General features: G+C 39.5%; 1 pseudogene across 1 annotated transcript; it reads right to left on the bottom strand.

Annotated features, from left to right (window-relative positions):
- Positions 1–19,205: 19,205 nt before the first annotated feature.
- LOC307096400 (RWD domain-containing protein 1-like) lies at positions 19,206–20,066 on the bottom strand (annotated as a pseudogene). Its single transcript has 2 exons — positions 19,609–20,066; positions 19,206–19,382 (listed from the first exon to the last, which is right to left on the bottom strand). The product of its transcript is annotated as an RWD domain-containing protein 1-like (transcript).
- Between the last annotated feature and the right edge of the window lie 52,023 nt (positions 20,067–72,089).

Raw genomic sequence — 72,089 nt, forward strand, 5'->3', positions numbered from 1 at the left:
GAAATATAATATTCCTTGGAAAAGCTTGGACTAAACAATTTTTTGTCTCTTAATAAGTAGAAAAAAATGTTACATGAACCTCAACTCCATCAGGTTCTATAGAAGCTATTATGTGACTTCTCAGCACTTTCTAGCTTCAATATTACTAACTATAAGAGTGAAAGGTATTTCTGTCCACATCTTTTTTTTTTTTAAATCCTCACCAGAGGATATTTTTCCATTGATTTTTAGAAAGAGTGGATGAGAGAAGGAAAGACAGAGAGAAATATCCATGGGGCCTGGGCCAGAGAGGAGCCTGTAACCAAGGTATGTGCCCTTGACCAGAATTGAACCCAGGACCCTTTGGTCCGCAAGCCAATGCTCTATCCACTGAGCAAACTGGCTAGGGTCACAAATGCATCTTGAGTCTAGCCAATCTGTTGAGATTTTCAACAATGCAGAAAAGTATTCCCTCGAATATTTTCATGGGTAGGCTTTTTAAAGCGGAGTATTTGCATTATTTTTAAAGTGTCAAACTTCATGGTAAATCACAGCCTATTTTATTTTGAGTTGTAACATTTTTCCTTTGTACATATGCTGTGCCCTTAACTTGACAATTTAGTCAAATGATCCTTTTGCAGTTCGTCCATGTAATCACAGCATAACAGATGACCATTAGAGGATCAGAGTGGAAATGTATGGGAATGCACAATCTCCAGACAGGACTAAAACCAAATTGCATGCCAACTTGGTACCAATAGGGAGAGTTTTGCTTTATGTACTGTCCAGAAAACTGCATGCCCTATTTAGCAAAAGAGATAGAGAGAACTAAATAAAAAATCATATATATTCATATAATCCCTTGGTTTCTATAAGATTTCTACTTCTTGAAATAATGTAAGTAAAATGACATTGTTGAAGAAATGAATAATTAATGCTATCAGAGACACATATTATGCATTTAAAATTTAATCCTCTAAAAGCAAACATATGTTTATTTTTTAAAAAAATATTTTTATTGATTTCAGAGAGGAAGGGAGAGGGAGAGAGAGAGAGAGAAGCATCAATGATGAGAGAATCATTAATTGGCTGCCTGCTACACACCCCCAACTGGTGATTGAGCCCACAACCCAGGTACATGCCCTGACTGGGAATCAAACTGTGACCTCCTGGTTCATAGGTTGATGATCAACAACTGAGCTGCGCCATCTGGGCTATTTTCTTTTCTTTTTTTTTAATTGGAAACTCTCTTTTATTTACATGTATTTTGATAAAGTCTTTTTTATTTTTAAAAATACAACTAGAGGCCCAGTGCACGAAATTTCGTGCACTGGAAGTATCCCTCAGCCCAGCCTGCACCCTCTCCCAGTCTGGGACCCCTCAGGGGATGTCCGCCTGATGGTTTAGGCCTGCTCCCCACAGTTGGACATCCCTTTAGCAGTCCAGGACGTCTCATTCCTTACTACCCACCTGCTCACCGAGGGGTCCTTAGCACTGCGGCAGAGGTGGAAGAGGCTTCCACAACTGCCGCTGCACTCACTAGCTGTGAGTCCAGCTTCGGGCTGAGTGGCACACCCCCTGTGGGAGCACACTGACCACCAGGGGGCAGCTCCTGCATTGAGTGTCTGCCCCCTGCTGGTCAGTGCGTGTCATAGCAACCACCATTCAGTCGATTTGCATATTAGGGTTTTATTATATAGGATATTAATATATATACAGAAAATGTGAGTATTATAGAAAAGACAAAAAAAGGCATTTCCATAGTTTCATCACTCAAACAAAACATTTGTTCAAGTAAACATATTTTTCTAAGGTGTACTTTTTTAGAAGCCTAAATAACACATCCATAGTTCTACTATAGGATCTTTACATATCCACATAATTTCTAAAGCTACGTGTAATATGCAGCATCTTAAAATAAAGTTGGTTAAAACAACTTTTCGTATAAGAAAGCACAGCTACATATCCAATGACTGAAGAGGAAAGGAGTAGATTTAATTATTGTTCCCAATTCTTTTTTTCTTTAATCCTCACCTGAGGATATTTTTCCATTGATTTTTAGGGAGAGGGAAAGAGAGAGAAATATCGATGTGAGAGAAACACATCGATTGGTTGCCTCCTGCATGCCCACCGACTTGGGCCTGGGCCGGAGAGGAGCCTGCAACTGAAGTATGTGCCCTTGATCACAATTGAACCCAGGACCATTCGGTCCGCAGGCCGATGCTCTATGAACTCAGCCAAACTGGCTAGGGCTATTCCCAATTCTTCATTCCTTCCCTCTAACAGAATTTTGCACACATGCTTTTACTGTGCAATTGTGTAGTGCCTGTTAATAAAAGAGGTGGGGTTTACATTTCTGCCTCATTGACTTTGAGCTTCTCCATATGACTCGCTCTGGATAATGACTAGTGAGTAGATGTGATGCCAATGAAAACTTTAACTGTGTTGCTGTGCTTTGGCTTGGCCTCTTGTCCTTCTGTGCATGAGCCACAAAAGTAACTGCTCCTCACAGAATGAAAGACTTATGGCGGAGACCTAGATCCAACCCACAGCCTGAAACCAAGCCAACCTGATTGACCTGAAAACCTGTCAGCAAGAGAAAAAAATGTTTTAAGCCATTTAAATTTAGGAGTTGTTTTGCATCATCATTGTAGCAGAGACCTGATTTTTAAAAAAAATCTTTATTGTTGAAAGTTTTACATATGTCCCGTCCCATTTTTTCCCCTATTGACCTCCTCTACTAACCCCACCCCCACCCCATCCCCTGCCCCAGGCCTTCACCACCGCATTGTCTGTGTCCATGGGTTATGCATATATGCATACAAGTTCTTTGGTTGATCTCTTCCCACCAACCCACCATCTCCCACCTTCCCTCTGAGATTCTGCCTTCTGTTGTATGCTTCTGGAGACCTGAATTTTACAAGGAGAACTAAGAAAACCAAGGCACAGAGAAAGAAAAGAAACTTTCTCAAGGTTATGTAGCAAATCACGAGACACTCAAAGGTAAAACCTACCTATTCTCATTCCAAGTACTTTATCCCATTGACTAATCTATTATTTATTTATTTTTTTGCTAAGGAGAGTAACATTTTCTTATATATGTGAGTATATATGGCATCCACAAATTATGATGAACTTAAAGTTTTGGGAAGGAAGAAAAGTTAAATTTTAAATACCTATTCAAATGAACGGAAGTAGCTCTGAGTATACCAGAACTCAGAAAATCTGGGTTAGATATCCATATAATGTTTTACCATGTATTTGCTCACTATTCTGCCTTATTTTCTCTGAACCACAGTTTGTTTAATTGCTGAAAAGAGTTACCATAGTTTTTCAAAGGACCTGTGAAAAAACATATTTTAAGTGACAGGCCATCCATGGTATGTCATAAAATTTTGTATTAAATAAAAAATTATTTTTAACATCCTAAGATATTATATGAAAATAAAATGTGATTGCTCGTTTACACTTTAAAGTCCATCATAGCTGATCATATCTGAAAGATCAGTTAGGAACCAAAAAACAGGTATTACAGGCTTTATTAGGAGAAAGACCTGCTGGGCTGTCTCACAAGGGGAGAGCAGCAACCCGTGCAGAGGTGAGCACTCCTTTTGAGGGGAGGAATGGGAAAGAATGGGGGCTTAAGGTACTCGGCGTGTGCTGATTGGTGGCTTAATGTATGGTCCATATAAGGTACATAGTTAGGCACTCAAGTACTTAGGAACAAGGGCTTAGGGTATTTGGCAGGTGCTGATTGGTGGTTCGATGTATAGTCCATATAAGGTACATGATTAGGCACTCAAGTATTTCCAGGCTGCAGGTTACGTCATACTCTGCCCACCAGTTGCGGGAAGGGAGGATCTATCATTCTAGGCTTTTGGTAATAGTAAAAAAAAAAAAAAATTTGAGAGTCCAGGCAAGGTCAGGGGGCGAAGGTCCATCTTCTGTAGCTGCTTCCTGCTGAGAGGGGGCATTGTCAGGGGCATCTACCCAGGGTCTCAAAGATTCTGGTGACATAAGTGTCTCTAGGTTCTGAATTCAAGGCCAGATAGATCTCTCCCACCTTCTGGTTGGCAAACGCCTGCATTCTGTTCTGCAAAAAACTAGTGAAACAGCACATGAGACAGGGGCCAAAGAGCAAAATTAAAAGAATAAATACCAGTGGGCCTATTAGTGGGAGGAGCCATGGAGTAAGTGAGCCAAAGATGGCATACCCCCCTTCTAGCTGGTTACGTCATCTTTGGTCAATCCTGTCCCGGAGGGATTTAATGTGATCTTTGACAATTCCTGATTCATTTACAAAGTAGCAGCATTCTTCCCCAAGAAAGACACAGGTACCCCTTTTTTCTGCTATTAAGAGATCTAAAGCGCGCCAGTTCTATAGGGCTACTGCTGCTAAGGAGTCTACCTGACTTTGAAGGGATCCAAGGCAATTGCTAATGATGGAGATATCTTCTGAAAATTCAGCCGACAATTTGTGGTAGAAATGAACAGAGGAGGAAATGCCTCCTACTCCTGTCCCCACTGCAGTGAGGACTCCCGTACCCACTAAGAGGGGAACAAGGACCGTCCTTTTGTGGCGAGGCCTGAGAAGACCAAGAGAGGATTCGAGTTCTCCCTCTGTTCTGATGGAGAGATTGGGGGTTAGGAAGACATAAAGACAGAGCGAGTGTGACAGGTCCTGGGGAACACAGGAGTAGGCTGTAGTCCCGCAGAGGAGGAAAATACCCGGTGGAGGGCAGGCTAAGGGAGGGGGTAAATTTATAGATTGTGCACAGTAGTAAGGTGTAGGGGTAGCTGAGGTAGTGGTTTGAGAGGTATTTGTTAAACAGGTAGTGTTTTCTGCATTAAAGAGAGAGATGTTGTATAGGGTGCGTTGAGGTTCAATAGGTTGGGATTGGAGTAGCTATGATAAGAGTTCGAGCCAGTGACAGACAAATCCAGCAGGATGTAGAGAAGGAGGGATTGATGTTAGAGAGTAGATGGAAGGTTGTGTTGATGAGGGTGGGTAAAGGAGTAGGTCCAGAGTTCGTAGGGCAAGAGAGAATGTCCTTTAGTGGGGGAGGGATAGGTCGGGGATTAATATAGGTTTTGATGAGGACAATTATACCCCCGGGATCCCTGTCCCCTCCATTTATTCTAATTCCTACTGGCTGAACCTGGTTCCAGAGTGGGTCTGCTGGGTTTGATATGGTAAAGCTGACAGGATTACATGTAAGGGGGCCACAGTCCGAGGGGGGTCTGAGGTTTACTAGCGGACTACGTAAAGCACCAGAGTGGTAGTGAGAACACTGCCAATATGGACAGTAGTATGGACTGTAACTCCCCTATATTGTCACAGTCCCCCTTCTGGCTGTATTTAATACATAGACATTTGTGTTTGGTGGCATAGCTCAGATGCACCCACCGCAGCTAGACCACCCCGGGGCCATGGCCACCCAGGCATCGAAATAGAGAATGACACTGGAGGGTTTCCCATTCCAGATAGTAGAACTGATGACTCCCTTATCATCCCAAGACCGTTTTACCTGAAAAGACCAAAAACCTCCATGGGTGCATTCATTGTTAGCTGCCTGTAGGAGGATTCTGGTGAGGAGACGAGACATGTAAAAGGAATTCGAAAACCTGAGCTTCTTCCAGAGTAAAAACTTGGACGGTCCCTTTCCAGGTAAGATCTACTATCCATGAGCGTAAGTCTTTTGGGGAAGCAGATTTCAGTCGCCACCAGGACCAGTCCTCCAAGATACACTGCAGGAAATAGTAGAATTTAGCCTGTGAGGAATCATGAGTCATCAGGTCCTGGATTGTGCCGCTGAGTTTTCTTCGGGGATGGTGGGGAGACATTTGGTGAGCCTGAGAGAGGTAGGTCCTGTGGGGGTAGAAGTGTAGGAAGGTAGTGTTTTGTGTAGAGGTTTGTATGGCTTAATGTGTGAGAGGTGATACCAGTGGTGTATTCCTCGTACCTTTGCTGTCGTAGGGGTAGATAGTATGACTGGGAAAGGTCCCTCCCATGTGGGTGTTAAAGGATGCCTTTCCTTTTTTCTTGACATAGACCAAGTCCTGGGGGAGGACTGAGAGATGAGTAGAAGTTGTAGGAAAGGGACGGGGGGGGGGGGGGAGATTATCAGCGTGTTGTTGTAAGAGTGCCCTCATATGGGCAAAAGCAGGGAAGTAGTCTCCCGGGGAAGGGGAATTGTCCTCCGGGGTTTGGAGGACAAAAGGCCGTCCATACATGATCCCGAAGGGGTTTAGAAGTAGTGGTTGTCGTGGCATGGCCCTCAGTCTCGTTAGTGCCAGGGGGAGTAGTTTAGTCCAAGGCATCTGGAGCTCTAAGGATAGCTTGGTAAGATGTGTTTTTAAGAAATGATTGGCCTTTTTTACTTTACCTGAAGACTGAGGTTGGTAGGGGATGTGGAGGTTCCATTTGATGTTTAAAGTTTGAGAGATCAGCTGCGTTATCTGAGAGACGAAAGCGGGGCCATTATCAGATTGAAGAGACATCGGAAAGCCAAAGTGGGGTATGATGTTGTGGGTGAGAGGTAGATGACAGTACAGGTTCCTGTCCAGCTGATGGGGAGACAGATGTATGTGTTTTCCCCACAGAGGAAGAAAAAGCCCTGATCATGGAGACAAGCTGAAAGGTGTAAGGATAAGAGGTGGACTAAAGGGTATGCAATTCCCTTTCCCAGTTCCACGCTCCAAGCTGAGAGGGTAGTCACCATGGCGCTACCAATAAGGGGTGACAGATGAGTGTTTGAGATTGTATTGCAGTGAAAGTGTGAGGGAATGTTAGAATGGACTGTAATCCAAGGGAAAAGTGAAAGGGAAGGAAGGAGTAGTGGAAGCCAGGGACCTAGATGGTTGGATAAGAAGTCAGACACTGCACTCAGAAAATATACATTCAACAAAGTATAAGAGACCTTCTGTAATAAAAGCTAAGAGCAGGCAAATTAAAACATGTCTAGCAACCAATGTTTCAGTATTGTATGCTATTTAAAAATATTTAGAAGTTTATCATCTAACCCAGCAATGCTCCAAAGTCTTTAAGTTAATAAAGACTTTGGAAAATTATGTATAGGTATATGAGGCTGGAGAAAAGGCAGGGGGAGAAGGGAGCAAGCCCCGAAGCCTGTTCCCAGGCCTCTAGCCGCTTGGATTCAAAACTGCCGCATTTTTCCCTAGAGATAACATGCTAAGGTTTGGGAGATAATGAGCTGTTTCTGATAATAGCCAGACTGTTAAGTACCATGAGCCTGTGCAGTCAAGAAAGTTGTTCTTTGGGAAGGGTGGAGTGGGCGGGGGGGGGGGGGGGGGGGCGCGGGGTGAGAAGGTGCTGAGGTCAGAGCAGTTTTCAGAGCATTAAAGGGGTGAGAATGTTGGCCTTGGGATCTAAAGGCACAGTGAGGGGGTCCTTTCACCATGTCATGTCATAGGGGAGCTTTGCAAGAAGACTAAAGTTGTAAACCCAGAGGCAAGAGTATCCAGTGAGCGTGAGAAAGGAGAAAATTTCTTGTTCAGAGGAGGGGACAGTCATAGAGGAGATAAGGCATTTACAGTCCAAGGAATGGCTCGGCCTTGTGGGGTGAGAGAGTGAAACTGAGGTAGGTGACTGTGGTTTGGGACAACTGGGCTTTATGAGGGGATGCATGGTAGCCCTGGCCAGGCACCAAAGTAGAATGAGAAAAGAATGAATGGGGGTATTTAGTAAGATGCAGTGTAGATGCAGTGTATTTAGTAAGATGCAGTGAGGTGGCTAATGGCTGTGAGACTAATCCATCAACCCCCATAATAGAGACTGAGGAGTGGACAAGGGTCCCACTGAATTTGGGGATGGCAGAATAAGTGACCCCAGTATCAGTTAAAAAGGAGATCGGCTTACCTGCCACCACAATCATTACCCGAGGCTCTGTCCTGGTGATGTAAGTCTGTGGGGCCCTGTCAGGGCTTGGGCAGCTTCAGTCTGCAGTGGCCAGTCCCAGGAGGCCTGGGAACGCCAAACTGGATCCAGAGGGTGGCCTTGCTGGACTGGCTGAGGTCCGACCTGGAGGGGCAAGACTACAGTCTGACTTCCAGTGGCCTTCCCTTCCGCACCTTGGTCAGGGCCCAGGCGGGGGTCTCGGGTTTGAGCAGGACTTGGCTCAGTGTCTTTCCTTGCTGCATTTGAAGCATGGGCCCTGTGGAGGCTTAGCCCCTGACTTACCCACGGTTGGAAGACCAGCACTTGGTTTGGGGTTCATGAGAGTGGTGGCTAGGAGCTGGAAGGCTTCCTTCTGGGCCTCAGCCTTGGCCTGACCTTGCCTTTGTTTTTGGATTTGGGTCTCCTCGTCTCTATTATTAAAGACCTTAAAGGCCAGGTTAACGAGATCTTTTTGAGGGGTTTGTGGACCTGTGTCTATTTTTTGAAGTTTATGCATATGTCGGGGGCTGATTGGGATATAAAATGGGTGTTTAGAAGAAGTGCTCCCTCTGGGGAGGTGGGGTCTAAGGTGGTAAATTTCTATAGAGGAGGACAGGGGGCATAGATGTCATGCCAAGTCAGGACATAGGACTGGGTCAGGCTCCTTAGCAAAGGTGGTCGGGTCAGTGGAGGAAAACCTGAGATGCCTCTCAATCTGTGTGAGGCTGGACATAGAGAATGGGATGTGGACTCAGATTATGTCCTCAGTTCCTGCTGCCTCCCTCAAGGGTAGAATGGACGCGGGAATAGAAGAGGCTGTTGAGGAAGGCAGTCTTTGGGTGGCCTGAGAATGAGTGTTAGATGGGAAAGGCTGTTTGAAGCTCACGTTCTCAGGATTTGGGCTCTCGGGGACTGGGGAGAAGGTGGCTGCTGGTTAAGAGGATCTGGGTTTTGGGAATCTACTGCAGGTGATGGAGAAGATTATAAGGGGGTGGAGGTTGGTGGGAGAGTTGGAGAGGAATAATCGGCTGGGTCAAAAGTGTCAGAAGACAGAGAAAGGGGCTGAGGACGGGTTTGAGGGGGCGAAGGGGACTTTGCGAGGAGGATGAGATGGGTGGAACTTGAGGAGCAAAGCGAGGGGCGGGAGCCGGGGGAAAAGTAAAGACTGTGTGTAGGAGATCTCTGAGGCCTTCCCTGTTTGGTGGCAGAAATTATCTAGGTTCAAAGGATATTGAAATCGAAAGTGCTGTTTTCAGGCTATTGAGAGCCATTATCGAGTTTGTATGGTGGCCAGGCAGTGTTACAGAAAAAAATGAGCTTCTTTTGTTTGATGTAGCCAGAAAGACCAAGGATCGAGAGATTGGCGAAGAGACACCCTAAGGGTGTGTTTTGAGGGGGTTTGGATTGAGAGGTTCCCATGACTGGAGGGAAGGGCTATCAGAAGTTGGGGAAGGAACAAGGAGCATCCTTCTGTTCCCCTCACCCAACCTGTAGAGAGACAGAGCTGAGAAAAGGTTCTGAGATCGTCACCGCGAGACACTTTTCCTATGGAGTAGAAGGGTATTCCCGGCTAGGTGCCTGGGCTTTCGTAGTATGAGTAGCCGAGTAGATGGGAAACTCTGAGCCCCTAATGCCTCTCCAGGTCACAGGGAGCGAGAAAAAAAGTGTGTGGGGGTAAGTTGGGCCGAAGGCTTACCGGAGGGCGGGAGGTGAAAAGATCCCCACAGGTCCTGGTTCAGCAGGGTTCGAGAGGGGACTGGGATGGGCCAATTAACCCAGAACCGCACCACCAAGCAAAGTCAGGAAGTTGCTTCCCTGAAATGCTCGGGATAAGGTTTGGGGATTCGTCCGCGTCCCCATTTGCCCCTCCCGGGTTTCGGCACCAGAATGAAAGATCAGTTGGGAGCCGAAAACCAGGTATTACAGACTTTATTAGGAGAAAGACCTGCTGAGCTGTCTCACAAGGGGAGAACAGCAACCCGTGCAGAGGTGAGCACTCCTTCTGAGGGGAGGAATGGGAAGGAATGGGGGCTTAGGGTACTCGGTGTGTGCTGATTGGTGGCTTACTGTATGATCCATATAAAGTACATAGTTAGGCACTCAGGTACTTAGGGACAAAGGCTTAGGGTATTTGGCAGGTGCTGATTGGTGGTTCAATGTATAGTCCATATAAGGTACATGGTTAGGCACTCAGGTATTTCTGGGCTGCAGGTTACCTCATACTCTGCCCACCAGGTGGGGGAAGGGAGGATCTATCAACATCTTCCTCTTTAGAGCTTGTAATCTAAGGTAAGTGTCATCAATGTAGATGTGAATTTGGTAAAATTTTATGGGTTCCCTAATATCCATCTACTGTTAACAGAAAGCTGAAAAAAAACAAAAAACTATTCAGCAGCATTTCATTCTTCTGCTTCATAATTAAAAGTGCTTTGAGCCCTGACTGGTTTGGCTCAGTGGATAGAGCACCAGCCTGCAGACTGAAGGGTCCCAGGTTCGATTCCAGTCAAGGGCATGTACCTTGGTTGTGGGAACATCCCCAGTAAAGGGTGTGTGGGTGTCAGCTGATCGATATTTCTCTCTCATAGATGTTACTAACTTTTTATCCCTCTCCCTTCCTCTCTGTAAAAAACCAATAAAATATATTTTAAAAAGTGCTTTGATATTCAAACAATTTTGTAAAATAGAGAACAAACAAGGAAATATGCCATATAAAGCAAGGTTTAAAGAATTTCTCCTTCATCAGCATTTTTGGAGTTTTGCTACTCCTAGAATCAATAATAGAAGTAGTATAGTTGCAACGGTTCTTTAACAATTTCTGAAAGGAAATTTTTCTTTGTTTACTCTATTTGAATTTAATCAATAGAAAATATCACAAAAAGGTTGTTTTTCATGGTCAACTAAGTTGACAGAACTCAGGATAAAATACTTTCCCAGTTATTTAAGAAATCTGCTGAGATGCAAATTCACAATTGATACAATTTTTGATCTCATAGTCTACAATACATATGTCTTTCATACAGTTTAAAGTAAAATTTGTGGAACCTCATTAATAAGTATAATATTTAGAGTTGGTTACTATTATTTTCAATATGCCTGAAAATTAGAAATAATCAGTAGTGGATATTTTCCTAACAGGGTCTTTAGGTAGATATAATTCCTCTGCAATACAAACCTAAGAGTGAATTGAATGTGATTAGTCCCCTCTCCCCCACTAAAATAGGCAATTTAAGTCTTAATCTGATTTCGATCATGTGCTTTTTAGTTAAGTTTCCAAGCCCAGAGCTCTACAACCAGTGAAGGGAATAAAACAGTAAATGTAATGGTGTTTCTTATACTATTTATGGTCTGGCAGAAAAAAGTTAACCATCTAGTACCCTGATGCCTTAAATAAACTTAAGTATTTCAGATGAGTAGGCAATATATTCCCAGGGAAATATAACTTCTTATGAGATCATTTAAACATAAATCTATTTTGAAATTTCCCTGATTTTCGCAATTGTTAAATTAATGATTTTAACAGTAATTAGTAAATTAATAGGTTAATAAAGTTATTCTGGATAATAGTTATATTTTATTGGTATATACTGGACTATGTATTGGTATTATAAACATACAACCATTTTTCTTAAATGTAAGTCGCATAACATGGTGTAGAAAAATCCTAATTTTTCCTTTTTTTCCTGAGAAAAATCAAGGTCATAGTCCTAGGTTATCTCTTATTCTCTAAACATTAGGATTGCAAAAATAATAAAAATGAGTGTGAAAATAAAAATAATGCTGATCACTGGAAATTAGAAAGATTAACTATGATGAGTGCCTACTGTTTCAAATACATCTATGTTTGGAAGCATTTGGAAAAGTCTTAGAAATTTCCAGAGGTCTCCAGTTTTCTTCAGTGTTTGCACTAAACTTGAACTAGTTTAATAAAACATGGAAACCTGTAAAGTTTTCACAGTGCTCCTTTTTTTCTGTGTAGAAGTTTGGAAATGATTCAAATGATTAAAAAGTAATATAGATATAATCCCAATTTATAAAATTAATATTTAAGAAACAATTAATTTTGGCCAAAGAAAAGATGACAGCTGAAACACTTTGAGAAACATTTTAAAATGGAAACTTCCTTTTATTCTGGAAAACTATCCTATATAATAAGAGAGGACTATGCTAATTATCCGTTGCGCCATGAGGCATAATGACCAACCACGTAACAACTGGATCATGGATCTGTAGGTGGGTGGGGCAGCAAACTACAAGTGGGTGGTGGAGAGCTACAGGAGGGGGTAAGGCAGCAAGCTATGAGAGGGGGGAGGGGGAGGGGGATGGGAGGAGCTACAGGAGTGCGGGGCAGTGTGTGGAGAGCTACAGGAGGGAGCAGGGTAGTAAGCAAGTGGGAGGCAGAGAGCTACAGGAGGGCGGCAGCGAGCTACTGGTACACAGATTCATGCACAGGGCTACTAGAACAATATAATTTTATAGCTTATAGCCTCCTCTCCTGGCTTGTTTCTCACCCCTTCATACAGATAGCTTACAGCCACACTGAACCAGTGTGGTTCTTACATTACCTAATGTTGGTTAGAGTACATGTGCCTTTGTACATGCCACTGATTCTTCCCAGACAATGTTTGTGCCTAACTTTAATGGTTCAAGTCAAGGATCACATCTTCTGAAAAGCTGTCCTTCCCTGACCCCCACTCATTGTTATGTGCCCTCTTCTGTGCACTTATTGAATCAATCCTATTTTCTCGTTAAAGCAGTTCTTTCTCACATCTTCTGTATTATTATTTTCCTGTCTACCTCTTCTCTAAGCAAGTGCTCTCCAAACTTCTAAAACTTAAAAAAAATGTTAGCTATTGATTTTAGAGAGAGAGGTAAGGAGAGGGATAGAGAGACAGAAAGATCAATGAGAGAAATGTTGATTGGCTGCATCCCACATGTCCCATACTGGGGATCGAGCCTGCAACTCGGGCATGAGCCCTGACCAGGAATAGAATTGGCAACCTCTTGGTTCATGGGTCAAACATGACTACCACTGAGCCATACTGGCTGGGTAAAGTTTAAAACATTCTTAACATGTACTTCTAATAAACGTATGCATTATTGTGCATATGTTTACATGTATATATATATTGATAAATATATCCCTTGAAAATATTTCACTCACATATATGCATCCTAAACAATGAATATAGAGTGTAATTTTAACATACCATTCCTTTAGTTTTGTGTATCAACTTGGTCTCTCTTGAGGTGTAAGCACTTACTTTATGGATCACCCCTCTAGATGATCATTTCCTTGAAAGCAGATACTTCAAAAAATTATATGTAACCCTAGCACTTGTGTTTGATATACGTCAAATGCACATCCCTCATTGAATGATATCCATGGTAATAATGGGCTGATTTGGGGTAGCTGCACTAGAAGTTTCTAATTCATGGTCTTGAGAATCACAGAAAGGGAGGGGAACCTAAAGGTCACCAAATGCAATATCCTGATTGTATAGATAAATACACCCAAGCTTGGACACGTTAAGTAATTTACCTAGTCTCATACATTCAGTGATTGATTGGGAACCGGAGTCTCTGCTCCCATTTCCAAGTCTCCCATTTCAGTAGAATGCTCTTGCTATGATCTCTGTATAATTGTGGAGCAGTGGTTCCCAACTTTCCTTTGGCCATGCCCCACCTAAGCATCTCTAAAATCCTGATGCCAACCCTGTGACATATAATTCTTATTATTCAAAAAGTGAACTCCTATTCACAGGGGGGAAGCCTAAAAGGCCATTAACTTGGTCTAAACAAGATTCCAAAGAACATGGCATCCATGAAAGAAAAATAAAAGAACGAAAGGACAGTTGAAGTACTGAGGAAGAAATCACTAAGAAATTGTTAAAAAATAATATGAAGTGATATGAAAAATAGCAAGTAAAGTTTCAAAACACATAATAGAGAAGTGAAATGCATAAATATATCACAATATATATTTATATACTGTATATGAGGCCCCTAGACCATAAGAAATGCAAAATATTCACTGTTAAGAACTCATTCACCAATTGCCCCCCTTAAAAATCAAATTACCCCCCCCCCGTGGATAATTTGAGAACCACTGTGGTAGAGGAATGTGAGCAGAGGAAGCATTTTATTCTACTTTTCTTCTTACACTTCTAACCGGCATGAAATAGTTTGATATTTCAGAAATAGACCAAGTGCACTGGGAATAGATTTGACTTCAATAGATTTTCTCTTTCAACTGGTGATCCTGGTTCACTGCAGCTTCCAGTCTGATCTGGAAGGTGTTGTAACTGACCGTTTCAAAGCCTAACTTGGAATATGGTAGTCTCTAAACAACTACTGTCCAATAGAACTTTTTGTGATTATGTAAATGGTCAATATCTGCACTATCCAACATTCAATCTGTACTTTAAAATATGACTACAGAGATTGAGGAACTAAAATTTAATTTAATTTGTATTTTAAAAATATTTTTATTGATTTCAGAGAGGAAGGGAGAGGGTGAAAGATATAGAAATATCAATGACGAGAGAGAAGCATTGATCGGCTGCTTCCTGCACACCCCACACTAGGGATCGAACTAGCAACCTGGGCATGTGGCCTGATCATGAATCAAACATTGACCTCCTGGTTCATAGGTCGACGCTCAACCACTGAGCACACTGGCAGGGCTTAATTTGTATCTTATTTTATTTAACTCTAAATTGCTACATGTGGTTGGTGCCTACTGTATGTGAGAGTGTGGCTCTAGACCCAGAAAATAAAATGTCAAATGTAAATGTAGAAAAAGTATTTGTGTGGAGAAGATAACTTTTTAATTTGGTAGAATTAAAGCAAGAAAACTAGGGTATGTTTCAAGTAATTTGAAGAGCTAGCATCCAGTCAAAGATGAAAGAGAGTAGTGAGTAGGAAAAAAAAGAAGAGTAGTGAGTATATCATATGCAAAGTAGGATAAAATGTTGTTTTTACTTTTAGAAAATATTTTTGAACAGTTTCTCAAACTTTAATATGCGTATTATATGAATCACTTGAGGAGGTTTTTTTTTGTGGTTGTTTTTTTTTTAAACACAGATTCTCAGTAAATCTGGGCAAGGTCTGAGAGTCTACATTTCTATGAATTTTAGGAAATTTTGATGCTCCTGGTGTGTGTTCCACAATTCAAGTAGCAAGCATTTAGGGAAAAAAATAGGTTACACCTGTTGTAAAAATATTTGGTAAACAAAGTATAAAAAGGCATTGTAAAGTAATCACGAACCATATAAAACTGGATTTAGGAGAGCATCCTATACAAATTCAAATGGGATTATCTCCAGAAACCATTAAATGACTACTCTCAATATCCAAAACACTACATACATACATACATCAAATTGCATCTTCCATGAGCTATGACAGCAACGGGAAAACCCTTTGTCATGTATCTTTGTGTCACTTTGGTCCATACAAATGTTTGGAAAGGGAGAAAAGAAAAAGAAATTGATTGTTTCTGAAAAGGGATTGGATTGGGGCTCACTGAAAGAAATTTCCCCAGGAGCATTTCAAACTAGAGATAATCAGAATCATGTTTATGGCTGGGGAAAGGATACAAGTAATCATTAAATGACTTATATAGTCTGATTGAAAACAGTGAGACTTCCTGCTTGATATAATTGAATACAGCTGTATTATTTTCACAGCTTTGGTTATTTTTGCAGGTACCATATTTTCTGGCATATAAGACGACTTTTTAACCCAGGAAAATCTTATATGCCCAGTCGTCTTATACACAGGAAAATATGGTAATAGAAATCAATATCTGCCTAGGCTATGCCTGGGATAAGTGCCGTATTTTCCGGTGTATAAGATGACTGGGCGTATAAGATTTTCCTGGGTTAAATAGTCATCTTATATGCTGGAAAATATAGGTATATATTAGGAAAATGATCCATACTTATTATTTCTAGTAGCAACCTGGATAGACTCATCCATGGATTTGACTATTCCTATCAAGAATTTTAGGAAACAAAAACTACCTGTGTGAAGTAGATAACTAGTGAAAAAAAGACTTTAGAAGTTTGGGCTAGGGTAAAATAAAAGGAGGCTAGTCTAGATTCATTAATTTCTGGCTACAAATGTAGAATCCAACCAAGTTCAGATTTGATTTCATTCATGTTTATGACAGAACCACAAACAAACAGCACAATTTGAGTGGATGCAGACACCACATTCCATGCATCCATAGTTATTTCTGGAGGCAAACCTGGAATTTGGAAAGCTCTGTATGGAAAAAGAGTGAAGAATCTATCAGGTTTTAAAAAACAAAGAAACCATGAGCCTAATGCATTTTATACTTTAGTTTTTGAGAGGGGCCATATCAACATTCAAGGGTCTACATATTATTTGGGAAATTATTTGATGTTCCATCTCTATAAATAAAAGCCTAAGTGACTGTTATGATGGAACGAACAGAACAACTGGTCGCTATGACATACACTGACCACCAAAGGGCAGATGCTCAATGCAGGAGCTGCCCCCTGGTGGTCAGTGTGCTCCCACATCGGAAGCACTGCTCAGCTAGAAGCTGGGCTCATGGATGGCTAGCACAGTGGTGGTGGCGGGAGCCTCTCCCGCCTCCAAGGCAAGGCTAAGAAGCAGCAAGTCGAGCAGTAAGGAGCGAGTGGGCAGGTGAGTGGTTAGGAGCGAGCAGGCAGGTGAGCAGTTAGGAGCAAGCAATCCCAGGTTGCAAGAGGGATGTCCGATTGCCGGATGTCCGGCAGCAGGGATCAGGCCTAAACCGGCAGTCAGACATCCCCCAAGGGGTCCCAGATTGCGAGAGGGTGCAGGCTGGGCTGAGGGACTCCCCCCCATGCAAGAATTTCATGCACTGGGCCTCTAGTAGTTACATAATATCAACTTCTAGCCCTAGCTGGTTTGGCTCAGTGGATAGAGCATTGACCTGCAGACCGAAGGGTCCCAGGTTTGATTCTGGTCAAGGGCACTACTGTGGTTGCAGGCTCCTCCCTGGTCCAGGTCCTGGTCGGGGCTTGTGCAGGAGGCAACCAATCCATGTGCTTCTCTCACATTGATATTTCTCTCTGTCTTTCCCTCTCTCTTCCACTCTCTCTAAAAATCAATGGAAAAATATCCTTGGGTGAGGATTCAAAAGTATATATATGTATATAAAGTTCTAATTATTATACCTTTATAAGGCCCACAACAGTTCTGACAAAGCTAAATCTTCTGATGGTCATAGCTTATATTTTACAGTAAGAAAAGAAATGATCAACAAACCAAACATTTGTCATCATAATGTCTAAAGTTACTTCACATTGTTAAAGTATTTCTATATTTACAGAATTTAAACTGCTAGAATGATTGTTTTCCCTTAACCAATAGTCAGAAACACTGCAGTGATAGAGGTCATAATTTGTGCAATGGTGTAGACATGTTCAAAAACAGTGTGTCATATCCCCTTCCACTCAACCACTCAGCACACACTTGTATGTATCACTTGGGATGCTGGGAGTTGTTTGCAGTTTCTACAGTTTAATATTCCAAGTCAGTTCTCAAAATGAGGTCATCTGTAGAACTGTTACAGATGTTATTTAGATAGGAAGCCTGTAAGTATGCAGACCAAGATTTGCTATTTTTGCTATGGGTTTGTTGAAAATGAATTATGTTGTAGTTGTGGAAGTTCTGAATTATAGATGCTAAGATATTTGGGAGAAATTTTTAACTTTACAATTTTTTCCCCTTCAGAAATATATCATTTATATTCTGTAATTTAATAGAATATAAATGATATATTCTATTAAATAGATCAAGTTCAAAATGTTAAGTTTGCTTCTTTTCATACTCATATATGATACAATTAAAAAGAGAAACAAAATCTCATTTATCATAATCAATTATTGTTCTTTGGCAGAAGCAAATTTCATTTCTTCATTCTATGTCCTTTTCCTTGACTTCTTTCTCTTGCCTTCAGTCCCAAGAAGAAATAATCAAGCTATATACAGATGTCAGAAATTAATTCACTCTTTTATTAAATATCCAATAATAGAAAGTTTTAAAATAAATCATACAGAAAATATAATACAGCAAAAAAATTAAGAAAAAATCTCTTCCTTTGTCTATATCTACACTAATGAAAGAGTAACATGCTAATTGACTGTACCTTTGTGACACCCACCAGCCAATCAGGTGTGAGTATGCAAATTAACCCAACAATGATGGTGGGTTAATTTGCATACACAGGCGCCAAGTGGCAGGGGGCGGGGTGGGACACAGGTGTTCCGCACCCCCAGCCGCTCCAGGCCTCTGGGCAGCATGGGAAGGCAGAAAGGCAGCTCTAGCCAGATTGAAGGCGGTGCTGGCAGCCAGGAGAAGGAAGGCCCATTCTTGCACGAATCTTCGTGCATCAGGCCTCTAGTATGTGAATGTGTGTTCATATATACAGAAATAGATCATGGATAGGTGTAAAGAACATATATATATATAGACATTATTTACCTATTGATCCACTGTTTTCCCCATGTGCTCTTATAGATCTCAAAACTAGTGTTTAGTTATGTTCTTGTCAAGCAATGAGAATACTTGAGTACCCTGGGAATTTTATTCCTTGGTTTTTCTAAAGTAAGAAGGCAAAGGGGCACCCTAACTGGTTTGGCTCAGTGGATAGAGTGTTGGCCTGCAGACTGAAGGGTCCCAGGTCTGATTCTGGTCAAGAGCATGTACCTTGGTTGCAGGCACATCCCCAGTAGGGGGTGTGCAGGAGGCAGCTGCTCAATGTTTCTCTCTCATTGATGTTTCTAACTCTCTATCCCTCTCCCTTCCTCTTTGTAAAAAAATCAATAAAATATATATATATATATATATATTTTAAAAAGAAGGTAAAGGGGCAAGGCCAGAGAGGATGTTTGAAGCATAGGAAAAGCAAAAGTGCTTTTGTATTTTCTTCAAAATTGAAGAGCTGAAAAGTAATCTTTTTAATATACATAAAACCTGTCATCTCAATGAAAAAGGAATTCAAAATTTCTAAACAAATGAAAAGGTTCCATTCTTCCAATATAAATTCTCTTTACATTCTTAAGGATTTTTTAAAAAAAGATTTCTGATTAATGTAGATAACAGCAATTGAATACAATGTTAATTCTATTCTAGCCCCGTTGACTTTTTTTTTTATTTGAAAATTTAAGGTCAGCTTATTAAGTTCAATGATGAAAGCTGTCTGAAGAATATTGTTTTGAAAATTATTTTTCTTAGGAAAAAAAAAGAGGAAAATCAACAGTCTGCCAGTGTCGCCACCGTTGCTGTGGCAGTCAAGCCTCTCTGCAGTCCATTAATCAGTCAAGTCACTTTCTGGGTCAGCAGGATTGTATTCTGAATCATCCTCATCATCTTCCAGCCCCAAGTCATCCATTTCCTGGAACACAGACTCATCTACCTCTACAGTATTTCCAGCATCCTCTAAGAACTGAATATCAGATGTGTCAACATTATGATCTGTTTCAAATAGCTGTTTCCCACTTAATTTCTTTTTAAAATATAGTTTTATTGATTTCAGAGAGGAAGGGAGAGGGAGAGATAGATAGAAACATCAGTGATGAGAGAGAATCATTGATCAGCTGCCTCCTGCACGCCCCCTACTGGGGATCGAGCCTACAACCAGGCATGTGCCCTTGGCCAGAATCAAACTCAAGACCCTTCAGTCCACAGGCCTATGCTCTATTCACTGAGCCAAACTGGCTAGGGCTTAATTTATTTTTTCTTGCTTGTTCTTCTACTTTCACTCTTTTTTTTTTTAATTTCCAAGAGTTCTGCATGAGACTTTGCTTTCCAACTTAAGAAATTCCCAATTGTATCAGGGGTGCCCTGAAATAATTGTTTTTCAGGTTCTTCTGCTTCTTTTTCTTTCTTTTTGATTCTGGTTTTTAAATTTGACTCACTCTATCATTAATTTTCTTGCACAGCTGTCACTAAAGTAAAGATCCTCACCATACCAAGGTTTTCTTCTGCTTGTAATGCTAATAATTTCAAATGTCTGAGACATCATTATCTTCTAGATTTTGTTGGGAGAATAGGTAGATGTCATAGTAATGGTGAAGCTGGGAGTATTTTTTGCTAATACCGTAAAGAAGTCTGGGTAGATGAACTCCAGAGCCTCCAGGTCCTTGTGCTGCTACTCGCTATCATCTGTCATTGTGACCCTCACTGCTTGCTACCCATGGATTGCCCAGACTGCCCCCGGGACCATCACCACACTGGGAATGTGGGCAGTGGTCGGGTGGGTGCAGGCACACAGTCCCACCTGGAGGCCCAGAGCCCCTGTATTCCCATTTTCAAGCTCTGTGACCTTTGCGGATAGTGGTCAGTAAATGGCATCTATTATTATTATGACTAACTTCTTATCCACCTAATAATCATATTTTTCTCTTCATTTCTCTAGGAAGAAGCTTACCTCATATTATAAAAATATTTTATTGGCCATCAACATACTATAGAATGCCTAATAGAAAGATCACTATGTGAAACTAGTGTATATGTGTGTGTGTGTGTGGGGGGGAGGAGGTCCTTTTTATTGGAGACTCTGTATGACTTAAAGAAAATATTTATTTTCCAACATCTACAGATTTATCTGTGGCATAATAGGAATTAAAGAAAAGTCTAAAATGCTTTTATATTTCAAAAGTTAAATGACTATTACAAATTCCCTATTATTCCCATTTTTTTCACCTTAGCTATAGAGTTTTGATTTAGCATGGCTAGTTTAGGAATGCTAAGGCTAAACTGACCCTCATTCCATGTCCAGAATATGTTTTGAAGAGTTGGGAAAACTGCAAACTTCAGTCATTCATATTAATAGAGAAGAGAAAGATAATGAGCTGCATGAATAAAATCAATATTTTTGTTCCTACTATAATAGGCCAATTGGAATTATAATTAGAGAGTACCTTAGAGTTCTATCAGAATTAAGGACCTGTCACCATTTCCACTCTATTTTTATCTTTTTCGGGGGTTAAGATTTAGCTATTAAAAGAAAATAATCCTTTAGACACATAGTATATATGCAAAGTGATTCTAAATGGCATTTTATTCTTAACAAATTTGGTTGGTTCCACATTGATCATTAATAACTTGTAGATAATTGAGATCAAAACCTGCATTAAGGGCTTTTCAGTCTTCTTAACTTTGGCTAACACTGCCCTCCCTAGGTACTTCCAAAAGTATTCATAGAAAAATATCTCACATTTATGATTCATTTTGGTAAATATTTTGTATTGTGTTATAACTAATATGTAACTTGTATAAAATACAATTTTGAAATATACACAAAAACATATTTTTGCTTCCTTTTTTTCTTTCTTTTTTTGTTGATCATCATTTAATTTTAATTTGGTATTGTGTACACAGATTAAAAATAGAGACTCAATTCTTCTCCCCTTCCTGAATACATACTCTTTGCAAATTCACTTTTATGTTTTTCCCATTAGAAGATGCAGTTTATTATCCCAACTCTAGAATCTGGGCTGTTCTCCTTATTACTTCGATCCATGGAATGTGATCAAAGTTACATTGTGCTATTTTTGAGCCTAGGCTTCAAAGAAAACTTTTCTTTCTCTTAAAAGAAAAAAAAATCTTTGCTTTCTCTTGAAACCCTGTCCCAGCCACAAGAACAATAGAAGCTAACCTCTGGAGAATGTGGAACAGAAAAATGTCATCCCAGCAAAGGCCACTGAAAGCCAGGCAGAGATACCAGTTAATCTGCCAGCTGATCAGAAACCCATGAAGAAGCCCAGCTGAAACCAGAAGAACTTCCCAGCATAGCCCAGCCTAAACTGGTGGTTTGCAGAATTGTGAGCTAAGTGGTTCTTGTCTTAAGCCACTAAGTTTTAGAGTGGTTTACTATGCAGCAAAAGCCAACTGATACAAATATTCAAAATAGATACGCACAATTTTGATAATGGATTAATTACATAGAAGTTATAGTAATCTACAAAACTCATACCAACATTGATTTTACTCCTTAAGATAAAAACAAGACTAGACATTTGTTCAGCAAAAATGCTAATTAAAGATGAAAATGAAGCTTTTATACATTGTGATAATTATAATGGCCGATATTGTATTTATTGTTTCTTTATGACTTGCCTGTAGATACTTCATAAATAAGTTACTAAACCTACAATAATCTTTGTTCTTAGGTATTTCATACAACTTGACATATGTTTCTCCATGTTTACTATAGAAAATTTATAATGAAGTACCACTAAATTTTCTTTGATATGTCTCATTATAAGGAAATCCTATATAGTTTGAGTTCCATCAGACGCTGACCCTGAGTCTAAGGATTGAGTGAAAATAATTTTTTAAAATATATTTTATTGATTTTTTACAGAGAGGAAGGGAGAGAAATAGAGAGCCAGAAACATCGATGAGAGAGAAACATCGACCAGCTGCCTCCTGCACGCCCCCTACTGGGGATGTGCCCGCAACCAATGTACATGCCCTTGACCAGAATCGAACCTGGGACCTTTCAGTCCGCAGGCCGACGCTCTATCCACTGAGCCAAACCGGTTTCGGCTGAAAATAATTTAATTGGGAGATTAAGGAGATAACAGTGAAAGACTGAGGAAATGAGACAGTAAAAGGAAGTCAGACAATAGAAGGTGATTATTAAGCGACTTACCATTGTAGATGAATACAGCCTATTTCTCTCAAAGACACACATCTCAAACTTATCCCGATTGAGAGAGATGGAAAGTGGAATATTTATACACTGAATCGCATCAATTTTTGGGTAAGGGCTGTTTCTGGGAGTTAATAGTTGCCCATCATTAGTTGCCTGTTGCCTAGCAGCAAACCAAGCCCCAGAGGCAAACAAAATGAAACAAAACAACCCACCATAGCAGTCTGATAGTTGCAAAGAAGCCCAAACTAGCCCATGTAGAGACAACATGGAGAAGCTTAGAGATTCCATGAGGAATGACAGATATCTGAGCGGTCCCCAAGTTTAGTACCGTGCTATTCCATGTTCAGTCATTGTCTGACTGCAGCCATATTAAAGATCCTGAGTCAGAACCACCCAAACTAGCTCTTCCCTAAGTTCCTGACATACAGAAACCATCTATATATATAAAAGGGTAATATGCAAAGTGTCCCCTCGGGAGTTTGACCAGGAGAACAGGAATTCGATCGCTCACTATGATGTGCACTGACCACCAGGGGACGGCAGGGAACATGGCTGGTGACCAGCGGTGGCTGCAGGGCGCTGAGGGACTGTGGGAAGGAGGAGATGGGGAGGTGGGGAGGCGGGGAGGTGGGGAACCTGATTGGCCCTGATCACTGACAAGGTCTAGGAACCCTACCCATGCACGAATTTCGTGCACTGGGCCTCTAGTAAGAGATAATAAAATAATGGTTCTTGCAAGCTACTAACTTTTGTAGTGATGTGGGGCAGCAGCTAATTAAAACTATATTCATTAAAATATATTGGTAAAGTGTTAGACTATATTAGGTTATAGTCACCGGATGGTGCCCATTTGTCCTCTTTTTGTGTGATTTTATGAAATGGGGTACTTTTAAAAAAACATTTAAACATTTTTATTGATTTCAGAGAGGAAGGAAGAAGGAGAGAGAGGTAGAAACATCAAATGATAAGAGAGAATCATTGTTCTGTTACCTCCTGCACGCCCCACACTAGGGATCGAGCCCACAACCTGGGCATGTGCTCCGACCAGGAATCGAATTGTGACCTGGTTCATAGGTCAACGCTCAAGCACTGAGCCACGCTGGTCAGACCATAATTGGGTACTTTTTAACCATTTGACTGTCTGTGGACTTAAATGACAAATTTGCTTGCAAACAAAATGCCTCCATTTGTGGGCAAAGTGGGGGGAAATAGGGGAGATCTGTAATAGTGTCAAAAAATAAATAAAATTGCCAACCCCCCAAAAAAAACCCCACCATAAATTCAAGAGCTGACGGTTTAAAGTCTACAGATATTAACCAAGATGGCAATGATGAAAGCATATGGGTGGGTCACCAACTGTGTCTGCTAAAACCATTATCTTACAGATTCAGTCTAGGGTTTGAGTCAATCTAGTCAGATTAAAAAGGAAATAAGCAAACACTTTTCATTGCATTAGGATCCTCAAATCTTTTCTTAACCTTTCAAAAATAGTGTAGAATCAGCATGTTTAATGCAAGTAAATCTATATCCAGCATTGATCTTAGATTCCCTATAGAGCTCCTATTACAAAGAAAATGCCACTAGTTTATGACCTTTGCTTATGAAAAGGCACAGTCAATTTGGCCTCTTTATTATATTTTGCTCCACTAGCCTTGCTTCAAATTACTGTTACATTGTACTTTTAATTGAAAATACAGCTCTGAGGGTCTTAGTTTAGGTCCTAGTCCTCTAGTCTCATTCAAACAAATTGCTACATCTTCCTCATTTTTCCTCAACTTACACATGAGCCTCTCATTTAACATCCATTTTTGGCCTTTCCTCTTTTTCTGGCTGCATTGTTATTTGCTGAGGGATTACTTTATTTTTTAAAAATATATTTTATTGATTTTTTACAGAGAGAAAGGGAGAGGGATAGAGAGTTAGAATCATCAATGAGAGAGAAACATCCATCAGCTGCTTCCTGCACACCCCCCACTGGGGATGTGCCCGCAACCAAGGTACAGGCCCTTGACCAGAATCGAACCTGGGACCCTTCAGTCCACAGGCCGACGCTCTATCCACTGAGCCATAACCGGTTAGGGTGGGATTACTTTATTTTTATTTATTTATTTATTTATTTATTTATTTATTTATTTATTTTTGGCTAATCCTCACCTGAGGATATTTTTTTCCATTGATTTTTAGAGAGAGTGGAAAGGAGGGGGAGAGGCAGAGAAAGAGAAACATCGATGTGAGAGAGACACATTGATTGGTTGCCTCGCATATGCTCCCTGGCCAGGGTCAGGGATCAAGTCTGCAACCTAGGTACGTGCCCTTGACCTGAATTGAACCCAGGAGCCTTCTGTCCAAAGGCTGACACTACCCACTGAGCCAAAATGGCTGGGGCCCTGAGGGATTACTTTAAAATCTTCTTATCTCCTCAGGTCACAAAGTTATGGGCATGATAGCAGAACAGCTGTTGTTGTTGGCAGGATTCAAGGAAACAAGAGTTGAGGAGGAGCATGTAGAGGAAAGTCTGATGTCACTACCTTTCAAGAAAGTCAAAGTAAATGATGATGCAACTGTGGATGACTTTATATCTTTCCTAAAGTATTAATTTCCATTGCAATATATATATGATTCATGATCCTGAGTTTTTGCTTCAACAGATTTCACCCAAACAAACCCAGATATGCTCATTTCTTTTTTTTTTGTCCACCGATGTGTATATTTTCTCTTTTTTTTTGAAATTGCTAAGGTATATTGGTTAATAAAACCATACAGGTTTCATGGCCTGGCTGGTTTTGCTCAGAGGATAGAGCATCGGCCTGCGGACTGAAGGGTCCTGGGTTCGATTCCGGTCAGAGGCACATTCCTGGGTCGCAGGCTCTATCCCCACTAGTGGGCGTGTAGGAGGTGGCTGATCCATGATTCTCTCTCATCAATGATGTTTCTGTCTCTCTCCCTCTCCCTTTCTCTCTGAAATAAATAAAAATATATTTTAAAAAACCATACAGGTTTCATATGTACAACTCTATAACCCGTCATCTGCATACTTCATCATGCACTCACCACCCAAAGTCAACTCTCTTTCTTCCACAAAAGTTGCCTGATGCATATGTAGAGCAAGACTTCCATAGTACTGGTCTCTGTATAATTCTACATCCTCACCACCCATAACATTCTTTTTTAAAAATATATATATTTTTAAAATTAATTTCAAAGAAGAAGGGAGAGGGAAAGAGAGAAACATCAATGATGAGAGAGAATCATTGATTCACTCCTGCACACCCCACACTGGGGACCAAGCCTGCAACCTGGGCATGTACCCTGACCAGGAATCCAACCTTGAACTCCTGGTTCATAGGTTGACACTCAACTACTGGGCCATAGCAGTTGGGCCTTCCTGTAACATTCTTAGCATAACCCAGAAGGGACAATTTTTGCCCTTGCTCAAACATGTCACATTGTTTGATGTCCTCATCCCTTATACCATCAAGCAGACTGCTTCCCCTGTTGGGATGTAATATTCCTCCCATCTCTATGGTAAACTCTTACTTTTTGACAATATTAATCACCACTTCCTTTGCAGAGCCTTTCTTGACATTAACAGGTTGAGTAAACTGCTTCCATTTTTTGTACTTCTGTATCATGTTTTCTATCTACATTGTAGTAACTAGATTACTAAATTATATGAGTTAATTTCGATAATAGTCTCCCAACTAGACTTTGAAGTTCTAAAGATCTGAAACTGAGTCTCATTTTCTTCTAACACCCAGAACCAGGAAACATCTGTCACAAAGTAAGAATGCAATAAATGGAGTTCACTGTTGAATTACCATTTTATTGGATTCTCTCTAAGAATTCTTATGCCTTTATGACTTTCTACATTGTAAAGTTTACATAGCAGTCATCACTGAAAATTTTTATTCTCCTTAAAACAAAAATAAAAGGGCATATTCAAGTTTTCTTGAACCTCCTGTGATTCCTTCTCTTTCAGATCAAAGAAATCCTTACTAGTTAAATTTTTTATAAAGCGAATGCTTACTTTCCTCATTTGAAAATGTTCCATAATTGGGTACATTTCTGGAAGTTATTTATATAATACGCATGGTAATTTCTTCCTTATAAGTTACTCCAAGACATCAACTATATCTGTTTAAGTGCTTTGTATTCTGTCTATTATGGTAATTTGCATAAAAGAAAGTAGGAATGGCATATCCAAGCAGACAATTAGTAATATAACTACCATCATCAACATAATCTTAATTCTCCTTTCCCAAATACGATATCATTATACTGTTACTATGGCTAGTTATGTAGGTGAAATCACTGTGGGGTGGTAGCAGAAACACCAAATGGCAGTGAAGATATCATTGTTCTAATTCGGTACGTGCACGTTATTGTGTATCCTGGAATGTGCTGCTTAACTCCTCAGACCTTTGATTTCCTCAGCAATAAAATAAAATGGCTGGTAAAAATCTGGAGGGTTCACTGTAGCTCTAAATGATATCTGATCCTAACATACAATGACTATTCCTTTGTGTTTTTTGATGATACTACTGTACTTGTATGCTGTACATACAAATTACATCAAATGAGTGCAGTTATAGAATAGAGACTCACGTTCCTAGGATCTTAGAAAGATATAAAAGTGAAGAAGTTTGCCTTTTAAAATAGATATCTATTTTTTTATTGATTTCAGAGAAGAAGAGAGAGGGAGAGAGAGAGAAAAACATCAATGATGAGAGAGAAGCATTGATCGGCTGCCTCCTGCACTCCCTACACTGGGGATCGAGCCCGCAACCCAGGCATGTGTCCTGACTGGGAATCGAACCGTGACCTCTTGGTTATAGGTCGATGCTCAACCACTGACCAATTCCAGCTGGGCACCTTTGTATACTGAAATGAGAAAGAAAAATATCTAGGTGTAGGTCAAAGAAATGAAGCTCTAGAAGATGATGGCTTTTCATTTGGGCTGGATTTACTTATGTTGTGGCCATGGGGATGTTGATGACACCTTTATTGTAGTCAGTCTTACTGGGGTAGGATCTAGATCCTTTTAATAATAATAATGATAATAATAATAATAGTAATAATGGAGAAGGAGGAGGAGGGGAGGGTGAGGGGAAAGAGAAGGAGAAATCTAAAGAAGGAGAAAATAAATTAAAAGCTGTCAAAAAAAGAAAAATAACATATGCTGCTTCTCAAACACCCCTTAATGTGAAAATAAGCTGAACAATAAAGAGTAAGTTTTCCTTAAGGAACAAGTACCACACAAGAAGTCTGTTCAATTACATCAGTTTACAAAGATCCATGATCCTAGTGCCTATAATGGTCCTTCAATTAAGGATTTAGAAAACTGGAATGCTATGAGAGTGATGAGAAATCTAAAGGTGAAAAAAGAGATCTCAACACTTCCTTTGTTTTATTATAACATTACAAAAGGGAAAGAAAGCATTTTAAAATATTGATTCCCTTCCAAAGCTTTCTGTTAACTATTGCCAGTTTAATAAAGTGGAAAGATCCTAAAAATCGCGTTTCAGATCTTAGTGAAATTAGAAAGAGATTTAAAAGACCTTTGGATAAAGTTTTACTTAATATACTAAGAAACTTGAAGACTACACTAAAGATGAGGAAGCTCATCTTCTATATAACTTGTCACATTTAAGATAAAAATAGGGATACCATACAGAAAAGATGTCACTGAATTTGTGGAAGATATTCTGCACATGTTTATTAGTGGACCAATACATATTTCACTAACATTTAAGAAACTGACAAATGTAAATCACGTGTCATCATTTCCTAAGCAAATATGAATTTACTTCAGTACATCTCTCCTTAATCACAATTGCAAATGTTACTACAAAATGAATTTGGATGTGCGAGCTCTATCTTTCACTCCGCATATTGTCTAGTTGATAAATTATCAAGTGAACTCTTATTTGAAAGATACAGCTCAGAGAGTTCTTACTGACTCATTCTGCCATCACCTCAGCCTATCTTAGGCAAATGTGAAGTTACTTTTTTTTAAAAAAAATTTTTTATTGATTTCAGAAAGGAAGGGAGATATAGAAACGTCAATGATGAGAGAGAATCATTGATCGGCTGCCTCCTGCACTCCCCACACTGGGATTGAGCCCGCAACCCAGGCATGTGCCCTGACCAAGAATTGAACTGTGACCTCCTGGTTCATAGGTTGATGCTCAACCACTGAGCCACACCAGCCAGGCAAGGTGAAGTTATTTTCTACAAGCAATGTCAATGAAATGCTTGCTATGCAAATGTCTTTCAGATGTAGTAAATCAATATTTCTTATTTACATGGTGTCATAATTAACTGTAACCTTTGTAATATTTTTTAAATTTTGAAAAAGTGAATTTTAAAACTATGACAATAAATCAGTGCAGGGAAGTTTCCCCCTATTTTGTAACATTACTTTAGCTGGATTGCATGTAGTCTCTTATCTGGTCTCTGCTCCTGCCCTAGCCCCAAGGTAGTGTCTTCTCAGCCAGAGTGAACTTTGAAAAGTGTTTGATCATATCAATTCTTTTCTCAAACCTCCCAGTGTTCTTTTTTTCTTCCAAAATTTTTATTGATTTCAGAGAGGAAGGGAGAGGAAGAGAGAAATAGAAACATCAATGGTGAGAGAGAATCATTCATCGGCTGCCTCTTGCACGCCCCACACTGGGGATCGAGCCCACAACCTGGGCATGTGCCCCAACTGGGAATCAAACTGTGACCTCCTAGTTCATAGTTCGACACCCAACCACTGAGCCACTCTGGCTGGGCTATTTTTATTTTGGTAAAGATAATTACCAAACACAAATGGTCACTCCAATTACCAGGTGAATTTAGGTTGAACTATGTGTGAGAAAGGGTGCTGTCAAGTCCTCTTAAATAAGGACTAGTTGCTGTTTATCTTTGGAACAAGAATATAATGGGCTGTGTCTACATGGCTATATAAAAGGTTGAGGCTTATGTCTGCAATCTTTTTAGATTGCCAGTGATGGGCATCACATTCCAGTTTAATGCCTACTCAATAACAAAACTTGTTTCTTTCTCTTCTAACTTTGTAGTGAAGTTTTCTGAATTCCAGAAGATTTTTTACTGTTTTAATTATTCTCCCCCAACATAGGTAAATGCAAAATCACATTAAAAAACAGAACAAGAAGAATTCAGGTTTCCACTTGGGAAGTAGAGAGTTAGAAAAGCATTATCCTTACAAGAACCACCACCAAAGCTGGATAAACTGCAAGTCTGCAACTTTTCTCAGTTATAGGGTAATTAATTAGACCAAAATCTAAAAAAAAAAAAAAATCAGCTGGGATTGTTAACAAATTAGTAGAGGACACTTGGGGACAGTCAAGAGAATGTGGATCCCTTTGAGTTCATAGATAGAGGGGGATTCTACTTATATGACTTTCTGGAAAAAACAAAGCTATATGAAATGGATCAGTGATTGCTGGTAGTTCAGGGTGGGGGAACGAGTTGACCACAAAGATAAAGAATTAAGAAATTTTATTTTTTTAGATATATTTTAAATGTTATTTTATTGTTTAAAGTATTACAAATAGTAGTACATATGTCTCCTTTCCCCCCCCCATTGACCTTCCCCTACCCTCCTGCCCCCCCGCACATGCCCTCACCAAACCCCCCCACAGTGTCTTGCATCCATTGGTTATGCTTATATGCATGCATACAAGTCCTTCGGTCGATCTCTTACCTTCCCCTCCCCACCCTCCCCAGGCTTCCCACTATAGTTTGACAGTCTGTTCGATGCTTCTTTGCCTCTGTATCTATTTTTGTTCATCAGTTTATAATGTTATCTATATTCTACAAATGAGTGAGATCATGTGGTATTTTTCTTTCACTGACTGGCTTATTTAAATATATTTTTATTAGTTTCAGAGAGGAAGGGAGAGGAGAGAGAGATAGAAACATCAATGACGAGAGAATCTGATCGGCTGCCTCCTGCTCGCCCCCTACTGGAGATGGAGCCCACAACCCAGGCATGTACCCTTGACTGGAATGGAACCCAGGACCCTTCAGTTAGCAGGCAGACACTTTATCCACTGAGCCAAACCAGCTAGGGCAAGAAATTTTATTAGTTGATAGAACTCTTCTGTGTTATGACTTGGGTTGTAAAGACATGATTCTGTAATTTGTCAAAATTGATGAAATTGCATATCGCCAACAGTGAATTTTACTGTTTGTAGTATAAAATAAATTTAGAAGGAATAAAATATAATACTAATTTGATAATTTGTCGTAAGTTACTATTAAATATCAGCAGTGGCACATTGAATTACATAAAAGTTTCAGATTTATTAAGAAAAACTTATTTGGTTTTTTTGTATCAACAATGGATCAAACAAAAAAACATTATATTCAAATCAAGGACAAACTGAAAAAATATAAAGTGTATATAAAAGTATATATAAAAATATATTGTATTTTTTTGTTAATCCTCACCTGCAGATACCTTTTCATTGATTTTTAGAGAGAGTGGAAGGGAGAGGGAGAGACAGAGAGAGAAACATCAATGTGAGAGAGACATCAATTGGTTGTTTCCCACATGCACCCCAGCTGGGGCTGGGAATCGAGCCTGCAACCAAGGTAAGTGCCCTTGACCAGAATCAAATCCTGGACCCTTCAGTTCGAGAATAGACACTCTATCCACTGAGCCAACTGACTAGGGCATAAAGTATATTTTTAACAAAATTATTAGGTCTGTCTCATTAAAGGGAGGTAGTATCATATTTGGAATAGCAGTCTTACCTCCAGTCTTATTAAGCTAGGAAAATGATAGTAGAGATGGAAAGGGTTAGGTCAGAAGGCACAGAAATAGTTCAGTGTTGTGGGTATGAATTATAAAGATAGATTAGTCAGAGTTGACTGATAGAGTTAAAAAAATGAAATTGTAAGATCACTGCATGGTACAGAGATTTGAAATAGAAAAGAATGGATTGATTCTGGTAAGCTGTTTGAGCCAGTGTAATAACTAATTAGAAAAACAAGAGTTTTATCGATCAAATTTGAGAAGGGGATTATTCTATAAGCAATTCAAGCAAAATTTCCTTACAAAATGGTACTTAGACTATGGAATTAACTGTCAAAATGTTTTCTATAAAAGAAAAAGAATTTGATAAATATGTATAAATTATAGCAAGGGCTTAAATAAGAAAGTTATTGATAGGCAAGGTGCAATTATAAAAAATCAGAAATAGGGAAGTGGAAGTTAGAATTTAGCTCAAAGCAGGTTACAAACAACTGACATGGAGATTATAGAGTTGTTTGTCAGACAATAGGCCAGGTTATCCAGCACATGCAAATGTTTGTAAAGCATCTAGGTAATTTGATCAATGTAAGGAGCCTAGTTCAAAGTGACAAAGTAAAAAGGCCGGCATAATTATCCATTGGAATGTAACATTTAAGTAAGACTTTCGTTTTTGACTATTTAGGATTGAATTGCATTTTATTTATGAATAAAAACCCAACATGCTCAAGTGCAAATTCATTCATTTCACTCAAACTGTACTTACATACAAATCAAAGGCTATTCTGAAAGGGCCATTATGATTTTCTCATTTGTCAAATGTTTATACAAATTGTATTTGCCTCCTCAATCTAACTGTTGCAGCTACAAATATAACTTCATTTGGCCTTTTTTTCTGACAACATGCAAAAGTTACTTATTAAAAAAGCACTCTCATACATTATTGATAAAATTTTAATTGGTACAACAGCCAAGAGCATTAAAAAAAAGTGGGGAACCGCCCAGCCAGTGTGGCTCAGTGGTTGAATATCGACCTATGAACCAGGAGGTCAAATGCCCAAGTTGCAGGCTGTATCCTCGGCATTGGGTGTGCAGGAGGCAGCCAATCAGTGATTCTCTCTCATCATTGATGTTTATATCTCTCTCCATCTCCCTTCCTCTCTGAAATCAATTAAAATGTATTTTTAAAAAGGGCAGGGGGGAATAGATTCTACTCTCAAATACATTTTTTATTATTGATTAAGATATTATATATGTGTCCTTATCCAGCCATTCCCCGCCCCCACACCCCCCGGTTCATGCCCTCACCCCCTGTTGTCTGTGTACATTGGTTATGCTTATATGCATGCATACAAGTCCTTTGGTTGATCTCTCCCGCTTACCCCCACCCTCCCCTACCTTCCCTCTGAGGATTGAGCATCTGATCGATGCTTCTCTGTCTCTGGATCTGTTTTTGTTCATCAGTTTATGTTGTTCATTATAATCCACAAATGAGTGAGATTATGTGATCTTAATCTTTCTCTGAGTTATTTCACTTAGCATAATACTCTCCAGTTCCATCTATGCTGTTGCAAATGGTAGGAGTTCCTTCTTTTTTATAGCAGCATAGTATTCCATTGTGTAGATGTACCACAGTTTTCTAATCCGCTCATCTGCTGATGGGCACTTAGGCTGTTTCCAAATCTTAGCTATTGTAATTTGTGCTGCTATGAACATAGGGGTGCATATATCCTTTGATTAGTGTTTCTAGTTTCTTGGGATATATTCCTAGAAGTAGGATCACTGGGTCAAATGGCAGTTCAATTTTTAGTTTTTTGAGGAAACTCCATACTGTTCTCCACAGTGGCTGCACCAGTCTGCATTCCCACCAGCAGTGCAAGAGGGTTCCTTTTTCTCTGCATCCTCGCCAACACTTGTCATTTGTTGATTTGTTGATGATAGTCATCCTGACAGGTGTGAGATGGTATCTCATTGTCGTTTTGATTTGCATCTCTCAGATGATTAGTGACTTTGAGCATGTTTTCATATGTCTCTTGGCCTTCTTTATGTCCTCTTCTGAAAAGTATATATTTAGGTCCTTTGCCCATTTTTTGATTGGGTTGTTTATCTTCCTTTTGTTAAGTTGTATGAGTTCCCTGTAAATGTTGGAGATTAAACCCTTATTGGAGATAACATTGGCAAATATGTTTTCCCATGCAGTGGGCTTTCTCGTTGTTTTGTTGATGGTTTCTTTTGCTGTGAAGAAGCTTTTTATTTTGAGGTAGTCCCATTTGTTTATTTTCTCTTCAGTTTCCATTGCCCTAGGAGCTGTATCAGTATAAATATTGCTTCTGCATATGTCTGAGATTTTGCTGCCTATGGATTCCTCTCGTATTTTTATGGTTTCCCGTCTTATGTTTAAGTCCTTTATCCATTTTGAGTTTATTTTTGTGTATGGTGTAAGATGGTGGTCTAGTTTCATTTTTTTTGCATGTATCTGTCCAATTTTCACAACACCATTTATTGAAGAGACTGTCTTGATTCCATTGTATGCTCTTGCCTCCTTTGTCAAACATTAATTGAGCATAGTGGTTTGGGTCAATTTCTGGGTTCTCTATTCTATTCCATTGGTCTATATGTCTGTTCTTGTACCAGTACCAGGCAGTTTTGAGAACCCTGGCTTGGTAATATAGCTTGATATCTGGTATTGTGATCCCTCCTACTTCGTTCTTCTTTCTCAGGATTGCTGCAGCTATTCTGGGTCTTTTTTTATTCCAGATGAATTTTTGGAGCGTTCCTTCTAGGTCTGTGAAATATGACCTTGGTATTTTAATGGTTATTTTATTGAATCTGTAGATTGCTTTGGGTAATATGGACATTTTAATGAAGTTGATTCTACAAATCCATGAACACAGTATGTTCTTCCATCTGTTTATGTCTTCCTCTATCTCTTTTTTCAGTGTCCTGTAGTTTTCTGAGTACAGGTCTTTTACCTCCTTAGTTAAGTTTATTCCTAGGTATATTAATTTTTTTGATGCGATGGTAAATTGGATTGTTTTTTTAATCTCTCTTTCTGGAAGTTCACTAGTGGTGTATAAAAATGCCATAGATTTCTTGGCATTAATTTTGTATCCTCCTACTTTGATGAATTCACTTATTAAGTCTAGTAAATTTTTGATGGAGTCTTTAGGGTTTTCTTTGTATAGTACCATGTCATCTGGGAATAATGACAATTTTACTTCTTTTCCAATTTGGATTCCTTTTATTTCTTCTTCTTGTCTGATCACTGTGGCTATCACTTCCAGTACTATATTGAACAGGAGTGGTGAAAGCGGGCATCCCTGTCTTGTTCCTGTTCTAGGGGAAATGGTTTTAGTTTTTGCCCATTGGGTATGATGTCGGCTGTAGGTTTGTCATCTTACACTTTTATTATGTGTAGGTATGATCCCTCTATTCCCACTTTGCTGAGTGTTTATATCAGGAAAGGGTGTTGGACTTTATCAAATGCCTTTTCTGCCTCAATTGATATGATTATGTGATTTTTGTCTCTCAATTTGTTGATGTGATATACCATGTTTATTGAATTGCAGATATTGTATCATCCTTGCATCCCTGGAATAAATTCCACTTGGTGATGGAGCATGATCTTTCTAATGTAATGCTGGATCCAGTTTGCTAGAATTTTGTTGAGGATTTTAGCATCTATGTTCATCAGGGCTATTGGCCTATAATTCTTTTTCTTTGTAGTGTCTTTATCTGGTTTGGGGATTAGGGTAATGCTGGCTTCACGGAAAGAGCTTGGAATTTTTTGGAATAGTCTGAGAAGGCTTGGTTTTAGTTCTTCCCTGAATGTTTGGTGAAACTCCCCTGTAAAGCCATCTGGTCCCTGGCTTTTGTTTGCTGGAAGCTTTTTGATTACTGCTTCAATTTCATCAGTAGTTATCAGCCTATTGAGGTTTTTTTATTCTTCCTGATTGAGTTTTAAAAGATTGTATTTTTCTAGGAATATGTCCATTTCATATGTTCAGATTTTGGAGTACAGTTGTTCGTAGTATTTATTTACAATCCTTTGTATATATGTGGGATCAGTTGTTTCTTCACCACTTTCATTTCTGGTTTTATTTATTTGGGTCCTCTCTCTTTGTTTCTTGGTGAGCCTGGCTAGAGGTTCATCAATCTTGTTTATCCTTTCAAAGAACCAGCTCTTGGTTTCATTGATCTTTTGTATTGTGGTGTGTTTTTTTGTTTGTTTTTTTGCTTTTTTTTGTCTCTATGTCCTTTATTTCTGCTCTGATCTTTATTATTTCCTTCCTTCTGGTTACTGTGGGATTTTCTTGTTGTTCTTTTTCTTTTCTAATTCTTTAAGTTGCAAGGTTAGGTAATTTATTACCATTTTTTCTTGTTTTTTTTTTTTTTTTTTTTTTTTTTTGCGGTAGGCCTGTAGAGCTATGAACTTCCCCCTCAGGACTGCTTTCATTTTGTCCCATAGATTTTGGATTGTTGTGTTTTCATTGTCATTTGTTTATAGGATGCTTTTTATTTCTTCTTTGATCTTTTTGGTAAACCAATCATTGTTTAATATAGCATGCTATTTAGCCTCCAAGTGTTTTGTTTTGTTTTTTTTCATTGTTTTTATTGTAGTTGATTTCTAATTTTATGCCACTGTCATCTGAGAAGATGCTTGTTATGATTTATATCTTCTTGAATTGGAAGAAACTTTGCCTGTGTCCTAATATGTGGTCTATCTTTGAAAATGTCCTGTGTGCACTTGAGAAGAATGTATATTCTGTAGCTTTGGGGTGAAACGTTCTGAAGATGTCAATTAAGTCCATCTGATCTAGTGAGTCATTTAGGATTGATGTTTCTTTGCTGATTTTTTGTTTAGAAGATTTATCCAGTGATGTTATTGGGGTATTAAAGTCCCCTACTATGACTGTATTGCTATCAATCTCTCCCTTGATATCTTCCAGAAGTTATTTTTTATGTATTTGGGTGCTCCTGTATTGGGTGCATATATGTTTACCAGAGTTATATCCTCTTGTTGAATTGCTCCCTTTAGTATTATGAAGTGGCCCTCCTTATCTCTTGTTTTGTCCTTTATCTTGAGGTCTATTTTGTCAGATATAAGTATTGCAACCCTAGCTTTTTTCTCATTTCCATTTGCGTGAAAAAATTTTTTTCATCCCTTCATTATCAGTCTGTGTGAATCCTTTGTTCTGAGGTGGGTCTCTTGCAGACAGCAAACATATAGGTCATATTTTATTATCCATTCAGCTACCCTATGTCTTTTGATTGGAGCATTTAACCCATTTACATTTAATGTTATTATTAATAAGTACTTGTTTATCACCATTTTTATTCTTTATGTTTGTGCTCCTTCTTGCCTTTCTGTTTTTTTCTTTTTACAGCAGTCCCTTTATCATTTCTTTCATGGAGGTAATAAGCTCCCTTAGCCCTTTTTTGTCTGTGAAGCTACTGTTTCCACCTTAAATTTTGAATGATAGCCTTGCTGGTTATAGTATTCTTGAATTCAGTCCCTTGCTTTGCATCACTTTGTATATTTCCTTCCATGCCCTTCTGGCTTGGTGTATTTCTGTTAAGAAATCAGTTGATATTCTAATGGGAGATCCCTTTTAGGTAACTTTCTGTCTCTCTCTGGCAGCCTTTAAGATTCTTATTTTGTCGTTGATGTTTGCCAATTTAATTATGATGTGTCTTGGTATTGGTCTTTTTGGGTTCATCTTGTTTGGGACTCTATGTGCTTCTTGGACTTGCGTGGTTTTTTTCTTGTCAGCATCAAGGAAGTTTTCTGTTATTTCTTCAAACAGGTTTTCTATTCCTTGCTCCGCTTCCTCTCTTTCTGATACCCCTATTATGTGGATGTTGTTTTGTTTTGTGTTGTCCTAAAGCTCCCTTAGGCTCTCCTCCAGCTTTTTAAGATTTCTATCTAGTTGCTACTGGAGGGAAAAGTCCCAGTTTGTGTGTTTTTTTCCTACCTTGTCTTCAAATTCACTGATGCAGTCCTCAGCCTCTTCTAGGCTACTGTTTAAGACTTCCATTATGTTCTTTATTGCAGCTATGTCATTTCCTCTTGGTTCGTTTTCATGTTGGTGACATTCTCTATCAGCTCCTTATAATTCTCACTGAGTTGTGTGTATTTGTCATCCAACCATTTGAGCATCGTTATTACCATTACTCTGAATTCTTTCTCTGACATGTTACTTGCCTCCATTTCATTTAACTCCCTTTCTCGTGATTCCTCTTTTTCTTTCCTTGGGAATTGTTTTTGTTTTGTTTTTTATCTCCCCATTTTTTTTTCTGTTACATTTTAATTGTTTCTGTGTCTTAGATCCAACTGCTTTGCTCCCCAGGTTCTTTTAGGGGTGCTGCTAGTGGTGTGGTCTCTCAGGTCTCCTGGGCTTAGTGAAATAGCAGAGCTCTGTACTTGAGCTATTTGGGTTCTCTTGATGTAGTTGGATCTTAAATGTTAGTTTTTTATTTGTGGATGAAGTCTCGTCACGGATTGGCAATGTGACTCGCCCCCGGCTTCATTGTGCATGCTGTTTTGGATGTGATCGTGGTTCTGGCTTTTGTAGAAAAGATTGTCTGAGGTCTCACCAGTATATGCTCTCTGTGAGTTCCCAGAGTCCACGGCCTGGGAAGAAGGAGTCTTGTGGCCTGAGGCTCAGGTACTGTGACTTTGGCTGGTGTGTTGTGACTCTTGCTGAATTAGCATCACTCTGTACCTCACTACAAGGGTCCTGGAGCCCATGACAGTGGGAGGCTAGTGTCACAGTCTGTGGTTGAGGCAGAGGGACTCTGGCCAAAGTGATTTCCCTCTCTGAATTACGAGGGGTTTCAGGATCCAGCAGCTAGGGATATTGGAATCTTGGAGTTTGTGGTTGAAAAAATGTGACTTTGTCCAGGGAGGCAAGTCCTCAGCAACTCACCAAGCTGTCCAGTGGTAGGGGGACGTCATGGATCCTGCTGAGGGTTGGAGAGGCACACGTCTAGTGCCAGCTCACAAAGGGGCCCAGGAGCCATCTGCACGGGGCATGTGCTCATGGGGCCCACACACTGGATCGGAGCGATTATGGTATGCCACCAGCCCCATGGAGGGAGAAGTCCCAGTTTCTGCTTCCGGTGATATGCACCCTTGGTTGGATATGCGTGCTCAGAGGCTGCTTACAGAGGCACCCAGGAGCTTTCTGCTGGGGCAGTGGGCTCAGGTGGCCTGTGTGTTGGAGCGGCACTACTGTGGTGACTGGATGACAGCAGCTGGGGTTGTGCCTTGCAGCAGCTCAGAGAAGCACCCAGGGGCTGCCTGCTGGGGCAGCAGGCTCAAGGGGCTTGTGCGCTGGATCGGTGCGACTGCAGTGACCGGAGCTCAGCAGCCGAGGAAGGGAAAGTCTGAGTTTCTGCTGCCGGGCCTTGTGCCCTTGGTTGGACACAAGTGTGCCTAATGGAAGCTCACAGAGGCACCCGGGAGTTGCCTGCTGGGGAGGCAGCTTCAGGGGGCCTGCATGCTGAAACCACAGGACTGCAGTGTCTGTGGGTAGGCCAGCCGGGAAGGGGGAAGTCCAAATATCTACTTCTGGGGCCATGCACCCTTTTTTGGATGTGAGCAGGGGCTCAAGGGGGCACCCAGGAGCCCACTATAGGGGCAGTGGGCTCAGTAGGCCTGCGTCCTGGCAAGGCGCAACTGTGGTGTCTGGAGGTCAGCAGCCAGGGAGGGGAATGTCCCAATTTTTGCTGCCTTGTGGCCTTGGTTGAATTTTCACATGACCAGCGGGGGCTCACAGAGGCACCCAGGATACGCCTGTCGGGGTGGTGAGGCTCAGGAGGCCGGCGCACTAGAAAGGTGCAACTGCAGTATTTGGCAGTCAGCAGCTGTGGAGGAGGAAGACTCAGTTTTTGCTGCTGGGGCCTTGCATCCTTGGTTGGATTCGTGTGGCCCCAGCAGTAGCTCACAGAGGCACCAAGGAGCCATTTGCCAGGACGGGGCACTCAGAGGAGCCCTCGTGCTGAAGTGCCTGACTGAGTTGTCTGTGGGCAGGCAGCCAGAGGGAGGAGGGAAGTCTGAATTTCTACTGCTGGGGCTGTGCGCCCCTGTTTGGAGACGAGCGCACCCAGTGGGGGCTCATAGAGGCACCCAAGAATCGCCTTTGGGGCGGTGGGCTCAGAAGGCCTGCGCACTGGAAAAATGTGACTGTGGTGTCTGGAGGTTAGCAGCTGTGGAGTGGGAAGGCTCATTTTTTACTGCTGGGTCCTTGCACCCTTGGTTGGATTCACGCTTGCCCAGCGGCAGCTCACAGATGCACCTGGGGTCCGTTTGCCAGGGCGGTGCACTCACACACTCAGAGGGGCCCTGGCACTGAAGCTGCATGGCCGAGGTGTCTGTGGGCAGGCCGCCAGGAAGGGGGAATTCAGAATTTCTACTGCCGGGGATATGCACCCTTATTTGGATAAGAGCGTGCTCAGCGGGGGCTCACAGCGGCACCTAAGAGGGGCCTGTGGGGGGGGGGCAATAGGCTCAGGAGGTATAACTGAGGTATCCAGAGGTCTGCAGCTGGGGAGGGGGGAAAGTAGCATTTACTGCTGTGGGAGCCATGCACCCTTGGAGGTGGAGGTCCTAGGGTCTGTAGGTCTGTGGGTGGGGCAGCAGGATTTTGGCTGGAGTGGATGCAGGATCACAGGCAGTGCCCAAGGCCTGTCTGGGTGGTGGTGCTGATGAGTTTCTAGAAGAGGCCTCTCTCCCCTTCAAAATGGCTTGGGCTCCATGCCCGAGCCCCGCAGCCCAGGGAGTGCCCACAGTGGTGGTGGGTTCTCCCTGTCCAAGAGAGCCTGGTCTGCCAGCCCCTGCTGCCCCTGCCGGATTTAACTGTCCCTTACTTACTCACAGGCACCACACACATCCACACACTCTCCTTTCACCCCCTCACTCACTCACACCCTCACCCTCACCTCTGTCCTGCCAGCCGCCATCATCCTCATCTCAAATACCTTTTTAATTAGTGAAGGAGTCAGATGAATTTTTAAAATATGAAATGATACCATCAGAGTTTAAAATAGAATTAATAATATCTATAGCCTAGATAAGAATGTACATTGTTCTTACAGGGATAAAGAACCTTGACCTTGATGGTGGACTTCAGGCATATGAAAACAATATTTAATTTAAAAATAAAAAAGAGAAGAAAATCACTCTGAATTTTAGTGGGTTTTGGTGGAACAATTCTTCCCTTGTCCCTCCCACCAGCAGCAGCTCTGCCTTCAGTTATCACCTTTTCTGGGGGAAAATCCTTTTTGGAATGTTTATTTAGCAAATGTCCTTTTCATGTCTTCAATGAGTCAGACTCTGTTTTGGACACAGGAGCTACAGTGATGAATAAGACAAACTCCTTCCCCTCATGAAGCTTACATAACTTGTGACAGAGTCCAAATATAGGCAGATGAATGCACAAATACACTTAGATATTTTAGAGTGCTATGTGCAAAGTTGCAAGTAGAATTTTAAATTGTTTTGTACAAAACACCAAGCAGAGTCCAAAACTTAATTAACCATGCCAAGAATATTAGTTCCTTCTTCTTTCTTTCCAACCTCCCTTCTTCCCTCCCTTTTTCTTTCCTATCTCCCAGTGTTGCCCTTTCTCTTCTCTCCCAATTTTCACTTGATTCTCTGTCTGTATAACGTCTGCTAAAAATTACATTATTCTGTCATGGTTTTTACTTTTGAGGATGACTTCCAGAAACCAATCCCAGTTCAGCATGCCAACACTTGGAAGGGCCTTTTTGTTGTGCATTAGAATATCAACCGGGCAGCCCATTTCATATTTATTTTCAACCGCCATTTTAAAGTTGATGCTGTTTTCAATGATTGGAGTCTATGTCTGGCCTGAGCAATTCAGGACCAATGACTTTCCACCCCAAGCGCCACTGAAATCTCTCTCTCTCTCTCTCTTGCTCTCTCTCTCTTCTATTAATCCTCACCCAAGGATATTTTTCCCATTGATTTTTAGAGAGAGTGAAAAGAAGAGAGAGAGAGAGAGAGAGAGAGAGAGAGAGAGAGAGAGAGAGAGAGGCATTGATGTGAGAGAGACACATCAATTGGCTGCCTTCCGCATATGGCGCTAGGCTGGGATGGCACCTGCAACCAAGGTACGTGCCCTTGACCTGGATAGAACCCAGGACCTTTCAGTCCTCAGGCCGACGCTCTATCCACTGAGCCAAACTGGCTACAGCTGAAATCTCTCTCTTTATTCATATCTGTAGCTGTTCTCTGGAAACCTGGTGATTTTTTTTAACTCTCCCTCTTAATATTTTAGTTGTATTTTCATTTTTCTCAAATAGAGAATTCCTTGGATTAAAAGAGTCCATCAAGCAAGAATGCAGGTTCCATTGGTTTCCTCTTCCATCTACAGCCCTTTCACACACCACGTGAAGCTGTAATGTGGTGGATACTAAAATCTATTTCCGTGCCCTTTCTGCCTAGTTGTACCATGCTTTACACACCCTGCACATTGATTCTTCACATGTATGTAAATAGAAGAACTTACATAGACATTCAGATATTATTGCCAGTGGAATAAAAAAAGGTATAGTAAAATTATTCCTTTTCCTAGAAGTGCTTACATTTTCATGCTCTAAGTGAACATCCATGTATGTGGATAGAAATGAGTAAAAATATTGGCTTTTAAGAATCGTTTGCTTTTGCCTTTCAGGCATTTTACCAACAATCTCCACCATGACTGATGTATAAAATACTGCAAGAAAATATTTCAAGGTGTTTATCCTCCTTTTTCTTATTTCTACAGAAGTTGTATGTCAAATACTTCCATGCATTAAAAGCAAAAGATTTAAAGGCTGATCTGGAAACAAAGGTAAGGGACAAAGCCGAGGACTTACTGGCAAAAACGGGTTTCTACACTTAATCAATAAGAGATACTACAGTTTGCTTCAGAAATAGCCTTTGTTTAAGCCACTGTAACATTCCAGATAATCATGAATTATACTGGTAGTCTTTCTAGGACTGCTTAAGTCATGAATCACCATAACAACTCATCCTAAAATAAAAAATACCATGGTAGTGCCCTAGCTGGTTTGGCTCAGTGGATAGAGCATTGGCCTGCGGACCTAAGGGTCCTGGGTTCGATTCCGGTCACGGGCACATACCTCAGTTGCAGGCTCCTCCCCAGCCCCGGCCTGGTCAGGGTGCATGCAGGAGGCAACCAATTGATGTGTTTCTCTCACATTGATGTTTCTCTCTGTCTTTCCCTCCCTCTTCCACTCTCTCTAAAATCAATGGAAAAATATCCTCAGGTGAGGATTAAAAACAAACAAACATGGTAGTGATTTTTAGGGGGGAAGCAGTAAGTGCATAACTCACAGCTATCATAATTCCTGCTGAGATTTTCTAAAAACCTGGGCCATTTCACAGGTGTAAGAATTTACCAACATCCATGTTTGTGTCTACAGAGCTTGGCTGATTAATCGTGATTTACAGCATTGATCCCCATTCTGCCCACAAAATCTAGGTTGTTCTCCCCACAATTAACGTTAAAATGACTGCCTCATCTTCAATGCACCCTCACTCACCACTAGACAAGTGCATGTACCTTCGCCTGATGTATTTTTTTCTATAACCCGTATCTTTATGCACCTTCGAATTTTACATAAAATATCTCCCTTTTATGATTTCTAAGTCAGAACCCATGTAGGATCTATCAATTCCTATTACTTTAATGATATTTATATTCTGTCTCTCTGGATCTTTCTCATATCTCAGTTTTATTTTGACTTCCTTGTATGTACAGCACTTAGTTCTTTTTTGGGGACAGATATATGCAGTTGGTGATATGCATGCTTATATGTTCCTGTCACTTGAGCTTAAAGGTATTTTTCTATATATCACTTGTCACTTACTGATTGATATGGCTGGCAGATGGCATTTTTTTTTGAGAAGTATCATCAGTGGCACAAAATATGCTGACATCTCCAGTAGTAAATAATGCAAGACAGTCATGGTTTAGAAAGCACAGTTGCTGTTCTTACAAAAAAATTTAGGAAAAATCATAGACTTATAAGAGCATGATAAGGTAGAACCTTAATTTAGAATGTTCTAGAAAATGATCCTGGTACTTATAGTAAGAATTTGCAGAGAGCGTTGCCCTTTCCTTCATATTTGCTGTGTGCATTCCAATCACTGTCCAAGGCACTCAGGAAATCACAGTGAATAAGAAACACAAGGGCCTTGTTTTTTATAAAATTCACATTCTTTGTGGGGAGAGCAAGAAAACAAGCAAGCAAATATAAAGAAGATAACTTTGATAGTAACAAATGAGAAGATACAGAGATGTGCGGATAACGACATATGTAGACATATATAGTGTATATGTGTGTTTGGGGACAGAGGTGTGTGATGCTATGAATGCCCTGCCCTGTAGCTCCTTGGCCTGCCTTTGAATTCACCTTCTATTATGGTAGAACCACCATCTGAAGCCTCAAGCACCTGCACATTCTTGCTTCTGTATCCTGGGGGCTTTCTCTGCAATATGCTTACACAAGCACAACTCAGAAGTGCAGGGGGTGGAGTTCGCCTCCATCCTCAACCAATGCCAGAGGAGAACTACTATATATCAGGGAAACAGTGGGTCTAAAATGACACTCTGGCTTGGATGGATTTAATTGATCCAGCCTCCTTCTTTGGTGGGACAATTCTAAGGTGCGCGCCACAGATTCTTAGTTTCCCAGAAGAGAAAAGCACCAGGTGCTCACAGCAGCAACCTTTTCATTAAGACATATTTGATATGTTTGCTTTACTTCTCTGCTTCACTTTCCCCCACTCCTTCACTTGTGTTTCCTGGAATCAACCCCTAAAACCTACCTACTCTCAGGTCCTTGTCTCAAGATTTGCTTTTGGGGAAAAATAAACATAACAAGAGAGGGAAATTTAAAATTTTAAATGGTAATTAAGTAAGATCTCACTAAGGTAGTGTTGTTTGAAATGAGATCTAAATGACTAGAAGTTATCTCTGGGAAGAGAATTCCTAATGGAAAGAGCAACAGCAAGGCCCTGAGGTGAGCAATGTTCAATGAAAACCATGAAGACCAGAGTGGCTAGAGCAGAGTGAGCAAGTGGTAAGTAGAAGGGACTATGTCAAACAGGAAAGTAAGAGATATGTTTTAAAGGACTGTATAGGTGACATTAGGTGATATTAAGGAGTTCCCACTTATATTATAACTAGGGGCCCAGTGCACGAATTCGTGCACCTTGAAAGGAACTGTGGGCCACAAGGCTGTGGTAGGCACAGGGGCAGGTCTTGGCCCATCCTCCATGCCCCTGCCTGGCCCCTCCTGCCACGCCCCCCCCCCATCCCCTGTCTGCTGGCAGCCCAGCTCCTGCCGCTGCTGCTCCCACTCGCTGACAGCACCAGCCCAGCTCGCATCAGCTGACTGTGCTGAGTGATTGAGGCCAGCACCAACAGCAGTGCAAGTGGGGCTAGCACTGTCAGCAGGTGCAAGCAGCGGCTACTGCTCTGATCACCCCTCAGGAGCAGGGAGAAGTGGAGAAGCCCTCAGGGACGATGAGGGCCGGCAGCCAATGTTTGAACCTGCTGATGGCGCCAAGTGATCGGGTACGGTGATGGGCACCAGCTGCAGGTGCGAGCGGGGCCGGCACTGGCAGTGGGTGCGAGCGGCGGCTCTGGCGCCGGCAGCAGGTGTGAGTGCCAGGCAAGACAGCGGCACACAGAAGAAAATAATTTTCAGTAACCACCAGAGGCTCGCCCCAATGACAGCGACCGGTGCCCTGCCTTGGTCTGGCACCCTTGCTCACCTGTCCACCATCCTTCTGCAGCCAATGCCCACCATGTTCCACACACGCCCCCTGGTGGTCAGCACACGTCATAGCGACTGGTTGTTCTGTTCTGGTTGTTCCACAGTTCAGTTTATTTGCATATTAGCCTTTTATTATATAGGATTATAAGCAGATGTTTGATTGTTGTGTGTTCATTTTAATTTGTTTCCAGGAAGTTTTTTATATCTTCCTTGATTTAATTGGTAACCCATTCATTGTTTAATAACATACTATTTAATCTCCAGGTGTTTGAATGTTTTGGAGAGTTTTTACTGTAGCTCATTTATAATTTTATGCTATTGTGATCTGAAAAGATGCTTGATATGATTTTAATCTTCTTGAACTTGTAGAGACTTGTTTTGTATCCTAACATGTGGTCTATCTTTGAGAATGACCCATGTGCACTTTAAAAGAATGTATATTCTGTAGTTTTGGGGTGAAATATTCTCTAAATGTCAATTAAATCCATCTGATCCAGTGTGTCATTTAGAGTAACTGTTCTCCTGTTAATTTTTTTGTCTGAATGATCTATCCAGTGAAGGCCATGGGGTGTTAAAGTCCCCTACTATGCATGTATTGCTGTCAATGTCTCTCTTAAAGTCCTCCAGAAGTTTTCTTTTTATATATTTAGGTGCTCCTATATTGAGTGCATATATGTTTACCAGATTTATATCCTCTTGTTGGATGGATCCCTTTAGTATTACGTAGTGACTTTTATTTTCTCTTGTGCAGGCCTTCATTTTAAAGTCTATTTCTTCAGATATATGTATTGCTACCCCAACTCTTTTTTAATTTCCACTTGCATGGACATTTTTTCCCATCCCTTCACTCTCATCTTGTTTGAGTGCTTTGTTCTGAGGTGGGTCTCTCATAGACAGCATATATTTGGGTCATGTTTTCTTATCTATTCAGCTATCCTATGTCTTTTGATTGGAGCATTTAAGCCATTTACATTTAAGGTTATTATTGATGGGTACTTATTTATGCCTATGTTTATATCTCTATTTCTTCTTATTACAGCAGTCCTTTTTAGCATTTCTTGCAATACTGATTTGGTGGTAATAAAGTCCTTTAGCCTTTTTTTGTTGTCAAAGAAGCTCTTTATTTCACCATCTATTTTGAGTGATAGCCTTGGTGGATATAATAACCTTGGTTTCAGATCCTTGCTTTTCATTACCGTGAATACTTCATGCCATTCACTCCACCCCACACCCACCCCTCCTAGGCCTTTGTTTATTTGTACAGTGGATATCATAAACAGGTGCGGTAAAAGGGGGCTCCTTTCATCCTTTTGCTTTCTAATTTATTGCTTTAGAATCCTATCATTTACTGTGCTCTAGAGTGGGTTGGTAATTCATTTCTCCAGCAGTTATGGGGAAGAAATTGGCAGTGAGATCTGTCTGCAGGATGCTAAGTAAAATAAGCCAAACACAAAAGAACAAATACTGCAAAATCTCATTTTTATGTGGACTCTAAAATAGACTCATTAAAGTCGAAAGTAGAATGGTGGTTGCCAGGGACAGGGTGGAGGAGGAAATGGGGAAATGTTGATCAAGGGGTATAAAACTTCAGTTATGCAGGATGAGTAAGTTCTGGATATCTAATACTCAGCATGGTGACTAGTTAACAATACTATACATACTGAATACAGTAAGTCTTCGCTTAAAGTTGTCATCCATAAGTTCTTGAAAACAGCAACGTTAAGTGAATCAGTGTAATAACAAAACTAATTTTATCATAGGCTAATCGATATAGAGAAATATGCCATAGGAAATGAACTCTTGTTTCCATCAGTTAATCTATGGTAAAATTGGTTAAAGTAGCAGTTTCCAAAATCCTACTGAGGATGGTAAGTGAGGACTTCCTGAACTTGAAGTATACTAAGAGGGTAGAAATTACTAGTAAGTGTTCTAACCAAGAAAGAAAGAAAATTGTAACTATATGAGTTGGTGGATATGTTATTTACCTTGATTGTTATGATCATTTCACAATGTGCATGTGTATCAAAACATCATATTTTACATCTTAAGTATATACAATTTGTCTGTCAATTACTCAATACAACTGAAAATTAAAAAAAATAACTTTAAGATATAAAAAGCCTTACTGATCTGTCTTCTCCTGTTTTAAATTAAAGGGTAGAAATCAAAGAAACAATATGTGCAGTTTTGGATGAAAAAGAAGAGGTTTTGTTTAACATGAAATGTCAGACATGCAAGATTTAGAAAATAGATCACTCAACTTTGAAGGAGTATTTAAAGATAAATTAAAAAAATACTCAAGAACAAGGGAGATATGGACTGGCAGAAATTATTAAAACCATTTAGTGAAAATTTAGTTTTATGTAATTGTTATAAATGTTATCACAAAGATAAACCAGGAGCATTTTAGAGTTTTTCTTTAAATTTAAGAGCACTTTTAAATCTTAAATTTGTAAGAAAAACAGAAACCAAAATGTCTGAAATTAAGATAAGATATCGAGTCTGAAATTCCAGATTATACATACCAACAACATCTAGAGAAAATGTATCCATTACTTTTCATATAGGGGCATAGAAAATGTCAGAAGGTACCGTTTCACTCTTAAAGTTGCCAAATAAGGAAATATTAATCAATATTTGTTGAAGTTTATATATAATTTCCAGTACATTTTTCTTTTAAAAAATATTTTTTATTGATGTTTTTGAGACAGAGGAAGATAGAGAGGGAGAGAGAAACACCCCCTACCCACTGGGAATCAAGCCTGCGACTTGGGCATGTGCCCTGATGGGGAATCTAACCAGCAAACCCTCGGTGCACAGGACGAAGTCCAACCAACTGAGCAACACCAGCCAGGGCTATTTTTCTTAATTGAGAATTTACTTACATTAAATTGAAAAAAATAAATCTTAATCTCTGTGGATTTTTACATATATTCACATATATAACCATCACCCACATCAAATTACAGGCAATTTCCAGCATCCAAGATGTATTTCTGGTGCCCCTGCCCAGCCAGTAGCATTCCGCTATGATGATAAATACTATTGTGATCTCTATCACCATAGACCAATCATATCTTTTTTTTTAAATTTAAATTCTTTATTATTGAAAGTATTACATATGTCTCCTTTTTTCCCCTATTGTCCTCTCCCCAGCCGCTCCCACCCCCCAGCACATGCCCTCACCCCCGACTGTCTGTGTCCATTGGTTATGCTTATATGCATGCATACAAGTCCTTTGGTTGATCTCTTACTCCCCCTCCCACCCTCCCCAGCCTTCCCTCTGAGGTTTGATGGTCTGTTCAATGTTAATCATATCTTTTTAATTTCATGTAAACAGAAGCAGACAGTGTGCGCTCTTTAGTGTCTGACTGCTTTTCCTGTTGTGTCTTTGAAACTAAGCCATGTTGTTGCACCCATTGGCAGTTTGCTCTTTTCATTGCTGTGAAGTGTTCCATTACAGAAATATATCACAGTTTGTTTATCCACTCAACTTTTGATGGACGTTTAGGTTGTTTCTAACATTCAGCTATTCTATATAATAAAAGACTAATATGCAAATCGGCTGAAAGGTGGAATGACTGGTCACTATGACGTGCACTGACCACCAAGGGGCAGATGCTCAATGCAGGAGCTGCCCCCTGGTGGTCAGTGTGCTCTCACAGGGGGGGCACCACTCAGCCAGAAGCCGGGCTCATGCCTGGCGAGTGCAGCAATGGTGGAGGGAGCCTCTCCTGCCTCCATGGCAGCGCTAAGGAAGGCGGACATCCCCTGAGGGGTCCCGGACTGCGAGAGGGAGCAGGCCGGACTGAGGGACCCCCCACCCCCTCAGTGCACTGTGCCTCTAGTTATGGATAAATTTCTGTGATCATTCTTGTACATGCAATAACACTTATTTCTGTTCGGTATGTATTCATAAGTAGTTGCTTAAATTGCTGTGCAGCTTAAGTAAATGCTTTAATATTAACCTCAAAGCAGCCGTGCAAATTTCAATCATCACTAGCAATGTAAGTGCTCTAAAACTCCATATCCTTGAGAATACTTGATAATAAAAATTTCAGTCATTATTTCCAATAGAATTTTAAAAAAGAGTTTTTGCTTTCTAAATGACAGAGAAAAAAATAAGGATGCAAAGCAACTTAGTCCAGAAAAATAGAGAAAAGGAGAAATAAACAATAATAATAGTGTAAAATAATAATAGCAAAAACACTAAACAACACTTATTTCAATTATTATAATACCCTTTTAAGTCCTGTGATGATTACATCACACTCTCTACTCCTCTCTTGGAATGCCTCTATAGAACAGACATTGATGGCTTCTCTTTTTACAGTTAACTACCAATTCTGCATAAACTTATTTGTCTAGACTTATAAGAAATGCATTTTTAATTGCCACAGTAGTAAACAACAAAAATACACACAAACACATAAACCAAAACCCAGCAAATAGAGCTTCTGTGAAAGTGGGCTTCAGAGGATAGCATGAATATGCAGCCTCAGGAGTGATTAGGGAGGCCAAGCTGTCCTGCTTCATGCACCCCGCAAAGTACAGCAGCTGCGCTAATGAAACCACGCAGGATCCATTGGAAATTCTAGAGCTCTGGATTCTACTTGTTCTTTCTGCTCAGTGTTATCAATCATAGCACTTGATTAATGTGATAGAAGATCATTCACTTTCTCCTCAGTTAGCAAATTGTTAAATTATCATAAATCTAAGCCATCGAATAGTTGCATGGGTATCTAAGATAATTTAACAGGTAATAGAAAAATTACTCAGCTGCATAATGGGGTTGTAAATAGGTGATTGCAATGCCGAATCCAAATTTAATTGAAATCAGTATTTTCCAGGTTCCCTTTCATTATTATGAGTATTTGAAAATTTATATGCAACAATGTAAATAGTATTTCCCTATGTCATTTCCATTTCAAAGTTAAATGATATTGAACTTAAAGACATTTTAAAACAACATAATATCACTATTTCTCCCACTATACCTGAAACCTATATAATTTTATTAACCAATGTCACCCCAATAAATTCAATAAAAATTAAATAAAAAAACTACAACATAGTAAAGTCATCCTAATTACAGAACTTAAAATTACATACATCTCTATTACCTGCCACAACTAATTTTTGCTTCTTTTAACTCTAAAAACACTTTAAAGTATATGTTCTTCCTGTTCAGATTTTGTGTGTGTATGTGTGTGTATGTATAAAAATAGGTCATGTACTTAACGCTATGGCCATATAATTTAGGGTATTTTTCAGATGCTAGAGAATGTTCAGAAAGATTGCATTTGCTTAATTACTTTCCCTAATGCACTTAATTCATATAAAGAAATTTCTGATGCAGGAAAATGTTTACTATTGCATGAACATTTAAGTCATGTTCAATGGCAAAATCATCAGTACCTTGGATAATGCCATGAACTCTTGTTTCCTATTGTGGCATCTTATAAATATCTCAGCTAATTTTTAATGTATTCCTTCTGTATCTACAAGGCAGTACCTTTATGTAATCTTCAGCAGTAATATCTAATACGCATACAGTGAAACTGAATGCGATTTCCTTTTGTCACTGACAGTAACAGATAATTCTTGATAATTATGATCCATGTGTAGCTCCTTCTTTCATTAGAGGAGAAGAGCATACAATGCCAGATCAACTGCTGGAGCAGGTCTGTGTCATCAATCTCAACCCACTTGCCATTGTCGTGAATGCGCATATCTACACAGAGTAATATATTTGTGTCATCTCATTGTCATAGATCCTGAATTGTTTAGAAAAGCAAAGTAGAAAGGAAAGAACAAATATGAGTATTTTTCTGCTCTATATGAAATGTGAAATAAATGGAAATTTACTGTGTGTATTTTCCTGTGTGTGTATAGGCACATGCTATGGTTGGTATGTGTGTATTTATTTTTTAATTTTTATTTCTTGATTTGAGAGAAAGAGCGGGGGTGGCAGGGGAAGAGAAGGCGATCTGCTATTCCACTTATTTACACATTCATTGGTTGATTCTTGTTTTTTTAAATATATATTTTATTGATTTTTTACAGAGAGGAAGGGAGAGGAATAGAGAGTTAGAAACATGGATGAGAGAGAAACATCAATCAGCTGCCTCCTGCACACCCACTACTGGGGATGTGCCCGCAACCAAGGTACATGCCCTTGACCAGAATCGAACCTGGGGCCCTTGAGTCCACAGGCCCACGCTCTATCCACTGAGCCAAACCGGTTTCGGCATCATTGGTTGATTCTTATATGTGCCCTGACCAGGGATAGAACCTGCAACCTTGACATATGGGGACGACGTGCTCACCAACTCAGCTATCCGGGAAGGACTTCTAAGTGTGTATTTTAATGTGATTATTATGTGCCGTAATATTCCATCCATAATTTAATCCACTTTCCCTGAAAATAAGCAAATGATCACAGCTACATTTTTTAGGATATTCAAGCTGATGTAATACAGGCATCATTACTATAGTTAGGATCTTGAGATCTTATCATCATCAGTATCCATTTTTCCTAAATAAATTTTCCCAGGGGGGCCTATTTGGGGTTCAAATCATCCTGTTTTGGATGGATACACTAAATAACCATGTGGGATACATAGCAAAGCTATAAGCATCATCCCTATATTATTTGAATATAAGATCAATGCCATTAAAAAACAGTTGTGTGATTATGAAAAGAATTTCTGAAGATCCAAATATATCAAAGCATACTTCAGATACCCAAAGAAAATACTTCTGTACTATACCTCATCTCTAACCTATATATCTCATGTCAATAAGAAGGGGTTTCCCTTGATTGCTATTAGATATATTCATTAACCTGTTCCAGGGGTTAAATAAAATAATGTTTAGTTCATCTGATCTGTGCTATTTTTTTTTCAAAGTAGAATATGGGAATTTACATATAGCTAAGCTATGAAACCTAATTGCAATTTAGCTACAAAAGCAGTATTTACTCAGATGGGAAATTTTGAAGACCAGTATATCTCTCCCTATCAGAGCTTACGCCTATGCAGAGTGCCCAAACTGGAACAGAAGTTAACGATAAGAAGTAGGGAAATGCATACAGCAGTGCCAAATATTTAAAAGCCTTCATTTATGCATTTTGCATGTGCCAGCTCACTGAATTGTTCCAAAAACCCTTAGACCTATGCAATTTTATTCCTAAACTTGGGTTTTCAGATTTAGCAAAGTACAGGATGTCCAGTTACATTTGAATTTAAGATATACAGCAAACCATATTTCAGTGTAAATGTGTCTCAAATATTCCATGGGACACAATTATACTAAAACTTATTTGTTTATCTGAAATTCGCATCCTATATTTTATCTGGAAACTCTACCCTAAAGGCAGGTGAGTTTTATAGATGACAAAATTGAGACACCTACACAAAAGATTTATAGAAGACAAAACTGAGACATACAGGGTTTAAACATAACACTGTAGCAGTAAAAAGGTTCAATTCCAAGTCTGTCGGTCTCTGAAACCCAAACTTTTCTACCTTACTCTACTGTCTTATGTCACAGCAATACTCTAGACCTTATATTTTATATTTATATTTTATATATAATGTATATATAAAATATATTAATATACATGTATATGAAAAGCATAAATGCAAACCCAGCTCCTGATTTTTAAAAAAAATATATGTTTTATACATTTTTTTACAGAGAGGAAGGGAGAGGGATAGAGAGTTAGAAACATGGATGGGAGAGAAATATCAATCAGCTGCCTCCTGCACACCCCCTACTGGGGATGTGCCCGCAACCAAGGTACATGCCCTTGACTGGAATCGAACCTGGGACCCTTCAGTCCATCGGCCAATGCTCTATCCACTGAGCCAAACTGGTTAGGGCAGCTCTTGACTTTTTTGAGGGGCTCCTTTCATCCATGATCACCCAAGTTAATCAACTCTGTTTTGATTCCCAGAAGTTTTGTGTCAATCACATGATCTCATGACATGATTTAACAGAACTTTTCTCGAGACTTGCTTTGTACTAAAGCAGTGGTTCCCAACCCAACCTTTTTTTGGCCATGCCCCACCTAAGCATCTCTAAAATCCTGATTCTTCCCCTGTGACATATCATTCTTATTATTCAAAAAGTGAACTCCTATTCACATGGAGGAAGCCTAAAAGGCCATTAACTTGGTCTAAACAAGCTTCCAAAGAACATGGCATCCATGAAAAAGAAAAAGAAAAGAACAAAAGGATAGTTGAAGTACTGAGAAAGAAATCACTAAGAAATTGTTAAAAAAAAATAATAATATGAAGTGATATGAAAAATAGCAAATAAAGTTTCAAAACATATAATAGAGAACTGAAATGCATAAATATGTCACAATATATGTTTATATACTGTATATGAGGCCCCTAGAACCATACGAAATGCAAAAATTCACTGTTAATAACTCATTCTTAAATTGCCCCCCTTAAAAATCAAATTGCCCCCCTGTGGAGTGTGTACCCCACATTGGGAACCACTGTACTAAAGAGTCTCAGATCTTTACCATACTTTATTCTGCTCTCATGAAAGATATCAATGTGAAGTCCTGAAGCACACAGAATTCCAAATGTGCCTGGCATCTTAACCCATCTAGGATAAAATAATGACATCATATTTGAAGACATTCTAAGTGATTTACTTTTTTAAATAAAAATGGGAGAAATTGCAGACAAGTTGGAAATAATCCCTTACTTGAGGTAGGTTGTTGAAAGAGGGTACAAAGACATTCATAATATTGTCTTGGGATTTGTCACCATATCTGAGAACAAGAGCCCATGAAGGTAAGCTTCATAAAGCACAGAAGAGAGGGGATGCTGAGTTTGAAGGGGTCTGGGTCTACCTGACTAGGAAATAAAACAATCCCACTTGTTACCCTCCATTTATCACTGTTTCTTGACTTAAGTGCTCATAAGAATCTTGTAGGGAGCTTCTTTAAAATGCACAATCCTGGGCACTAAAATCAAAGACTCTAATTGAATAGGCCTGAGGTGAAGTCAAAGACGTACATTTTAACAAGCTTTCTAGGTGATTCTAGTGTGGTGTCCAAGGAATAATTTTCAAAAACACCACTGTATGCCTAGAAGAAAATTTTCAAGAGGAATGAATCCCTATAACAATAGATCACTGTCAATATTGCTTCATTCACTCCATAGGCGAAACTAGTAACTTTCTAACCTTGACTATGGTAGGTCTGATCAAATTGGTTCTCAGCCACTGTTAGAGTCCTTTATCAATAATTCCTCCAATTTATTGTCAAAGGTAGATCAATGAAACAGCTGTAATAGATTTAAATTAATGAATTATTAAAATATGGATTCAGGGGTATTGAAATATAATTAAACATGTGGAAGTCCAATATTAATACTAGAGAAAACAATTATAATTAACTGTGAAGGAACAGAAAATGCTCAATCTTCCAATCATTGTTGTGGTTCATATATTAAGGCAGCATGGCTTTTAATAAGCAGTCTTTAATATGATTTTCTTTTGTTTCTTGATTTTTCAGCTAATTGAGTTGAATACCAAACACATGTGTACGGGTAATTGATCATCCTCAATTAAAAAAACAGTAATAATATTAAGTCTATAAATTGTGAAAGAAGAATAACATAGGATTAAAATATTGGATGTATAGCCTAAGATGACAACAAGCCTGATCATGGCCATTTAGAATATCAGATGTTTCAAAACAGAAACCTCTGTGGTAAGGTTGTCTACACTCTCTTTCCTCCAGAATACTGATTGTTATTATAGTTTGAGTGGAAGATGAAGGAATTATAACTAGGTTGAGGATATTATTGATACTTAGTGATCACAAATACATACATACATATATATATTAATTAAGTTTTTTCCAGAACCCATTGATAGATTTTCTCTGGTAGCATTAAATGCAGGCCACATCCTTGGATCTATTGATTTAGAGCCTAGGAATAATTTTCTATTCTCTTCGTACTCACTTCCTCTTAACTACTCTGAATCCTGAGGAATTGAACCACACTGAATATAAATAACATGCTATGATTAAAATACCTTACAATATGTTGAAGTCAAATTGTCTCCTGCTCTTAAAAAATAGATACTAAAACAGAAACTGCCTAATTGCTGATCCATTGTGTTAGTTTTCTACTGTTCTATAACAAATTACCATAAACCTAGGAGCTTAAAACAACACCAATTTATTAGCTCACATTTTCTATAGGTCAGGATTGGGTTAGCATGACTAGGTTCCTTGCTCATAATGTCACAAGGCTGAGATAAAAGTGTCAGTGTTGTCATCTGAAGCTTGAGCTCATCTTCCAGGTTTATTCAGGTTGTTAGCAGAATTCAGTTGCTTGTGGTTGTAGGACTGAGGTCTCCATTTCCTTGCTGGCTACCTCTGGGGCTACTCTCAGGTTTTAGAGGCTTCTTACATCCTTTGCCATATAGCCCCTCTCCATCTTCAATGCTAGTAACAGAGACCCTTCCTCTCATCAAATCCTCACACTTCCAACCTTGCATTAGGAAGAGCTCACCACCTTTTAAGGGCTCACATGATTAGGTCAGGCCAACCTAGGACAATCTCCCTTTCTTAACATCAACTGATTTAATATTTTAATGGCACCTGGAAAATCCCTTTTTTCATGAAATCTAACATACTCATGGGAGTAACATCTCATTATATATCACAGATTCTACCCACACTGAAGCGCAGAAGATCACATAGGAGTGCTAAAGGGTCATTGAAGGTCTTTGTAGAATCCTGCCCATCACATCTCCCTTATCTAAGTTAAATGTGTGAAGCTTGAAAAGACTAAAATGCTTTGTTATTTATCTTTGCGACAGTGCCATGAAGTGCAGAGTTGGCAGTCCTATTTCACAGAGATGAAGATGAAAATTTCGGGAACTATTTTGCCATACTGTCTTGTGAGGCTATTTATTAGTTTTCTTTACAACTATAATATCAACTTTTAACATGAGAGAAATACAATACATAAAATTTTCATAAGCCTTACAATATACTAAGTACATTCAAATGCACATTTTTTCATGTCTGCTTTACAACAATCATATTGGTTCCATTTATAAACAAGGAGGCACTGAGATACAAAGATGTCATATGATGTCACAGAAAAGCAGTAGAATGGGTACATGGACATGCAGCATTCCTTATAGGAAGCCACAGCCCCCTCTCTCTATTCTTTATAGCCAAATTAGCACCATAGAGAGGATGCAATATAATATCCAGGCCAATTTAGAAGAAAATGCAGTAAAATCAAATATTTTACAGGTTTGCTAAATGGTATGTTCCTTTGTTTCAATATTCCAGTGTATCTTTAAACTGGATTCAAGCCTTGAAAGTTAGATTTTAGATATTAGATTTTGGGTGAGAAAATTATTTGTGTGCAAATGCTCATACACAGATGCTCTGTGGTAAAGAGGGATGGTAAGGAAGGTCAAATGCCTAAAATCACATCACAGATGGATCTGCATGCTCTGTTTATGTTAACGCTGGCTTGGTTTTAGGCTACTTACAAAAGTTAGGGAAGACTCTATTAACTATCCAATACAACTTCCAACGATGAAGAAAATGTTCTTCTCTGTCTAAACTGGTAGCTACTGCCCGGCCAGCATGGCTCAGTGGTTGAGCATCGACCTATGGACCAGGAGGTCAAGGTTCGATTCCCTGGTCAGGGCACAGGCACAGGCTGTGAGATCAATCCCAGTGTGGGGCCTGCAGGAGGCAGCTGAACAATGATTCTCTCTCATCATTAATGTTTCTCTCTCATATTGATGTTTCTCTCTCTCCCTCTCCCATCCTCTCTGAAATCAATAAAAATATTTTTAAAAGATACTTTTAAAAATCCCATATTATAAATGGCTAATATGCAAATTGACCAAACAGCAGCAGAACAACCAGTCACTATGACATGCACTGACCACCAGGGGGCAGACGCTCAATGCAGGAGCTACCCCCTGGTGGTCAGTGCACTCCCACAGGGGGAGCACTGCTCAGCCAGAAGCTGGGCTCACAGTTGGTGAGCGCAGGGGCGGTGGCTGGAGCCTCTCCCACCTCTGCAGCAGTGCTAAGGATGTCTAACTGCCAGCCTAGGCCCACTTCCCACGGGGGCTCCCGGACTGGGAGAGGGCACAGGCCAGGCTGAGGGACTCCCCCAAGTGCATGAATTTCATGCACCGAGCCTCTAGTAAATAAATAAAAATAAACTGGTAGCTACTAACCACATGTGGCTATTGAGCACTTGAATGTGGCTAGTGTGACTGAACTTCTAATTTTATTTGATTTTATTTAATTAAATATCTATGTGTACCTAATGTTTACTGTATTGGACAAGGAAGATCAAGGTCCAAGTTCAATTAACTAACCAGTTGGAGACACAGTCTTTTAAAGAAAGTGATGTTTAAATATTTATAATATTTTCTTGAGTACAAAGGACTAAATGATTATAGATGATTAACAATCACTTCATTTATAAAGAATATTAGTTTGCAAATCTAAAAATCTTTTTTAAAATATATTTTATTGATTTTTTACAGAGAGGAAGGGAGAGGGATAGAGTTAGAAACATCGATGAGAGACAAACACCAATCAGCTGCCTCCTGCACACCCCCTACTGGGGATGTGCCTGCAACCAAGGCACATGCCCTTGACTGGAATCGAACCTAGGACCCTTCAGTCCGCAGGCCAACGCTCTATCCACTGAGCTAAACCAGTTAGGGCAAAATCTAAAAATCTTACATGTATTTTAGACCAATGGTTCCCAAAGTATGGTCCCCAGACTAGCAATAGTTGCATACCCTAGGAACTTGTTAGAAATAGAAATGATCAAGCCCAGCCTCAAACTTAAATCATAGACTCAAAGGTTGGCTTCCAGCAATCTGCTTCTAATAATCCCCCTAGGCAATTCTAATGCACTTTTGAAAGCCTCCATTGTGGAGCAATATTAATGTACTAAATAATTGATTAAATAATTACTTCATAATTATTTTCTATATGCAATAGTTACATAACACTTCGAAAATTCGTTTGCACATCAATAACAATGACACACATTCATTGTATGATTCTGTTTAAAATAAAATTAAAAATACCAGGAGGCACATATTCCCAGACTGATGGATCACTTACTCTATTGGCATATTTCCTGGGCTTCTCATAGCTGTCCCAGGGAGAGGAGCGCCTTTGCGATATTTTGTCATACAAAACACTGCAGCAGATTCGAGACTCCCGCCAAGGAGGGTTTCTTCAGGTTTATTTCTGCTTTGGGGGCAGAAGTAAAGTCTAAAATTGTTCAGTAGCAGGGAAACTACATGGAAAGTGAAAATTTTCAATTAGCCATTTTTATGTCTAGCACATCTCTTTTATATTAGCCATTTAAAGGCTAATATGCAAAGTGTCCCCTCGGGAGTTGAACCGCTCAGTATGATGTGCGCTGACCACCAGGGGGCAGTGCGGAATGAAGGAAGGCCCTGATTGGCCCTGATTGCCGGCCAGACCTAGGAACCCTACAGTGCATGAATTTCGTGCACTGGGCCTCTAGTTATTGGATAAAAACAATATTCCTTCCATTTTTAGTGTTTTTTTCCCCTTTATTAAACTGCCTGAAATGAGCCATGGTTTGAATATCGAAAACTTCTCATTAATAAAGGGCTAGTATTTCATTACAAATCAAAGTTCAAAATCCATTTTGCTACTAAGAGGTATCCCATCTAGTTTTTCACTGAAATTTGTCCTGGTTATTTCCATTTTCTTTAAGCTTTAATGAATCACCTTTCACTACATGCTAGAGGGTTAAGGTAGAAAAAACATGGGATTAAAATCAGGCTGGTGTGGGTATGAAATACAATAAGCATACTGCCTGTGAGCTCTTGAGCAGGTTATTTGACCTCTGCACCTCAGTTTCCTCATCTACAAAATGGAAATACTAACACTTCACTTAGAGAATGATTTCTTGAATTAAAATAATAATAAATGTGAAAGTGCTTAATTTACATTAGTCAAAAGTTACCAAAGCAGATTCGCTAGAAAGGAAACATTCTTATGATTAAAATGGATATTTCCTGTGCAAAAGCCAACATATTTTAATATTAGTATTAGCTGCAATATATTATTTTATCCACTTGATTGTTTTTTATTAAAAAAACAATTAAACTAACATATCCCATTTCTCTATTTAACTGAAGGTTTTTATTACTTTCAAACATTTCTTCTCAGATAATTACGTTCCTGATGAAGACACTTAGTTTCAATTACATTTGATCCTTAGTGCCTGCTTTAGTGCTTGATGGTTTATTAATCTATATTTTTATAAGCTTAAGAATTAAGTAGTTAAGGTGCTTCCTTCTATTCCATTCTTTAATGTTTTATTTTTCTATTTTTTCAGCATTATTGAGACATAATTGACAAAGGACACCTGTATATATTTATGGTGTACAACTTTGTGTGTTGTATACATTGTGAAATGATCACTGCAATCAAGGTAATTAACTAACATCCATAACCTCACACAGTTACCATTTTCTTTCTCTTTGTGGTGAGAACATTTAGATTTACCCTCTTAGAAAATTTCTAGTATATAATACAATATTGTTAACTATAGTCCCCACGCTGTACATTCGATTTCTAGAATTTCTTCAACTTGCATAGCTGAAATCTGTACCCTTTGACCAACATTCCTCTATTTCCCCATGCCTACTGCTCCTGGCAATCGCCATTCTACTCTCAGATTCTGTGAGTCTGAATATGTTAAATTCCACTTATAAAGGAGATTATGCAACTTTTGTCTTTCCATGTCTGTCTTATATTTCATTCAGCATAATGTCCTCCATGATTTCAAACTTCAAGAAAAGTTGCAAGAAAACCCATTACTGGATTCATTAATTGTTTATATTTGCATTTTATTCCAGTTGCCATTGAAATTTTCGTAAGAATTGAATTGCATCTATATATGGCTTAGGGTAGAATGGACATTTTAATAATATTAATTCTTTCAATCTATGAACATGAGATATCTTTCTATTTACTTGTCTCTTCTTCTATTCCCCACCCCCCCCTCCAAAGTCTTATAGTATAGATCTTTGACTTCCCTGGTTAAATTTATTCCTCTGAATATTCATCCCATCTCTAGAACTCTCCATGGGTTGGCTGAGGTTTCCATTAGACTGCACTGCTGTTCAATTCCCTCTTTCTAATCCCCTTCCTGTCTATTCTTGATGGGGAAATAAGATATTTTGGGGGGCTAGCAATCTGAATCTGTGCCAGTAACCTAATGTACATTCTTGATAGCCTATAATTAAGTCACTGCCCCTTTCTCCACAATCTAGTCTAGCAAGTCGTGTTTTCCTAATTACTCTCAGTTTACAAAGGGGCCATAAACAAAGACTGTAACAGCTTAGCTGGAGGGGAGGTCACTGGTGCCACCAGACCAGGTGTTTAGATGCAATCTAACTTCCCCATGCTAACTGCCTCAGGAGGGGCTGTGGAAGCCCACCACAAAAGCCTGTAGTTAGGAAATAGATAGAAAACAAAGAAACCGAAGGGTATAAAGAGAAAGCTTCCTCCATAGTCAGGATTTGGAGAACTGAGCCCCTGAGTCACTGTACTAGTACATGTGAAACATCTGAAAATAAATAGGCTTATTCTGGACCTCCAAGTACTCCTGAGTATTTTTCTGTTGCCTGGCAAATTCTGTAACATTCCCTTCCACAGTGTTTATCCCAAGAATATGCCTTAATCTTCAAGTCAGAGTTAGCTTCCTGGGGAACTCCATCTGCTGCAACAACACATACAATTCATAGCTATTGTCTCATCAAATCATCACAAGGACCTATCCCCAGAAGTAAACTGAGGCATGGAGAGGTTAAGTAATTTGCTCAGTGTCATGAAACTAGGATTTAAACCTACATTTCACACTAAGGGTAGAGAACTATTCCAGTACCATATTCATTCCATCTCTCCTCCTCTCTTATTTATTGAGAGCCATTATATATCGGAGAGAATATGGTATTATTTAAGCTTCTATCTTATGAAAGTCCTGTTTTTCAAAGTGAATACTGTGCCTTAGAGAATTTCTTTGAGTCCTGTGTTTGGTATAAACTAAATTAAAAAAAATAATGTTTATAATAGATGAAATTATTATTGGATGCACTACAGTTTATTAACTCATAATTAATATTTGCATCCTATTATGATAGGCTTTTCTTAGTATCAAAGTGGAACTTCAACATGTTGAAGTTAAATTTGGTTTTAATAACCTTTACCTCCAACTATGGATTCTAGCCAAAATAATACCCTTGAATGTAGGAATATTACAACACAAACTGCACTCACAGTAGTTAACAGTGGCATTAACAACTTAGTAAAAAAAAAAAATCTGTTCTTGTGAGTTTTGCGACTTAATTTGTAAAGAACAAGATTCAATTTGTTTTTAAATATATATATACTAGGAGCCCGTTGCACGAAGTTTCGTGCAATAGACTTTTCCTTCACCTGGCTGCCGGCACCAGTTATCCGCCAGCAGCAGTTTTCCTCTGGCCACCCGCCGATCAGAGCGCCTCCCGCCAGCACGATCGGCCACCCCGAGAGGAACTCCGATCGGGAGGCTCTCCGATCGGGCGGGTGGCCAGAGGAAAACTGCTGCTGGCGGAAAACTGGTGCCAGCAGCCACGCAATCGGCCACCCCGAGTTCCGCCACCAGTGTCTTCCTCAGCGCCGCTCCTACCGCCAGCCAATCGGCCACCCTGAGTCCCGCCCCCCGCGCCTCCAGCTGGCCCAATCGTGGGCGTAGCGGAGTGATGGTAATTTGCATATTACCATTTTATTAGGTATGATTTTTAGTGATTTCAGAGAGGAAGAGAGAGCTAGAAACATCAAAGATGAGAGAGAATTATCTATCGGCTGCCTCCTGCATGCCCCCTACTGGAGCATGTGCCCTGACCAGGAATTGAACAGTGACCTCCTGATTCATAGGTCACACCACACCAGCCAGGCTCAAATTATTTTTTAAAACCTAAACTTTTGAGCTCTTTGCAAAATGATACATAGACCATGAATTTCTTAACTTGTTTTCTTATATGTTTTCTATATTCATTTTCCTTTAGGCATTACGATCATCTCCATTACCTGATCTGCTCATAAATATTTTAAAAACTAACCTAATGTAGCAATTTGAAACTGTTTTCCTAAATGACGGAGCTGGCTAAGACATTGCTGAAAGCTTTGTTAGCAAAAGATAATGAAATTAAAAATGTTAGTTAATATTAGAACAGGTGCTTAATCGGAGAGAAATATATAGTGGCTCTGAATCTAAAGGGAATGGGTTCTGACCACACAAGCATGGTGAATTTAGTTCTTTAAATATTTTAGGTCAATGCTTGTCATCAAAGCTTTCCTCAGTGACATGGCAGGAATCTTCATTTGGGAAATGAAATAGTCCAGAAACTCTTAATATTTTAGTCATTATTATTAACAGATGAGTAGGTTAATGGGTACTTATCCCTTTTCCCTTTAAGGATTTCTGTTCTAAGAGAGTTTATAATCTCATTGGAAGTAAAATCTCTGTTTTGTGTTTAACATTCCTCACTGCAGTGAACTCGCTGATGTGTATAGAATAGCTCCGATATGCTGAGTGCTGTGTGTGCCTTACAAAAAATAATCTCTGAAATACAACAACCCTGTGAGTAGGTATAATAATTTCTTTTTAATTTAATTTAATTTTTAAATATATTTTTATTGAGAGGAAGTGAGAGAGAGAGAGATAGAAACATCAATGATGAGAGAGAGTCATTGATTGGCTGCCTCCTGCATGCCCCACACTGGGGGTCAAACCCACAACCCGGGAATTGTGCCCTGACCGAGAATCGAACCCTGACCTCCTGGCTCACAGGTTGACGCTCAACCACCGAGTCACGCTGGCTGGGCTCCTTTTTTATTTTAGATGAGACACCCCAGGCTGAAATGATTTACCTGAGGTTAAATAATTTCCATCACCTGTATTATAAGAAACATTTGATCATGCTTGCTACCAAGAAACATATGATATTGCATTTATATAAAGCATAGCTTATCACACATACTTACACAAACATTAACACAAATATCTTCTGTAGCATATGAGCAAGTGTGAGCTAATCTTTGCATCCACTCCTAATATGTTCCTACTAGAGGCCCAGTGCATGAAAATTCGTGCATTCAGGGGGGGTCCCTCAGCCCAGCCTGCACCCTCTCACAGTCCGGGAGCCCTTGGGAGATGTCCAACTGCCACTGAGGCAGGAGAGGCTCCTGCCACGGCCACTGCGTGAGCCCGACTTCTGGCTGAGCGGCACTCCCATTGACCACCAGGAGGCAGCTCCTGAATTGAGTGTCTGCTCCCTGGTGGTCAGTACACGTCATAGTGACCGGCCATTCTGCTGTTCGGTCAATTTGCATATTAGCCTTTTATTATATAGGATGCCACATTCATAAAGAACAATATTTGCTTTCCTGACTTTTCTATTCATTCTTTTACTTCCAAGTTTTTGCAAATGCTATTTGCTAAGACCTGAGATGAGAAAAGAGTTTTCCAGAAATGGGGTTTTCAGAGGATATGAAAGAAGACAGCAAGGCTGACATAAAAAAAAGCAGGAGAAAGAGAGAATTAGGGCCATGCTTACAGTAATTTTTTTTCCAAGTGCAGTTGGAAATGACTAAAAAGACAGTAAAATTAAGACAGTAATTTTTTTTTCCAAGTGCAGTTGGAAATGACTAAAAAGCTTATGCAAAAAAAGTGATAATCTGATATGAATTTTAAGATATTACTCTGATTATTAGGTAGAGCATGGATTGATGAAGGTTGGATCAGAATTAAAAGTGGAGGTAGGGAAGGCCTTCTTTGGAGCATATAAAGGTTCTCTAATGATATCAACAGTGGGTAGTAAGAAAGGATCACATTGTAATACTTATAATTTTCAAGATATAATATTACCATAAAAGTGGAAGGCCCAAATGAGAGAAAACAATGACCTGAAAAATAACATTATGGGTCAAATTTTAAACAAATCATGCAAATGCCAGAATTATATAGAAAAAGTATTATGCAAGTTCTGCTTTTTCCATTTAGGTATCATACTCAACATACTGAAATTTTTTCATAACTTAACAAGTGACTGAGTTCTAAAATTTCCCTTTACAAAACTGTGGCAGGATTTGCCTGAATAAAGAGAGGAGAGGAAAGCTAATTTGTTAATCTTTAGTTCTAATTGAATTGGTTTACTTTGTAATTTATGTTTGTTTAGAGAGATGAAAGAGCCTTTGAATATATCCACACAATGGGTTAAGTTTTGCAAGTAGTGAGAGAGCATATCTGAAAGGATCAAAATAAAGATGAATATGCCTTATTTCCATTTCATATACTTTTTGAAAGCTCCAATAATGAGTTTTTCATACAATACCAAATAGTAAAAATGAGCTAAAGAAGAAAATATTAAGACTAAGGACTTGAGATTTGAATATAAAATCCTAGCAAAAGTGTAAGTTTGTATAGATCACCATGAGAAGATTCAAGAAAGCCAGAGCAAAAGAAACATTACTGATCATTTGTTTTGATTAAGAGATTCTTCATGAAAGGATGTAGATTAATAGCAATAGATGCAAATAAAAAACAACAAGCTTTAACCCAGCCGGCGTGGCTCAGTGGTTTAGCATCAACCTATGAACCAGGAGGTCACGGTTCGATTCCAGGTCAGGGCACATGCCCGGGTTGCAGAAGCATGCAGGAGGCAACCAATTAATGATGCCGTCTCATCATTGATGTTTCTATCACTCCCTCTCCCTTCCTCTCTTAAATCAATAAGAATATATTTAAAAAAAAACACAAGCTTTAAGGAAGCAATTTGATATATACTTCAAGAAATAATATAATCATGGATGGTTTACTTGGGCCTGGAAGATGCATAAAGACTTTAGTGGAATTATGTCTACTCTATATTCCCTGCAACCAATTACTTCAAACCTCAGATAAGGGGAAAGGAACTTGAAAAATTGTGGAGAATTGGCAAAACTGGTTTTCAGTATGCCCCAATATATCAGTTATTTATTGCCATGACATATGGTATAACAAACAGAAAATCCTGGTTATGTAAACACTACACATTTATTTCTTATGCATCAATGAGTAAACAAGTGATCTGGTTTAGGCTGGACTTGGCTAGAGCAGATTTGTTTCATGTATCTCCCTTCTTCCTTGTTAAACTGAAAGTCTAGTTCAGAAATATCCTAATGGCAATGGCAGAAGTAGAAGACTGCCAGAAAAAAAAAAATCACAAAGTCCTCTAAGTCCAATGTTCACACCAGGCGTGCTGTTATTTTCACTGTATTCTATTGGCCAATGCACTTCACATAAACAGCACCCCTCCAAAAAAAAAAAAAAAAAGAGGACAGGGAAATACAGTCCACCCCATGAGTAGGGAGAAGGAAGAGTAAGTGAATATTTCTGAGCAATAATATAATCTACCACACCCCCTTTCTTCTATGCTTCTTTTCTTCTCTTCTCTGCTTCCTTCCTTCTCTTCTCAGCCCCTTTCTTTTGCTCTAGAGCAAGCATGTCAAACTCATGGCCCACGGGCCACATGTGCCCACAACGAATATTTTTGCAGCCCAGCCAATATAACGGTATGTAAGAAATGTTTTAATAAAAATTTCATAACTTAATTTTTACAATATTCTGTTATCATAATTATTAATGAACTACAACGTTTGCTAATGACTGATTACTAGAATCATGTTGCAGTCACTTCCCTTATGTGCCTTACACGCAGGTGCACCATTTCTCTCCACTAATACTAGCAGCGAATATTTTAGCAGCCGATTGCCACATCATTAATCTTGTACTGACTCATTTGGTGTGTGTAACAGGAAATATTTCACTTTCAGAGAACAAGAAAAATAGGTTTATTTGAGTTAAGCTTATTAACTTGTGCAGTTATTCAGTGTCTGGTAAGTTAATGTTCAAGAAAAAATATTAATTTTAATTAAAATGTTCTATTATTTTATGTTAATGATGACTCATTTATTCAGCCCTTTGTATTCAGCATGTCTCTATTGAGATAAACCTACGTTTCTATGAAAATTGAAGCTTTTGCTTTTTTGTGGCCCACACAAACTTAAACCTTGTTTACTTGGCCCATGTTAGCCTTTGAGTTTGGCATGCTTGCTCTAGCGGGAAAAAATCAATTAGTAAGAAACTAAATCACAATATAGAGACTTGATATATTATCCTTTGTAGAAATATTTTTATTTTGAAAAAGACACAATAACAACAAACAAATACAGGACAAGTGTGTTGTTTCAAATATCTCATGGGAGCTATATTTCTGGAAAGGGCCTTTATAGGTCAGTGCAAATTGGACCAGCCACAGATGAGCCCTGAACACCAGGAAAGCTTTTTCCCCCTCTCTATTTCACTTCTGGATTAAATTCTTTAAATAAGCCTTCTATTTTCTGTTTCTGCTTCAGAAACACTCAAACTCTTCTGCAACCACAGGAACAAGTCAAATGATGGGCTTACTCTAGGTGGCAAGCCACCTAGTGAATTCTTAGTGTTTTAGTAAGAGAAGACCATAACACCATAATTATAAAAATATCCCAAACCCAGTCTACTGAAGCTGCAACATGATCATTTTCATTTGTGTGCTTTATTAGCTTTGAGGATTCAAATTTCCAAAGACCTTTGGGATCTTAAAACACACAGCATCGTCACAAATGGCTGCAAACTGCTATAGATACTGTTTTACATTAAACAGGATAACAGATATCTTCTTTTATTTTTTACTAGAGTCCTGGTGCACGACATTTGTACACAGGATGGGGGGGTGGGTCCCTCAGCCCGGCCTGCACCCTTTAGCAGTCTGGGAGCCCTCAGGGGATGTCCCACTGATGGCTTAGGCCTGCTCCCCGCAGTCAGACATCCCTCTGGCAGCTGTGGGGAGCAGGCCTAAGCCGCAATCAGACATCCTTAGCGCTGCCACTGTGCTTGCCAGCCCTCAGCCCGCTTGTGGCTGAGCAGTGCTCCCCCTGTGGGAGCACACTGACCACCAGGGAGCAGCTCCTACATTGAGCATCTGCTCTCTGATGGTCAGTGTGCATCATAGCGACCAGTTGTTCCGCCATTCGGTTGATTTGCATATTACCCTTTTATTATATAGGATTTAGGCAATTTATTTTCTATGTCATACCTACAAAACTTCCCAAGTACTACAAAATAAACAAATACTAGTATGACCAGAACTAAATTATTTCCTTAAGCCCCTTACAGGATTTTGAATTTCCCGTTAGTCACACCCCCACCCACTATCTCCCACACACACATATTTTCCATAAGGCTTACCCTCCACATCACCACTTGTAGGAAGCACAATTGCTCTCTCTCTCTCTCTTTTCCCATATCCCCCCCCCCTCTCTCTCTCTGTCATATCTCATTTTATTTGTAAAACAATTATCTGATACAACCTTAATGCCACATATGAGGACTACTAGGACTGTGAGAGAGGGAATAATTTATCCAGAGTTTATTAACCTAGGAGCTTGTATAGTTGATATTTTAAATCAGGTCATTCTAACTAAAAAAACCATCCTTTCTCCATGCAGCAGATTTAAATAAACTTTTTTCTAAGAGAGAAATAGATGGTGGTAGTATTTATGGATGATAGAAAGCCACCACAATAATAGTAATAATCATAGCTACATTTTATGAAGTGCTACTCTTTTTTAAATACATATTTTTTTATTGATTTCAGAGAAGAAAAGAGAGAGAGATAGAAATTTCAATGATGAGATAGAATCAGTGATCGGCTGCCTCCTGCATGCCCCACACTGGGGATTGAGCCCACAACCCAGGTATGTGTCCAGACTGGGAATAGAGCAGTGACTTCCTGGTTCACAGGTCGATGCTCAACCACTGAGCCATGCCAGCTGGGCTCAAGCGTTACTCTTTGTCAGGCAAAAAAAAATTGCCAACATTTCCCCCCAACACTTCTATAATTTGTTTTGTTATTATCTTATTTGGTTGATGAAGAAACAGGCACAGAGCTCTCAAGAGCATATATGCAGTCTTTGAACCCAAACTTTGAGCTCTTAACAACCATGCGCCAGAACTATGTGTCATCCCTGCACTAGTATGATGTTGGATCAGAAATCAGGTGAAGGACCCAAAACCCATCTCTTGACCCGCCTACCGCACATTTGGATCACACTGCTGCCTTGTTTGGGAATAAGCAGAGGTTAGAGCAAGACGTTATCAGGTAGGTAAAGTCAGCCCAAGGCATCAACGATCAAAACATCAGGAGGTCATCCCCAAGGACAAAAACCCAACGTGAGTTTTCTCATCATTACTAGGCAGGGATGGATCCTAAGGCATGGAAAGCCCAAGAGAGGGACCGTATCAGGCAAGAGGAGGACAATAGCGAAGCTCCTGCTATTTGGTCTTTGACATGACCGTGCCTCTCTTGCAGGACTATGTAAAGCCTTGACATCATGGATACAGTCACAGCAGCTGGGAATTGTCTGGGAAACCACACACACATGCTTGCCTGATTAATCTTGCTTCCTAGTAAGCAACGAAGAGAAAAATCACATACCATGCACAGGGAAATAATGGTACAATTGAATATTGGAATCAGCATAGTGAGTAGAGAAACCCAAGGGCAGAGTGTCATAAGATTAAATTCCAGCGCTGAGATGGGCTAACAGAAATCTTTGGTCTGGTCATTTATCCTTCCACAGTTTCAGTTTCTGGATTTTTTAAATGGAGAAGGGAGAGGTGGAAGGTAATCAAAGATCATTCAATTTTCTTTCTAACATTACAGTTCTATTTTGTTTGTTTTTGTAAGTTTTCCAGATGCCTGTTTAAAAAGACATTATCTTCTCATGACTAGTTTAAAATAGACATGAAAACAAACTACTCTGTCCTTGTAGGTATGTGACTCCATGTTTTATCACAATTGTCAAGTCATGAAACAGTTTAATTAATTAGCTACTTGCAGCAGTTTTATGCTAGGACTTTTGACTCTGCTCATGTATAGACTAAGACTTTCTGTAATGACAGCAGTCCTTAGAATTCTCTCAAGTAAATTCTATTACTTCAAGGGGTTCAAATTCAGATTTTATTTTATTTATTTTTAATATATTTTTATTGATTTCAGAGAGGAAGGGAGAGGGAGAGAGAGATAGAAACATCAATGATGAGGGAGAATCATTGATCGGCTGCCTCCTGCACACCCCACACTGGGGATCAAGCCTGCAAACTGGGCATGTACCCTGGCTGGGAATGAAACCATGACCTTCTGGTTCATAGGTCGATGCTCATCCACTGAGACACACCGGCTGGGCTCAAATTCAGATTTTAAAACAGAATTGTGGGCTAATAAAAAGTTTTTTTGTGTGTTTTTTTTAAATTTGATTTATTGATTTTAAGCATAGACAGTCAGTTATGTTTTCAAACTACATTTTTCTCCTTGTTCCCTAGGTTTTCTCTGTCTTCTGAGATGAGCACCCCCTATAATCAGTTTTCCTCTGGCTTGAAATGCTCAGCACTATAACTTGAGTTCAAATGGCACCTCCCTTCCATATCCTTGCTTCAGTTATTTGTCCTGCAATTTTATTTTGGGAGGCTGACATTTCTTACTTGCTCTTATCCCAGAAGTGAATTTTAAGGCATTTAACTCAAATACATCCAGATAAGGTTTATGTGCCTGACATAGGTGAGAAAAAAAAATCTCAGATTATTAGGCACTTATTATTTTCATTAAAATAAAAATAGCTTCATTTTTTTCTTTTTAAATATATTTTTATTGATTTTTTACAGAGAAGAAGTGGGAGGGATAGAGAGTTAGAAACATCGACAAGAGAGAGAAGCATCAATCAGCTCCCTCCTGCACACCCCCCACTGGGGATGTGCCTGCAACCAAGGTACATGCCCTTGACCAGAATCAAACCTGGGACCCTTCAGTCCCCAGGCCGATGCACTATCCAGTGAGCAAACTGGCTAGGGCAAAATAGCTTCATTTTTTCCTTAACTTTGTATGAATTTCTCTTTCCATAGTGTGTGTAGCTTTCTGAAACTAGCACAAGGCTAGATTTGTTGACTGTGTGAGGAGCAGATAATACTCTTCCCTGGTACTGTGCAACATTTGAGATAAAACTCAGAAAAGTGGTTCCATAGAAACTGAGCTTCAGCAAATTTAATAGGTGGGGTTTTTTTTGCAATTAAAAAAATGCGAGATGGGTGCTGTCAAACTTCAATTTGGATTTTCTGTATTACACATACTGATGCTATATAAGCACAATATTTTCCATAGCAATTAGTCATGAACATGAACTTGCACTATGTTTTAAAAACACTTCTCGATCCTTTGGGAACCATAACAGACACTGAATTTAAAAACAGAAATTCCCCTTATTGTTACAACTTCCAACTCTCCTATACGAAGTCATTTTTACAACCTTTAAAAAAATACCATATTTTTCCATGTATGAGATGCTGTTTTTGTACTAAAATTGTTAGACTGAAAATCGAGGGGTGTCTTATACATGGAAGTCAGCGGAGGAGGAAGCCACGTGAGGGTGGGGGTATAGCTGCCCATATCTTGTCAAACAGGCTTCCTCCAATCACGAGCCTTATTGTTACTGATGTCAGCTGATGCCATAACTGGAGGTGGAGGTGGAAAGTGCTCAGATGCAACAGGGACCCGAATGTTCTGAGCCCATAAAGATGTCAAAAAATAAAAAGATAAATACCGGTAAGCGATTGTCTTACTCGGCTAAATTCAAACTGAATGTAATCAGCTATGCAAAAGAGCGTGGACACAGAGCTGCAGAGAGACAATTTGGACCTCCTCCCACTGAGTGTATGATCATACAGTTGAGAAGACAGGAAGAACAACTCCTTAAGGTACCAAAAACAAAGGCCTTAAGAAGAAAACCAGCAAAATGGGCAAACTTGGAGCAGAGGCTTAAGACTGGGATTATGGAGCAGCGCCAGAGTGGCTTATGTGTGCCAGCCAAGCTTATTCAATGTCAGGCAAGAATGTTTGCAAGCGAAATGAACATGGTTGATTTTATAGGAAAGGCAAAATGGTGCTTCAAGTTCATGAGGAGAGAAGGGTTGGCCATGAGAACACAAACAAAGTTAGCTCAAAAAATGCCACCAGTTTGAGGATGATCTCACATATATGGGCAGTGACTCAGAAGACTGCAGTGATACAGTAGAAGTTGAAGAAATTGATATGTCTGGAACTAATAGTGATGAAGAAGAGAGCAGTGATGCAACAGAGGCTGAATAAAGTGATATGCTGCATAATAACATAGTACTGGTATGTAAACATGACCTGCGGTAATTACTAAATAAAAATGTGTTCCGTTTTATGTTTAAAATATTGATTTCTTAATTTTGGGTTGGAAAAGTGGGGCGCGTCTTATACATGGGGCCGTCTTATACACAGAAAAATACGATAATTGGCACATTTTTGCTTGTATAGTTGCAAGAAAAATAAAATTTATTCCAAGAAAATATGCATGGATTCTGTAAAATAAGATAGAGGGGAAAATGAACTATAAATGGCATAACCAAATAAATTATTTTTATTATGTACTATTGATACTAAATATATGTTTTGCCATTTGCAGCTATAAAACTCAGGTTATCTAATGAGCCTATTCTACTTAAGTAAAAGTCAGAATCACAGAAATTTGGGATACCAGAGCTGGATGAAATATCCAACCCAAATTCCTGATCTTATGAGTGAGGAAACCAAGACTTAGACTAAAGGAATTGTCCCAGAGTCCACCAGTATTTTACATTTACATTCCAATCACAAACATGCTTACCCAAGTATAGCTACAGTATACACTGAGTGGCCAGATTATTATGATCTCTGAACGCATAATAATCTGG

Source organism: Cnephaeus nilssonii (genome assembly GCF_951640355.1).
Source record: "Cnephaeus nilssonii genome assembly, chromosome: X".
Classification (NCBI taxonomy): Eukaryota; Metazoa; Chordata; class Mammalia; order Chiroptera; family Vespertilionidae; genus Cnephaeus; species Cnephaeus nilssonii.